Consider the following 72,089-nt stretch of genomic DNA (forward strand, 5'->3'; position numbering starts at 1 on the left):
TGGAGGAAGTTTTAAGTGCAACCTGGAGAATAATGAAGAGTGATATAGCTGCCCCAGGGCACTCTCCTCAAAAATAGAGGTTCTGAGAGTGGACATTCAGTCTGACAAAGGGGCTGCAGGGGCAGAGGGGATAGACCAGGGGTGGCCATATGTGACCTCAAGGCCACAGGTTCCCTACCCCTGGGATAGACAGTTCTGTTATAATGTGATAGCTGCATTATGCAAATACATGCAATAAAAAACTCAGGCCTTAAGGGGAAAATGGAGTTAGAAGTACCACACTCCAAAACTTCATCAGCGGCATTAAAAAAAGGAACCTAATACAAAGAGAAGCACAGTTTTGTACATGTGAAATGGTTAAGAAATACTGCAGCATTACAACAAATAGTGGGTGCCCTATGCCACAGGCCATGGGTTGGCAAGGTCTAATCTTCTCTCTGAGGGGCAAAGGGCTGCAACTTCAGCTTTGGGGTCATGGTGGAAGGTAGAGCAGGGGGAAGATGCAGACCATACCATGGCACTTCACCTTGAAAAAGACCTCAAATTTGATTGTGGAAGTAGGTGTAGGAAAGGTTATTGCTTGTGAGTTATTGTGAAACAACATAGTTTTCTATGTATTCTTGCTGTTTCTTGCAGAGAAAATCATGCATAAGCAAACACAAAATTCACGGTACACTCAAATCATTCCCTAATATATCAGTCACATTGGAACAAATTCACATTTTCAAACCCAGTATTGGAAGTGCTGTTCTTTCAATTTGTGAATTCCAAGACTTTGAGGGTGGAGGGAGGAGGCTTCAGGATGAAAAACTGGTGAAAACTTAATCCAGAGTATAGATAGCCTCTTGGTCAATAGGGACATCATATAGTTCAAACCTCTCATTTTTACAAATGAAGAAACTGAAACCTCCATAGGCCAATTGACTTATTCAAAATCATGAATATAATGTTTGTTAAAACTACATTTGTCTTAGTCACACAGTAGGATCAACAGAATCATAGCCTCACAGATGTATCAGACCTTATGGATCTTACACACCTTACTAACGCTTTCATTCTATAAATGAGGAAACAGTCCCAAGAGGTTAAATACCTTGCCTAGGTTCATTTAGGACCAGTAAATAGAGAAGCTAGGACTTGAAAGAAAATCCTTCTAAACTTCAAATTCTGCCTCTTTCCACTGTACCACAATTTCTCTCCAGCCCTAAATTACTTATTATTCCCCCAACTCCCTGAAAAACAATGACATTTACTCACCTACTACTACTTTCTTCATTCTTCCTTTTTTCTCCTCTACCAAATGTTCTTTGTCTTTCCTTTCATCTTTATCTTATTTCTTTGGCCTTTACCTTAGAGAAAATAGAAATCTCTTCTGGTACCTGTGAATGCTACTTAACTCAAGTCTGTCACTTTCAAAGAAAGGGCAGTAAAGAATTGAATAATAATATTAATTCCTATTTCTACAGACCTTTAAGGTTCATAAGCACTTTCCACACAATAACCCTGTGAGGGAAATAGACATTATCATTCCCATTTTATACAAAAGATAATTGCAGCTAAAAGGTTCAGGGATTTGCCCCTGGTTATAAAGCTAAAAGTGTCAGGATCCAAAACAGCATTTTTTCTAGATCATCGTATCATACAAGTCATCACCAATCTAATCATATGATCATAGCCTCAAGTTTTTCTGGATGTGGAATTTCGACAGTAAGGGACACATAAAAGGCAACTAATGCTGATACTCAAAAAGCTCAAGTGGATCTGTGAGTTGCTCAATTGGTGATTTCCCTCTAATGATGCAGTTTGCATCTTCTTAGTGCCTGCCCGTCCTGTATACCTTTCATTCGTGTCCCCCTAAAAGTTCACCAAAAGGGGCCCACCCAACATATGGGAGAGCTTCCTTGATTTCTCCTGACACTGAAAGGACACTCTCAGAGTACATTGGTCATCCACCCACCATCTCTTTCTGTTGCCATACAATCAGAAAATATTCAAACAATTTCTTTGATGACCCCCTTTATTCTTGCTCTTCTTCAAAATTCCTAGTTGGTGATAAGTCGCAGCCTGCTGACGCTCTCCATGTCCCTTTCCATTGCCCTCCGTGCGATGTTCACCTTTGGTTCTTTGGAAGCAAGTGGTGTTCCAGGTCTCCTTGCCTAGTAAAATGTTTGTACTGAATATCAGCCCTCTCTGTTATAGGGAGTTTGGGGTCAAAAGTACAAGTGATTTTCTTATAGGGGTATAAAATGAATTGTTCTACCAGAAGATAGATTAAACATTACAGAGAAAGAAAAGAAAGAAAAACTTCCCAATCTGGCTAGTTACATTAGTTAGGAGGGAACCGTATAGGTTAATGCAGCTGTTGGAGAGTTTATTTTAAAAGGGTAAAGAGAAATTCAGGTTCTGCCTTGGGAAACATGTCTTAATGGAGTTAGGACTACAAACTCCCTCTCTTCCAACTAGCTCCTAGCAAGGAGAAAAGAGTTAGCATTCTGGTCTTTTTGCTTTTCTGCTCCGTGCCTGGGGCTTCCCAGCAGAACCTGGGTTTCACCGGAAAGTGGGGAGGGGGTCCTTTTCCTTTGAGACTATTTTAACTACAAGAGTTCATTACATTGGAATAGGGAGCAATCCTGGGAAACCTCACCTTCCTACTCCCAGGGATTAATTACCTTTGCATATAAACTGGGCTGGCCTTAGGCGAAATTGTAAAATAGGTAGTATTTGTATTCCTCTCCTGTCTATTTTTCATCTTCCCTGGGTTACTAGTAGAATAGTCTTCTTGCTTCCTATGATGTATAGTCTCCAGCTGCCCCCATTTGCTCCTAACTCACTCCTTCCAGCCACAGATGTAGACATCCTTCCCAAGTCCACCTTCCCCAGAAACACTCCTTCTTACTTACTACTCCTTAAGGCAAAGTTTACCATTCTCCTCAAGGCCCTGCTAGCTATTGGAAACTGGTCTAAAAAATGAGCTTGGAGGATAAAGGCTTCTATTATTAAACAGTTATGTATGTGCATCTTTCAAGGATAAGATCCAAAGCCACCTCCTCTATAAAACCTTCCATGTTCCTCTCCTGTGAGGAGTAATAACTCATCTTTGTATAGATTACAAAGTGCTTTGATGGTTATAGATAGCATCCACATAGCACTTTTAGGTTTATAAAGGGCATTACAAATACTATCACATTTGATGTTCACAACAACTCTGAAAGGTAGGTGATATTATTATCCCCATTTAGATCAGAAAACAGAAGCAAATGGAGGCAAAAAATTGTTTGCTGAGGGTTCCACAGCTAGTAATCGTTTGATGCAGAATTTGAAATCAAGGTCTTCCAGTCTGATTCTAGTGCTCTATTAGACGATCTGCCTGTTTTCTTAACCCATACTCTGTAAGGTAGAAAATTAATATTATTATCCTTTTTAACAGAGGAAACTGAGGTTCAGGAAAGTTCAGTGATTTTCCCATGTCCACACTACTAGTACAATCAGAGAACTCAGTTCTCAGGGCTCCAAATGGTGCACTCTTTCCATTACTTCACACTGCTTGCCTAGGGGAGTGATCTTTCCTTCTTTAAATATATCAGTGCACTATTTTACAGCCAACTTAGGTGCTTGTCATGTTCTATTTTATATAATGAAATATGTACACAAATTTGAGTTAATTTGTGTTTAATCAGTTATTTTTGTGCTGCCTCTCCCATTGGGCTAAAAGTTCAGGCTTGAGATCTGAGGTGTTGCCTTATTTGTCTATTTCTTTTGGTCTCTAGCAAAGAGCTAAACAAAGAATAGTCACTTGCTTGTGAATTGAATGTTAAGATGTATTAGACTCTAGGAGATACAAATGACTATTCTGTGGTATCTGCCCTCAGGGAGTTTACAATCTAAAAGTAAAACTCATTATATTATTATTACGATTATTTGCTTTTCATAGGGGGGAAGGCAGAGCAATTCAGGTTAAGTGACTTGCCCAAGGTCACATGGCTAGTAAGTGTTAAGTATCTGAAGCCAGATTTGAACTCAGGTCCTCCTGACTCCAGGGCCGGTACTCTATTCACTGTGCCACCTAGCTACCCCAATAATACTCATTGTTATATACATTTCCTGGTGGTTTAAGATTTCATTCATTGCCACACAATCACACAAATCTTTTTTTTGTTTGTTTTTTGTTTACATTTTATTTTTTTTGTCTTTATTAATTTGTTTGTTTACTTTTAGTTTACAAGATGCAGTTCCACAATCCCTTGAGTTTCAAATTTTCACCCCCTCTCTCTTTTTTCCCCTCTCCCCACCCCCACCCATGGTGGCATGCAATCAAGTATAGGACCTGCAAATACTTCCACATTAGACATAAGTCAGGTTATAAAGAAGGACTGTATCAGATGGAATGAACAATGGGAAAGGGGAAATGAAACCAAACAAGAAAAAGAAAGAGAGCAGGTAATTTGCTTCAATCTGCATTCAAACTCAGTTCTTTCTAGTTCTTTCTCTGAATGTAGACATCTCTCTCCATAATGAGTCTTTTAGAGTTGTCTTATAACCCTACATTGCTGAGAAGAGTCCAGTTTATCAAAGTTGGTCATCACACATACATTGTGTTTATAATTGTGTACAGATTTCTTCTGGTTCTGCTCTTCTCACTCAGCATCAGTTCATATAAGCCTCTCAAGGTAAATAAGAAGTCCATCTGCTCCTCATTTCTTATAGCACAGTATTCCATTACATTCATATACCATGATTTGTTTAGCCATTTCCCAATTGATGGGTATCCCCTTAATTTCCCATTCTTTGCCACCACAAAAAGAGCTGCTATAAATATTTTTGTACATATGGGTCTTGCTCCCACTTCTATGATCTCTTTGGGATACAACCCTAGAAGTGGTATTGCTGGGTCAAAGGGTAGGAAATTATTTATAGCCCTTTGGGCATAGTTCCAGTTTGCTCTCCAGAATGGTTGAATCAGTTCACAACTCCACCAACAATGCATTACTGTTCCAATTTGTCCACATCCTCTCCAGCATTTGTCATTTTCCTGTTTTGTTATCTTAGCCAATCTGACCGGTGAGATATGATACCTCAGAATTGTTCTGATTTGCATTCCTCTGATCAATAGTGATTTAGAGTATTTTTTCATATGCTTATAGACATCTTTAATTTCCTCCTCTGAAAACAATCTGCTTATGTCCTTTGACCATTTATCAATTGGGGAATGACTTGTATTCTTATAAATTTGACTCAATTCTCTGTATATTTTAGAAATGAGGCCTTTATCAGAGACATTGGTTATAAAAATTCCCAATTTTCCACCTCCCTCTTAATCTTGGTTATATTGGCTTTGTACAGAAACTTTTCAAATTAATGTAATCAAAATTATCCATTTTGCATTTTATAATGCTCTCTAATTCTTGTTTGGTCATAAAGTCTTCCCCTCTCCATAAACCTGACAGGTAAACTATTCCTTGCTTTCCCAGATTGCTTACAGGATCATCCTTTATACCTATGTCATGCACCCATTTAGACCTGATTTTGGCATACCATGTTAGATAATGGTCTATGCCCAGTTTCTGCCATGCTATATTCCAGTCTTCCTAGTAGTTTTTTGTCAAATAGTGAGTTTTAATCCCCAAAACTGGGGTCTTTGGGTTTATCAAACAGTAGATTATTATAGTCATTGACTGCTGAGTCTCATGTACCCAATCTAGTCCATTGATCCACTGCTCTATTCCTCAGCCTGTACCAAGTAGTTTTGATGACTGCTGCTTTATAATACAGATTAAAATCCGGTATGGTTAGGCTACCTTCCCTAGCATTTCTTTTCATTAATTTCCTTGATATTCTGGACCTTTTGTTATTCCAAATAAATTTTGTTACTATTTTTTTCTAGCTCTATAAAGCAATTTTTGGGTAGATTTATTTGTATGGCACTAAATATGTAATTTAATTTAGGTAAAATTGATATTTTTATTATATATAGGCTCGACCCAGCCATGTGCAATTGATGTTTTTCCAATTACTTAGGTCTGACTTTATTTGTCACACAGACCTTATGGAGGGAGTATAAGCATTTTTATTTCACTTTATATATGAGGGAAATTTGACTCAGAGAAATTAAATGACTTGCCTAAGACAAGCAATATGTAGCAGAGTCAGTACAACAAAGCAAGTTTCTATGAGTTCTTGTCCAGGGTACTTTGGGAAGGTAATAAGGATAGACACACAAAATTATTAAAAATAGATAAATTATATGTGAATTGAATAAAAAAAACCATGGAAAATAACTTTTATGGTGTTATTCTGGCTCAGCAGATTTTATTTGTCTCGAATTTGACTGAAACTGAACCTACTTTTGAGAACTCCCTTATTTCATCTCCTTGATGTCAGTGGAAGGCTAGGAAATGTTTACCAATGGGCTCAACAAACATGTCAGACACACTTTAAAATTTAATTTGTCTTATTAACATATTCTCAATTACGTTCTTGTATAGATAATCAATGAAACATTAAATTGAAGCCTGATTTGTAGTCAATTTCCAAGGTGTAAATGCTCACATTGAAAATTGTACAATCTCTGTGGGAGTCTGGTAAGAGCTGGTTCCAGCACACTCATCTCAACATTCCTCTGTAATTTATCTGTTCTTTATTTCTCTAATTTAGTTTCAGAGGATGAAATGATCTTTCTCCTTTTCAGAGTAGCTTCTTTAATTGTGACCTTGATATCTTCCATTGTATTAAGAGGGTGCTGTGAATCTCAAATGAAAGGACTTTGCAAAGCTGCTGCTCCTCCTCCTCCTTCTACTGCTGCTGCTATTGTTGCTACTATTACTGCTACTTCTGCTGCTGTTTCTTCTCCTCCTTCTCCTTCTTCTCCTTTTCTTTCTCCTTCTTCTCCTCCTTCTCCTCCTCTTTCTCCTCCTCCTCCTCTTCCTCCTCCTTCTCCTCCTTCTTCCTGTCCTGTTGCTGTTGCTGCTGTTACCAGGCTTCCAATGTGATGATAACTTCATTTTTTGAGCCTTCTAACTGAACTCCTGAAGAGCTCAAGCAATGTTTATGGAGCAATAGGAGAGTATGCAGGCAAATGTTTAACAACCAGTTTCTCTGAGGGGAGAAAAAAGGCACTCACAGACACTTTTAAATTTAATATGCCATATTAATACTTTCTTAAGTCTAGACAATGAATAACAACAAAATAAGTCAAGTCCTAGTTTGTAGCACTATTCCTGAGATTAAAAGTTCGCACTGAAAATTGAACAATTACTGGCTTCAGCACACTCCTTCCTGTACCTCCTCTGGGGGGTTTGCCTCCATCTTCCTGCCTATAAATGTGACTAGAGCTCCCCATTCTTATGTAAGAGGGGTGGGGACCTTTGTTCTTAAAACAGGAGTATGAGTCTCTAGCCATTTAGGCAAACTTTGTGTATAGCAAAACGACCTTTCTGGTCCAGTTTTGCTAACTACCTCCCTGAGGCATGTTAAAGTCTCAAGATAATTTGCATCTCTCTACTTCCAACTGCTCTGGGGCAGGAGTAGAGTTGAAAGGAATTCCTTCTCCCTAACCCAGCTAGAAGAGAGGACTCTGGAGCTTCCACTTACAGCTATTCTATTTAAGGAGAAAGTACTTGCTAACAGCCACCCCACTCCCTTTTCCCCCTCTCAGGTGAGTTTGGTGAAAGAGTGAATGAAGGAAGCATTTATTAAACACTTACTTGATATACAAAGCACTGTTCTAAATACTAGGGGTTTAAATAAAAACACAAGACAGTTCCTGTTTTCAAGGAGCTCACTTTCTAGTAGGTGAAACAATACATATCATAGATTTTATCTGTTTAAGTCAGATAGAAAGGTCCCATGGATGGTTCCCCACATTGTAGCAGCAAAGCAGAAGGTAATATAATTTCCACTAATATCAGAGCAGTTAGGTGGTACAGTGGATAAAGCTCTGGGAACTGGAGTCAGAAAGACCTGAGTTCAAATATGACCTCTGACCTGACACTTACTAGTTGTGTGACTGGGCAAGTCACTTAACCCTTTTGCCTCAGTTTCCCCATCTGTAAAATGAGAAGGAAATGGCAAACTACTCCATGATCTTTGTCAAGAAAAAACCAAATGAGGTCACTAAAAGTTGGATATGACCGAACAACAAACCACTGATGTTACTGATAATATAACTTCATATCAGTTTCTGATATTGATTCATTTGACAGCAAGGATTTTGGTGACAGAATTTCCTTTTCTAGCTCTTCAACACTGAGGAGGAGCAGCTGACAGGCTATATCTCAATACCAGTAGCTTCCCAGGATGATGTATTAAAAGCATTGCCATTCAAAGATTCTTGGACTCATGGTCTAGGTTATCTCCACTGAGGTCTGAGGGGAAATAGTAGTCTAGGTAGAGGTGGTAGTTTGAGTTGCTGGCATGTGCTGCCCCTGTCTTTTTTCCCTCAGGGTGCCTTGCTACTTTGGCTGGTTGGCTTGCCTCCCTGTGAGTGGCAGTTGGCTGGGTAAATTGATCCTTTCCCCACAGGGGTTGCTTCCAGCTTCAAGGACTGGTCTGGAAAATTGACTGGTGGTCTGGGGAGGGTTAAGGTGCCACTCCTAGGAGTCCTGTGCTTGGTGAGATAAAGAGAGGTCTCCACAACACCAACCCTTATCTTTGATCCAGAATGGTTTGGTATGCATTTCCTTTCCCACCTGTGTTGTTAAATTGTGTTGATTCTGTCATTTACAAGATCACTCCCCACTGTCCCTTCTCTCCATTGATAACATACTACGTCAGGACCTCATCACATTTCCCCTGGGCTCTCGTGATATCCTCCCAACTGGTCTCCCTACTTTCAGTTTATTCCTTCTCCAATCCCTTCACTACACAGATTTCAAAATAATCTTCCAAATTTACAATTCTGACCATATCACCCTACTGCTCGAAAAGCTTTAGTGCTTCCTCATTTCTTATAGGATAAAACGCAAATGCAATAAAGTCCCTCTAAAATTCCACTGTGGACTATTTTCCTAGAATTATTTCAAATTACTCTTCATGTCCTGTACATTTTAGCCAAATTGAACTGAAAGTTGTTTGCTGAAACTTCCTGCTGTCTCTCCACCACTGTACATTCACACAAGTAAGTCATTACTTCTAGCCGAGATGCACTCTTTCCCATCTCTGCCTTTCAGAATCTTCTTCCTCCGAGGTTCATTCAATTCTAGTGTTCTCTCTTTCATGAAACTGAAACTGAACTCCACGGCTGAAAATATTCTTTCCTTCTTCAAATTTTCTAAGAGAGAAAATTGCAATCTTTTATTTTGTCTCGTGAGTAACAACCTTGCGTTATAAATACCTGTATACATGCCCTATTGCTACTATTAATAAAAATAATAATAACAATGACGCTCATATAGTGCCTACTCTCTTCTAGGCACTATCCTAAGATCTTTACAAATAGTATCTCATTTTATCTCCACAAAATCACTGAGAGGTAGGTATTATCATTATCCTATTTCACAGATGAGGAAACTGAAGCAAAAAAGTTAAAAAAGGACTTGCCCAAGGTCACACAGCTACTAAGAGTCTGAAGTCCAATTCAAATTCAGATCTTCTTAACTCCAGTCCTAGGATTCTATCCACTGTGCCATCCAGCTGCCTATTAGGTCAGGCATTCTGTCATTTTTGTCTCTTTCCAGGGCCTAATATATTATGGGTGCTTTTGTAAGTGAAAGTTGGGGCAGGAGCATCAATGATTTCATTAGCATGGGAAACTCCCTTTCGGTTGATACAAATCAGCAACTCATCCATAACTTGGGGTCTTGGAGAATTACTTGAACCCAGTGAGAGTTAAATGATTTGCCCAAGATCATACCTCCAAAATGTGTCAGAAGCAAAGTCTGAAGGCAGGTTTTTCTTCTTTCACAGTTGGCATGCTCTCTACTCTGCCCTCCAGCTCTTTTGTTCAGACCTGTGAGTCCTGCTAGAAGCTTCTTCAATCAACACAGATGTGCTCATTTTTAAGGAAAAATTAGTAAGGCATCAAGAGGTTAAATCACTTGCCCAGGGTTACGTAGCTATGAGGGGTCAGAGAGAGGACTTGAATTCACGTCTTCCTGACTACTAGGCCAGCTGTCTAGCCAGTCCACCTTGGCCTCTCTAGAAGATGCTTAATGTTTATTGAATGAAGAGGAGGCAGTCAGTGTTGTTACTTCAGAGACCCCCTCAACCCTCCCTTCTTCACCTCTAGCAAAATCTACCTCGGCAATATGTCTCCCATTTGTTCTGTTCCCTCCACTCTGATAGTATCACAGTAGTCTAAGCCCTTATCACCTCTCACTTGAATGCTTGTAATAGTCTCCTACTTTGTATTTTCCCCACCATAAATCAATTACTCAATCTATAAGTGTTTATTAAACACATCGGCACTGTGCTAAGACTTGAGGTTGCAAAAACCAGTCATATAGTTCTTCCCCTCAAAGATTTTACAATTTAATAGGAGACAGAAGGCTATATGTTTCTATTCTCACAGCTATGGAAAGAATCTTCCTAAGGCATATCCTAGACCAAGTCTCTCAAAAACTGAACAAGAATTCACTGGTACTCCTTTACCTACAAAGTAGTATAGTGGGTGGAGTGCTAGGCTGGGAGTTAGGAAGACTTATCTTCATGAGTTCAAATTTGGCCTCAGATACTTATTAGCTGTATGACCCTGGGCAAGTCACTTAACCCTTTTTACCTCAGTTTCCTCATTTGTAAAAGGAGCTGGAAGAGGAAATGGCAAACCCCTCTAGTATCTGTGCTAAAAAAAACTCCACATGTGGTCATGAAGAGTTGAGCATGACTGAAACCCATTTTTCTACCTTTATTCAGAGAAATCCCCTTCACCAACTCTGTTACACCTCAAGTGAGCTATTTATTTCCTGTTCCTTGAAATCAAAATTCCATCTTTTGTCTTTTTTGCTACCACATAAGCTGTCTATCCAAGTCTAGAATCCATCCCCTCTTCATATCTGTCTCTCATAATTCTTGTCTTCATTCAAAGCACAACTCAAACTTCCAGGAAGCCCTCCCTGCCCCACAGCAATTAGCTCTCTTTGCCTTCAATTTTTCTTATACTATATTTACTTCTACCCCACTCCTACTAGTAGAATCTAAGGTTCTTGACATCAGAGACTATTTCATTCATGTTGTTTTCTTAGTGCTAGGTGCAGTACCTTGCAGTTAGGATTCACTTGATAAATGTTGGTTGAATTGAGTTGAGTACTAGTGGATAGATTGCTACCTCTTTGCATAGGATTTATTTCAATTTCAGTGAAGCACTTCATTGTCTCATTCTAATGTAGTGACAAATGGAAAGACTTCAGGCACCATGACAGATCAATGAAGGAGAGATCTTTGTACCAAGAAACTTGTCCCAGGGCTGGATGCTCAAATTATAAAAGGAGAATTTCCAGGACCAATTCACAAATCATTGAAAATGTATGCTTTTTCTTAAGGCATATGGGAATCCTACATAATATATTTCAAATATACATATTCCTACATATAATGTGTCAACAGAGTATTTGCTTTAAAAATAATTCTCTCACCCATTGTAAATGGAACAAAAGGTGAAATAACTTAAGTTATCGCTAAGCAATACCTCCATCAAAATCAGACATAAGAGAAAATATTTTACCTCCACCTTAATTACTGACTTCTTTTTTATCCTGCAGAAAGAAGCAAAGGGGTCTGAGTCTTGGTTGTATCCATCTCATTGGGGCAGAACAGTAAAGACACACACACACACACACACACATATATATATATATATATATATATATATTACACACACATAATGGAAGCAGGGAGAAAGAAGCTGAAAACTGTGAAATTTCACTGGGATCATCTGAGTGTATCAGCCTGTGGAAGAGATATAAAGAGAAAAATATGAATTTTCATATACATATATATGTATATGTATATGTGTAAAATGGCAGCCACAGACATCCACTATCTCTACTAACAGGTTTCTAGTTGTTGGGAATGCAAATAATAGTTAATGTAGGAAAAAGCACTGACTTTGGTTCTCAATCACCTATATCTTACAAAGTCAGTCTTGAGAACTTATGTGAACTTGGGCAAGATAAATGGTGTCAGATAAAGATGTAAGGGAATGGCATGGACTTGATTCAAGCTGGTCATTCATCAAATTGTGGTATGTTACTAATAATGAGAGCTGACATTTATATAACTAAGTTTCTAAAGCACTTTATGTATTCTTAACATTTGATATAACAGCCATATGAGATAGATAAAAAGTATTACTATCCCCATTTTACAGATAAGGAAACTGAGGTTCAGTGAAGTTAAGCACACTGCTCCAGGTCACACTACTTGTCAATGACAGAGCTGGGCTTTGACCAAAGGCCTTCTGACATGCAATTCTATGTTCTTTAACTACTTGCTAACAATATTAAGATTTTAAATACCACATGAAATTGGGAAATCTGTCTTTAGATTTTTAAAGGGGAGATTAAATATGAGACTAAATAAACTCATAATTAGCACGAGTGAGGAAAATCATATTTTTAATGTCCTCTATCCTGGTCAGAACACATACAGAGCACTCTTTAATTTTGGGAAGTACATTTTAGGAAGGATATTGTCAAAATGTTGTGTATTCAGAGAAGGGCAACCAAGATGATAGGTGTGTATGTGTGTGTGTGTGTGTGTGTGTGTGTGTGTGTGTGTGTGTGGAAGTGAAAGACTAAAAACTGTACATTATAAGGGTGTTTAGCCTGGAGAATAGAAGACTTTGGGGGATAATGTATATCTTCTGAAAGTGATAAATTTTTACCATGTCAAAAAGTGGACCTGGATTTGCTCTGCTTGACCCCACATGGAAGAATTAGGAGCAAAGAGTAAAAGCTGCAGTGAAGTCAGTGTCATCTCCTTTCCCCTCCTCTGTTTTGAGTTTTAAAATCATTACTGAATGGGTACTGAACCAATCTCTAAGTGAGAACAAGGTAATATGGTTGTCATTGAAAAATATATACTAGTTTTATTTTCACATTAAAAAGTGCATGCTACTATCTGAAGTCAGAGCTGAAATAAAGTGGGATGGGAAGACAAAATAGTTGGGTTCAAATCTGAGCTCTGAAACTTAATACCTGTGTGGTTTTGGGCAAGTCACTTTTATGGGCTCTAGTTTCTCATGTGTATAGGTGAGGTGGCATTGAACTAGCTTATCTCTAAGCTACAATCAGTTTTAAATATTATCACATCATGCACCAAGTGTCACCACCACCTAAATGATGATGATGTTTCTAAGAAGCTACATATCTATGCTGTTTTAGATTGTAAATTTTTCAAAGGCAATAACTGCTCAATTTTTGCCCTTTTTATCCCCAGCACTTGGCATAGTACCTGGCATAGAGTACGTGCTTAATAAATGCTTATTGGTTATGTTGGTTGATGCAGGAGGTCCATTATATGCAGATACTGATATATGCAATGATGGGGATTACAGAATAACAGGATTTTAGGGTTAGAAAGTACCCCAGAGGTCTAGTTCAGACTATTCTACCAGACTAGCACCTAGTCAGAGATCCCTTCTACAATGTGCAAAAGGAGTGTGATTTACCACCTTCCACTTGAAGATCTTTTGAGTTCAAAAGAATTAGTCACCTAATTCCAATATGACTAGACAATATTCATTTGGGGGAAAAAAAGAGATTCTGGGATTCTAGGGCATTACAAATTCCAGATGAGTCAACAGTTTCATGAGGCATCCAAGAAAACTGATTGTAATATTATGTTACATTTTGAATATATAGGCCTAGGGAAATGATAGGATCACAATACTCTTCCCTGGTCATATTATATTTGAAGTATTATTTTCATTTTGGGGTTACTACTTTAAGGAAGCTGATAAATTGGTCCATATCTAGATGAGGGCAACCAAGATGGTAAAGGACATCAAGTACATTAAATCTGAGAACTGGTTGAAAAAACTGGGGATATAAAGCCTGAAAAAGAGGTGACATAATATCTATCCTCAAGTTTTTTTGAGTCTCTTTTATAGAAAAATAAATAGACTTATTCTACTCAGAGAACAAAAATTAGAGCAAGGAATGGAAGATGCAAAGAGGCAAGTTTATTCTTGATTACGATTTTTTCTATAACAGTTGCTAACAATCCCCTGATATTGTGATTTTGATTGTCAGTCAGACAGATTTAATAATTAGCTTTTAAAAGTGAATATTTACTAAGGAGGTGCAGTAATATCTATTGGTATAAAACATTTCCTGAGACTTAGAGCTCATTCTCCCACAAGCACATACAGAATAAAAAAGAAAATTGTTATTTAGTTGTTTTCAGGCTTGTCGGACTCTTTGTGACCATATAAAGGGTTGTCCTGGCAAAGATACTGGAGTGGTTTGCTCTTCCTTCTCCAGCTCATTTTACAGATGAGAAAACTGAGGCAAATAGGGTTAAGTGACTTATCCAGCATCACACAGCTAGTAAGTGTCTGAGGTCAGATTTGAACTCAGGAAGATGAGTCTTCCTGACTCCAGGCCCAATGCACCACCTAGGGAAAATGAACTCAAGCTTAAAAAGCACATATAGCAAAAGGGTAACTCATGGTTTCTGGAAGTCTTTCCACCCCCACTCCCTTTGTGAAGGGCTCATTAAGTTCTTCTGTATATTGTAGGTTTCTGCTGGGCTCCTTGGAGATCCCAGAAATTGCTATTAATGTGTCACTGAGCTTCTAATAAAGATACTTCCATCAGCCATGGCTATTCAAGGAATACTTTAGTTATTGCTAATGGAAAACCCAAATTTTCCAACCTTTTGAAGTTTGCACTTCAAATGGGCAAATGACAGGAGCATTCAGAGGCTCTACCCATTACACCAGCCCTGACCCTCAAGTGATTCCCTCAGGGGTCTTTCTCTAAGCTAGCCTGCTTTTGGAAAGCTTAACTGAACTATTTTGCTACTCAGGGCATGGCACCAACTCTTCAACCAATCCCATATGCTTCTGGTGTAACATCATTGCATTTCATCCAGTCATTGGGTGCATTTTACTTCTTCTAAATTGATGAAAGACTTTTCATTCCTAGTATAATGCCTTTGATTATAGTGCTTTCTGATATGGTAAAGGTACGGTAAAGTGTAGAGTATCTTGTTAGTAGCTTAAATGAAGTGACCGATTTAATTGATTTCCCACTTTTACATCTTTGGCCCTTCTTGGTTTCAAGATGGACCTCCCAGGTCGTGGCGAGCACTGGAAATCTCCTCATCTTGCTCTTTATGCATATTTCACATCTTCCAGCCCCCTCAGCCTCCTCTCACCTCTGATTGGTAGCTGGAGAATGGGACTAAACGTTACCTAAGGTTTTCCTTTAGAGAGGGAAGAACCTGCATTTTGAAGCTTACTCCACTTTTCATCTGCAGTTTTGCTAGGTCTGAACTCCATGGACCAAGATCCCCCCTGTTTGCTTTCTCCTTTCCCCCTTCCAGCTTCCTTTTGTGAGTTGTCTTCTCCCATTAGATTGTAAGCTCCTTGAGGACAGAGGCTCCCTTTTGTATTCATATCCACAGCATTTAAAACAGTTCCTAACACATAATAGACATTTAATAAATGTGTATTGAATTGAATTATTATGTTTAAAGTAAGAAGGGAAAAACTTTGTAGTATAAAACCGAAGTGGACTGTATTTCTAGTGAGTGATTCTAGTCCCTAGAGATCTTCATGAAAAAGTGAATGAGAACTTGTCAGGTATTCTTTTGAAGGGATTCATATCCAAGTACAGGTTGGACTAGGTGGCTTCAGTCTAGCTCTTCAAAATTTGTGATTCTGTTCTTTTAGGAGCAAGCAGAATTAGAAAAATGAAGTTCTTGAGAAATCCCTGACTATTTGGGTTAGTCTCAGTATCACAAAATTTTAGTTTTATTGTCAATGTCTACAACTCTTTTGGGGAAGGGGGTGGCTAGACAGTGCAGTGGAAAGAGTGCTGGGTCTGGAGTCAGGAAAATCCGTCTTCCTGAGTTCAAATCTTATCTCAGACGCTTACTAGCTGTGTGACCCTGGGCAAGTCACTTGCTCCTATTTGCCTCAGTTCCTCATCTGTAAAGTGAACTGGAGAAGGAAATGGCAAACTATTCCACTGAATTTGCCAAGAAAACTCCAAATGGGATCAAGAAGAATCAAACACAACTGAATGGCAAAGACTTTTTTCCTTTTCCTTTAAGTATTTAGAAGCTTTTCCATTTAGTACTTAAAGGTTTAGTATTGATATTATTTCATTGTTTATGCTACCTATCAGTATAATACATTTTCCCAAATTTCTCTCTCTTAATCAGTTCTAATTTTGATCTTGCCTTAACTGAGATCATGATTGATATCCCTGCCTTGTTGGTTAACACTCATGCTTGTCTCTACCCCTTATATTAACTGTATGAATTTTTATGCCTTATTTTTCTTCCTTGTAAGCAATTTCTTTTTGGATTCTGCTTTCTAATCCTTTTTTGTCTGTCCACTTCCATTTTATGAGTTAGTTAACTCCATTCACAATTATGATTATTAATGTTTTTTTTGCAGACTATATATTCATCTAAATTATATAAATTTAGATAAACATAAAAATATAAATTATATACGTACACACATACATGTGTGTATGTATATCTCCTTTATTTCCCTCCTCTTCTTTAGAAAGAAAAGGGTGTTGAGTGAGGAACTTACACAGTTCCCTAGGTCTGATTCAGTATGCATCTGCCCTCATCTTTTTATTATCACTTGAAGACCACTCAGAGAAAAGAAATATATCCTTTTCTCCTCTCTTTCCTTTCTTTTAAAAAAAATCATCAAAATACTACAAAACCACTCCTGGGTCTTCTCTCTCATTTGACTCCCTCTGTCTCTTGATGACATTTTGTTCCAAGGAGACACATATAATGATACAATTGTATCATCCTACTATTAGAATGTAAATACTTTATCCTTCTTTACTCCATCGTTATTTTTTCACTCATATTTATCATTTTATGTTTCTCTTGGCTCCTGTGTTTATATTTTAAAGTTTTTACTAACCTTTGGTCTTTTTGTCAGAAATACTTAAAAGACTTTCATCTCATGTAACATCCCCATTCCCTAACTCCCTCCTCTTCTAGGATTATTCTCAGTTTTACTGGTTGTTATTCTTGGTTGTAAGCCTATATATTTTGCTTTCTGGGATAGACAATTCCAAGATCTCCCTTATTTTAGCATGGTAGCTGCTAAATTTTATGTGATTTTGACTCAGATTCTTTGATACTTGAATTCTTCCTATTGGATGGTTGGCAGTATATATACATATATATGTGTATATATATACACACACACACACACACACACACACACACACATATACATGCATACATATACACATATATTACTTAGAAGCCCTGATTTTGTGCTTTAATGTTCCTAGGAGTTTTCTTCTTTTTTTTAATGGAGGTAATTCATGTTGTTTGTTTGTTTTTTAACTTGAACTTTGTCTTCTTGTTCTAAGAGATCTGGCCAGTTTTCCTTTGTGATTTCTAGAAATATAACGTCTACCCTCTTTTTTTGGTCATGGATTTAAGAGAGTCCAATGATTTTTAAATATTATCTCCTTGATCTGTCTTTTAGGTCATGAGAAACCTTCTATTTTCTTCTGGGTTTTTATTCAGTCTTTTTACTTTGTTTTAATATTTCTTATTGTATTATGAAAGCATTCATTTCCATTTTGTACATTTTATTAATTTTTATCTTGCCTTAACTGGGAGTCTGTTGCTTGGGAAAAGGTTTTGTACCTCTTGGGCTAAACTGTAATTCTCTTTCCAAGTCATTTCTCCATTTCTCTTATTACTTTTACAATTTTCCTCAGTTTTCTAAACTGCCAAATGTATATAATAACAGTACCTACATCACAAGGTTTTTGTGAAGATCAAATGAGACAATATTTGTAATGTGCTTAGTGTGATGCCTGGCACACAGTAGATGCTATGTAGTTGCTTATTCTAAGCCTAGCCCCCTCCTCTTTTCCATGGTTTACCACCTGAAGTATAAGTTCCCCTCTAATCCACACTGTGCCCACTTCCTAGCCCCTATTTTACTCTCTTTTTATTTATAAAACCATTTGATTAGGATTACCCACACATGTGCTTGTGCGAATATTTATGTACATATATCTAGTTTAAAAAAATAATCCAAAAGTTTTGCTTTATTTCTTTTAGGAACTCTAGTTTTGTGCCCATGCTATGTTTTCAAGTCTTCACTTATTCTTTTCTTCTGGATTTTTGTTGTAGGTATCCACGTCACTATCAGAGTGTTTTTATTTTGTTGGATTCTTTTTTTTTCCTTTTTGCTAATTTTTTCAGTTTCATTCCCAAAATTAAGACTTTCCAACAGGGCATGAACTTCTGAAGGGATTGTCTGGGCCTTGTTTGATCTTGTTTTGTATTTTGTTGGTTTCTGCTGCTACATCCTCTGGATATTATATTCTCTGGATACTATGTTCTTTAGAGATATCGGGAACTATGAACCTAATGTTTGCAGTGCATAAAAGGTAGTCTGATCCAGGTCAAAGTCTGTATATTGACTTCCTGGTCTTAGCTTTGAAAGTTCCTGACAACGATTTAGGTATAAGTGATGGAGCTGTGGTTTGCACCTGGTCGAGTTCCTATAGACTGATGCTGGTTTTAGTTACTCTCAGCTACTTGGATGAATCTTTGGCTTTGGAGTGACTGACCTGCAATTTCCAACTTGGTCTGGACTCCTTGCCCTAGTTATCCCATGGCCAACTTCAGAATGGGAAGTTTCTGTTCTGTTACCGAGGTCACAGTCGCAGAGTTACTGTTCACTTCTGTTCCTGATTTTTGGCCAGTACATCAGGCCTTTGACAGCTCCTAAAGGTGGCCAGGTGGTGCAGTCAATAGACAGCTGGACCTGGGGTCAGGAAAAATTGCATTAAAATCTGGCCTCAGACACTTATCAACTATGTGATCCTGTGCAAGTCATTTAACCTCCGTTTGCCTCAGTTTTCTAAACTGCCAAATGTGTATAATAACAGTACCTACGTCACAAGGTTTTTGTGAAGATCAAATGAGACAATATTTGTAATGTGCTTAGTGTAATGCCTGGCACACAGTAGATGCTATGTAGTTGCTTATTCTATGCCTAGCCCCCTCCTCTTTTCCATGGTTTACCACCTGAAGTATAAGTTCCCTTTTAAGTCCACACTGTACCCACTTCCTAGCCCTGGGCTATGAGTGAGAAAGTTTGCCATCTGTTTCCATTCCCTTCATAGTTTCAGACCCCTTTGTACTAGATCAGAAACTTTTTCTGGTTACAGGGCAATATCTCAGGTCCCAGTCAGTCTTGCACTGGAAGACTATACAGCGTCCTACTGATTAGATCTTGTCCTCAGCGTCTGCAGATCTCTCTGTCTACCTTCCTATGGTGATCTGGGCTGGTAAAATAACCCGTTGATTATTCCTTGGGTTTTTCCAGTCAGGATTCTGTCAGATCTGTTATCTCAGTCTTTATGGAGTACTTACACAGCCTGCACTAGACTTCTTTCTACTCCTCCACGTTAGGGGATGTCCTACATAGCCATCTTAGCAGAAGTTCACTAATTTATTAAGTCTAAAGCACAATCTAAATATAAATTATTTTTATTAGTACATTATAGCTAGTAGACATTTTGGCTACTGTCTTAGGAATGCTGTCTGTTTTTCCTTGGACAGTTATTTTGGGCATGCTTAGAATATGGCAGAAACATCTGCTAGAACTCAAAACTGTAATAAGATAAAGTTTTGGAGTGTTCAATAAAGATCAGTTCATATACACAGTAGTCTAGGTAATCCCTGTAATCCCACTGATGAGTTTAGTTTTATAGTAAAACTCAAAAATAATGTGGTAGCAAACAATTGGGTCACTGTTTCTTTGTAATTAGAAATTTCTGAGAGTTTATAAGAAATGAAATAAATGATGACAGTCAGAAAATAAATTAGCTCATGCTTTACATTTCATCTGTAATTAAAAGTCACTATTTTTTTCTTCCCTGAATACCAAGCACTTGAACTTCTCCCACACAATCAGAATAAAACAAAAACAAAATGTCTGATATACATTGTCTACAGTGTATATTACTGAGGAAAGTTGATCAGGGGAATCCTTAATCATTGATGAGTTTCTCATTCAAGTTGAAGGGCATGAGCTTTTGTTTAGAGCAGGAGTTCTTAATCTAAGCATCAATGAACTTGTTTTTTAATAGTGACAACCATATTTCAATATAATTGATTTTCTTGTAGCCCTATGAATTTTATGTATTCAAAACGTTATTCTGAGAATGGGTCCATACATTTCAACAGTCTGCCAAAGAAGTCCAAAACAAAGAAAAGGTTAGGAATCCTTGGTTTAAAGACATCTGAGGGGCTTTTTCCCATGGAGTGTTGTTATACCTACTGGTGCCTTGGTGAGAGCTCATTGGGAACTCCTGAAGATTGGCTAACTGAGAATCAGCAGGAAGAATACTTGTCAGGGGAGCCACACCATTCTGTGCTTTATAAAAGTGGACTGACAACAGCTTATTATATATCTTGCTCTCTTCAAAACTCCCTCTGGAACTTTTCTCTTGTGCCTTCTAGAGAAGAAGATAAAAGAGTTAGTTGGTCCCCTAACAATAGTCTGTCTTTCTAAATCTCAATCAACAAATGATCAGGTCTCCCCTGATCAAACCCCTTACCTCCTTTTCAACCTTTTAGGAAACTTTTGAGGGCTCATGGAAGCACAACATAAAAGAGGCATCAAATCTGAAATAACTGAAATAAATGGGAATAAAAGCCAATCAGGAAATAAACAAAATGATGGTTTTTCTTTGAACCCACAACTGAAAGGCACCATTTTTGTAATTAGAACTTTGCAACAAGAATTGGAAGGCAGTCATTTTTTTATAATAAAATAATAACAACTCTTATTTCTATAGTATTTAGAGCTTTATTCATCTCACAAAACAGCACAAAGCTGTGAAGGAGAAAATAAGTCCTCAGAGAGTTTTATGTGGTATATAACCCATATCAAATTGCTTACCTTTTCAATGAAAGGGGGAGAGAATTTGGAACTCAAAATTTAAAAACATAATGTTAAAATAGTTTTAAATATAATTGGAAGAAAATAAAAATATTTTTAAAAGTAAAAACATAAAGTATGAAAGCTCCCAGCATCCCCCAAAAGTTTTATGTGGGAGACAACAAAGCCAGATCACCTCAAGAACATTTATACATAGAACTGGAAGGAAAATCATGAAGAGATTAAAAATGGGACAGATCTGCCAGCATTTTTATAGCAATCTATTCTCATCAATATGGCAGTTGGATTCTAACAACTCAATATACAAAATGCCATATGAGGACATGGAAATGGCATTTAAGAAGATGAAGCTGGAAAGAATAACTAGTCTAGAGCAATTGCACATAGAAGAAAACCATACTGGAGTTGACACAATTTTAAGCCATTGATTGATAAATTTTACAAAATCATGGACAACATTATTACCAATAAAAAGACAGTCTGCATAATACCAGCAACTTCCAAAACATAAGCTTACTTTCTCTTCTCTATAAAACCTTTATGAGAATGATAATATGAAGAAGAAAAAAATTGAAATTGAAGAAATTGATTTGGATGTCCAAAGAGTACATCAATCAACTTGGATTTTTCAGAGATGTATACAGAAGAGATGTAAGCAAGAACAAGTGACAGAGTGTGAATTACAAAAGCACGGCATGGTGTGGTTAGGAATGTTCAAAATCAGTTGAGACTAGTGAGGAAAGCTAAAGACAACAAATCTTTTCAAGTAAGTTATATAGAGGGAAATAGGAAGATCAAAGTAAAGTAAAACCTATTGCTCAGGGTGGATGGGATGATTTATAATTGTTAGAGGAGAGGAAACTGAGTTACTTAATTATTATTTAATTTCTCTTTGCCAAGAATTCTAACTTTTTAATGGGAAAAGACAGAAAAAACACCTAAGAGGGAGTTGATTCCCAGATAGTAAGTTTAACCAGCCAACTGATGAATTTGAGCCACCTTACCAAGATGAATTATATCTTCAGGTAATGAAAACATTATTGGGATGTGATTGAGTCACTCTACATCATATTTGTCGGTGAGAGTGGAGAAAGGGAGAAGCACTATAGTATTGGAGAAAAGAAAATATTTTCACAAGAGGAAGAGAACAGAATTTCATGGGTGTTCTTGATTTATATTCCTGGAATAATTCTCAAGTCTATCATTCAAGGTATAGTTATTGAACATACAAAAAGAACTGAGGTAAACTAAAAATGCAGCATGATTTTAGCCAGATCAGGTCATGGCAGGCATAATTTATTTCCTTTGTCCAAGGATTATGTCAATAGTTTATCTAGAATATTAGGCTCAGTCTAGTAAGAGAATTTCAATGAAGATAAATGTAAAGTTCTATACTTGGGTCCAAAAAAATCAACTTCACAAGTAAAAATTGATGCATAATAATATTGTACTCTTTCTGAAACTATCTGGGAGTTTATTATATTACAAGGCCAATATGATCCAGGTATATGATGCACTAGCCAAAGAAGCTAATGTGGGTGTTGGCTGTTTTGAGTGGTATAGCTTCCAAGAGTAGAGAGCTCCTGGTCACTCTGTATTTTACCATGGTCACTCCACATCTAGAGATTAAAATTCAGCTATTACTGCCACTGTTTAGGAAAAACATTGATAAGCTGAAGAATCTCAAGAAAAGGACAATTAGGATGGTGAAGAAGTCTTAGACCCATGTTATATGAGGTTTTTGTGAAGAAAATAGGAATGTTTGACAGAGACAAGAGAAGAATCAAAGTAGTTAAGTCAAGCGCAATAGCTTTCTTCAAGTACTTTAAGGGATGAAATGTAGAAGAAAAATGAGAATTTGACTTGAGGGAGCATAAATCAGGAGCAATGGGTGAGATTTGCAGAAGAAATTTTATGCTTGACATCAGGCAAACTTCCTAAGAAACAGAACTATCCTGTGGAATGGACTATCTCAGGAGGCAGTGGCCTCTAGCTTGCTCAAGGTCTTAAGACAGAGAGCAGATGATGACTTTTGGGATATGATGTATCAAGGACTCCTTCTCAAGTTGAATTAGATATCCCCTAAAATCCTTTCTAATGGTAAAAATTTGTTATTCTGTGGTCTACACATATCACAGCAATAGTTGGTGAAAATGTGAGAAGACAAGTCTTAGGTTTTCATAAACATTGCTCTACAATACATCATCTTCATAATTTACATGATTGCCTAAAAGGTATGGAGAATATGAGATTCTACTCTTTTATGATTTCATACATATATTATAACATATATGTACACATATACTGATTTGATTTTGTAAAGCAAAATTTAGTCTCAAAATCCATATTCCAAAAAGTAATCTGTTTCGTGTATGTTACAATCATGCATGACTCCTTGACATGCTACAATGAAGAACTGTGACTTGTGGTTGGCTGATCCATTCATTGGGTTAGTCCATAAGTACATACATCTTGGAAGAATACGTAAGAGGTTCAATAAGCTGAGTATAGAATTCACACACATTTATAAATTATGTATTATAAGTACAAAAAATATAAAATATGAGATCATGGGCATCATGAAGGAATCCCCCCATCTAAAGGATACAAAAGTGTGATGTGGAAAATATATATGTAAGCATTTATCTCAAAGCCCATTGGTATGCCCTGCCCTATGAGAGGGGTAGGACAGATTTGCCAAGAGGAAAGAGTTTAAGGTCCCTTCAGGACTTTTCAGGTTTCATGTTCTCTTTGGGACTCCTCCAGTTTCAGGCCTTCTTGTGACTTCCTGCCACTTCAGGTTCTTCTGGATTCCAGCTTTGAGAGATAGGATGAAAGAGTCCAGCCCAATTTCAGATTGCTGAAATATATAAAAAGTATGTTATATATGGGGTCAACAGGAACAGTTAACAGAGGGATGGCACTGGATTCAAGAGGGGTTGGGAAAGGCTTCCTGTAGAAGGTAAGATTTTAGTTGGGACTTAAAGGAAGCCAGAGGGGTCAGTAGTCAGAGCAAAGGAGGGAGAGTATCCTAGACATGGAGGAAAGCCAGAAAAAAAAATGTCTGAAATTGAGATAGAGTGTTCTGTTTGTGGAGCAGCCAAGAGGTCACTGGATGAAAGATAATGTAATGGGGGTAAGGTGTAGGAAGAATGAAAAGGCAGGAAGGGCTAGGTTATGAAAGGCTTTGAGTGCCAAATAAGAGTGCAAACACAACAGTGTATTGTACCTACTAATGAAGGCGATAGCAAATCACTGGAGTTTAGTGAGTAGAGAGGTGAGATGGTCAGACCTGTTTCTTAGAAAAATCACTTTAATAGTTGAACAGAGGATGGTTGGCACGGAGAGAGACTTAAGGTAAGCAAACTCACCAGCAGACTGTTGCAATAATCAAGACATGAGGGAGACTATGTGGTGCAGTGAACAGAGCACCAGCCCTGGAGTCAGTAGGACCTGAGTTCAAATCCGGTTTCAGACACTTAACACAAAACTAGCCGTGTGACCTTGGGCAAGTCACTTAACCCCAATTGTCCTCCAAAAAGCAAAAATAATAATAATAATAAAGGCATGAAGTGATAAGGGCCTGCACTAGGGTGGAAGCAGTATCGGAAGAGAGAAAGGGGCATATTTGAGATATGTTGCAGAGAGAAATCAACAAGCCTTGGAAGAAGCTTGAATATAGGGGTGAGAGATAGTGAAGAATCTAGGATGACTCTTAGGTTGATAGCCTGAGGGACTGGGAGGATGGTGTTGCCCTCTATGAAAACAGGGAAGAGGAGAAGGGGTGTGGAGGTCTTAGGGAGAAATATAACGAGTTCTGTTCTGTACATACTGAGTTTAAGATGTCTTAGACATCTAGTTTGAGATATCTAACAGGCAATTAATTGAAATGAGAGATTGGAAGTCAGCAGAGAGATTGGGGCAGGACAGGTAGATTTGAGAATCATTAGCATAGAGATGGTAATTAAATTCATAGGAACTGATGAGATCACCATGTGAAATAGTTGAAAGGGAGAAAAAAAGAAGGCCCAGGAATGAATGCTGAGGGACATTTATGGTGAGAGGGAGTAATCTGTAAGAAGATCAAGCAAAGGAGACTGAGAAGGAGTGGTCATATAGGTAGAAGAACCAGGAGAGAGTGGTGCCAAAAAACTCAGAAAAAAAAGAGTATCAAGGAGGAGAGATTGATTGATAATGTAAAAAGACTGCAGAAAGGTCAAAGAGAATGAGGATTGGGAAAAGGCCATTGGAAATGGCAACAAAGTGATCATTAGTGACTTTACAGGAAGCAGCTCACTAGAATGATAATATTGGAAACAAGATTATGAAGGATTAAGAAGAATGTGAGAAGAGAGAAAGGAGAGGCACTGTATTGTAGATGAGCAAAAGAGGTATAAGACAATGGTTAGTAGGGATGGGAGGATCAAATGAGCGTTTCTTTTTTTTCAGGATGGGGATAGTATGTTTGTAGGTAGTAGGGAATGAACAATAGAGAAGCAGAGTTTGAAAATAAGTGAAAAAGTGGGGATGACACAGGGGGTAATCTTCTGGAGGACAAGGGCTGGAATAGGGTCGTCTCTTTGCACTAAGACTTGTAGGACAGCCTACATATATCATATAATATTATGTCTCATAGTTGCCTCTGTGTTTCATACCCCTACTATACTCTAAGTTTCATGGGGGCGGGGTCTATACCCTACCTAAACTTTGAATCTCTCTCAGTGCCTTACAAAGTGCTTAGCACATAGTATTTAATCAGTGTTTGCCAATTTACTCATTCCTTTCACATACTGTACTCCAACCATACATGTCTACTTACCATTCCTGAGCATGTTCCAAGAACTGCTGCCTCAATGCCTGTTCTTTTTCACTTGGTTATCATTTCTCCTCACCTCTCCCCTCACCCCCAGAATTTCCACTAAATTAAATCCTATTCATCCTTGAAGTCACAGCTAAAATTTCATTTCTTCTTTGTAGCCTTTCCTTATCCCTCTGACTAGGGGTGAATCCTCCCTTCCCTCCCATTATCTCCCATTTTATATCTTTTCTACTTTTACATTCTACTTGGTATCATTATTATTTGTATACATGCCTTATTTTTCCCCTTAGATTGTAATCTCCTCGAGGTCAGAGACCGTGCCTTATTCATATTTATGTATCTCTTCATCACACAGTGACTTGAATATAAAGAACATTTAATGGATCTATTGAACTGAACAAAACTAGATACAGGGATCCAGCCAGACTCCTAGGATCTAAGCCTAGGTTTTGTAAAGTGGTTAGTATTTAAGTAGCTAAATGGAAAACCAAAGGAAAAAGAATAAAACTGTTTTGAAGGGGTTTCATTCAATATATTCCAGTATGGAGGTTGAAATACACTGAATACACCTTAACTGAACAAGTATTTGTTAAATCTTTACTATGTGCTAGACACAGTACTGAATGCTGAAAATATAAACACAAAAATGGGATAGCCTCTGTCTTCAGAGTTTATATTCTACTTGAGGGACAGAAGTAAGTAAATACTTGTCTCCTTTGTCTGATCATCCACATGAAATACTTTCCTCTTTTCTTTCTGCATAATTCTTATGCTCCCTTCAAGTTCCAGTTTTAATTCTATCACCTTCCCCCCAAGAAACCTTCCCTGACCTTGCCAAGCTTAGAGTTGTCTCTCCTTCCTCTGAAATACTAGACCACTTAATGCATGTATCACTAATGGGGCACTGGGTCTTATAAATCATCTTGTGTGCATTACATGGATTTTGTTTTCCCAGTTATACTGGATGCTCTTTAAGGGATCCTATATAACCTTTTTAGCTGTCACTCACAGAGAATAGTATAGGGTAACACCTATTAAAAATGCTCACTAGAGGTACACTGATGTTTCCAAGCTCTCTGAGCATTTATGGGACTAGGTTGGGACAGAATCATAGCTAAGGGAGAATGAGTATGGCTTTTCCCCAGGGTGCTGAAATTTAGAGAGCACTGAAAGCACTGTCTTGGGTATGCTTTCTTCCCCTGATGGCCTTGTTCCAGCTGAGTTCTCTCAACCTCCCTTGTCCTTTCCCCAAGCACAATTCTTAGTTACAACACTTGACTGGGGGGGTAGAAGCTTTATGCTGACTTGTTCCCCCATTATTGCATTCAATTGAATTAATGTTCTTTCCCAGTTTCTTTAATGTTTTGACTGTCCCTTCCCCTCAAAATCACTCCTCAAGGGAAAAACTTTGTAATATATTATCAAATAATCTTAATTATATGATATCTATGCCTCCATGGAATCATTTGTCATTCATGGCTATGGCATCACTTCTTTGAGAAGCTTCTCCCACAGTAGCCTTAGGGGATGTGGCATCCAGACCACATATTACTTAACGCCTGGAGACCTTTTCCCCAGGGCTTCCCTCTTGCTGATTGCTATTAGGGTCATGCATTATGCAAAATCCTCACTCAAGTCATATTACCAGATGCAATCATGCTGGAGTTTACCAGGTCACACCCCATGGAATATTAAACTTTAAAACAACAACAACAGTAGTAGTAGCAGCAGCAGCAACAGTACAAATAATAGCAACAACAAAACCAAGCAGCAATCATGCAAAAGGTGGCATTCACGAACCAGTCAGGGGTGTGCTCTTATCTGTTTGAAAAGGCCAAGGTTTTTTCATTGCAGAGGTTTTCTAAATGCACAGCTCTGCATGGAATCTTGTCTCCTTCTCTTTCCCCTCCTTACTGCTCCCCACCCCCTCCCCAATCATACATGCACTTAATGCCCTGAAGGCTGCAATCACACATTTTGTATAGGCAGGCATTTTCTGTATTATCTCTGCTCACTTCTCTCGCATTTGCGAAATGCACCAGTAATACTTGGGTTGATGATTCCCCCCCCCCCACTCCTCTCTGCCTTCCTACACTGGTCTGTGTAGCAAATATCCATAATGGGGTTCAGTGGAGAGATTTTGCTTGTCCATCCCTCAGGTTGCCTTGGAAACAGGCTGGTGGGTAGCCAGCTTTTCCCTTCATTAACAGAGACCGTCCATTTATGGTTGATTTTCTCCTAGGTCCCTCCTGCTATTTATGCCACTTAAGGAGAGCATGAAAAATCTTCTCCTATTTGTAAAGAAGAATAAAAATGACATTTTGGCAGGAATTCAGGGTGTAAAATCTTTTCAGATAATGCATGGCTTGAGTATTAAAGCCAATTCACAAAAACCACCTCTCCAACACATTAACACATTATTCTAGTCTCCAGGGATTTGGGGGGAGGGTTTTTGTTGTTGTAGCACATTCTTGCTTTTAATGATTCAGCACCAAATAGCTTCTGCTCGTTGACAATTTGGACCCCCAATTCACTACCTTGAATGCTGATGGAGGATTATTCTTTGGCCATGATTGAGGCATTCACATTTAGATTTATGAGGGATTTTTAGAGTGCCTATTCCTTCGAGGTGCTCAAAGCATGAGCAAAAGACTATTAGAGAGTGGACATCTCCTAAGCAATGTCATATTAAGAGTGTCCAGTGGGACAGGTGGAGGAGGAAGACAGAAAAGATGAAGGAAAAACAAGAAACCCTCCAAAGTCGGGGGTTGTGTGAAGGCATTTCAACAAATTAATTGGTAAGAGTGCTCAGGTAAATCCTGATTTCATGAAGTCTGCCTAGGATTACAGCATCATAGACCTCAAGCGGGAAGAACCATCTAGTCCAATTCCTTTACTTTACAGATGAGGAAATTAAGGCTCAGTGGTGTTGTCACTCAAGCTACTAAGTATCAGAGCAATGTCTTCTTACTATAAATCTAGCATCATTTCTGTTGTACCAGGAATACTTTAACTTTTTGTGATAGAGATTCTTTTCATCTCCCCAAAGAGCTGAAACCACAAATGAATGGTGGTGGTTAGGTAAAGGATAGGTGCTGATCATAGAAGTTCCTGAAGTTCAACAGTACAGCTAGGTGGTACAGTGGAAAGACCACTGGACTTGGTGCCAAGAAGACCTGAGTTCAAATCCTGCCTCAGAAAGTTATTAGGTATGTCACCCCAGGAAAGTCACTTCACTACCCTGTGCCTCCGTTTCCTCCTCTGTAAAATAAGGCTAATATTAGCACCTACATTTCAGGGTCATTTTGAGGATCAAATGAGTTAACATTAGACAAAGCTCTTTTGCAAACCTTAAAGTGCTATATAAATGCTATCTGTTGCTGTTGTTATATGAAGGCAGGAACAAGGCCTTATTTGTACCCAGAACAGTGAATATAACAACGATGCTTGGTTACTATTTGTTGAATGAATGAAGTAGAGTCATAGGATTATAGGGTTAGGCAATGGTACCAAGTTTCAGTTCACTCACTCCACCCCTTGCATTTTACCAATGAGGAAACTATTGTTCCAATGAGTTGCCCAAGTTACTCAAATTCAAGAAGGGGCAAGTAGTGCCAAGATGAGAACTTGGTTCTTCCCATTTCAAATCCAGTGTTCTATAGAATAAAGTCCCTAATAAAAAGTTGGAAGGAAGAGATTTTTCATCTCCCCAATGCCTTCAATTCGCCCCAAGAATAGGGATGAGAAGGACAGAAAGTGCATGCTGATCCCAAGTTTCTGAAATTCTAGGAACTGAATCCCACTGATCTTTCTTCTGTGGATGGAGTACTTGGAGGAAGAGCCATAGGTAGACAGGAGGAACAACGTTGTCTGTGCTACCCTGCATTTAAAAGGGATACAAGAGGAAAGCAGATTGGTAGCAGCATCTCGCTGGGAGATGGTTTTAAAAATCCATTTGCATAGAATCTTAGGGCCATACTGGAACTTTGGAGATGATTCAGTTCAAACAATACATCATCCTGGCATAGCATCCCCCCAAAATATTGATATGGCCTCTGTTTGACCACTTTCATTGGCTACGAGTTTCATTAGCCAGCAGTTACTTTACAAGAAAGCTTGTTCCATTATTTGATAGATCTAACTATTAACTCCTCCCTTTCATTGAACCTAAAATTTGCTTTACTGAAACTTCTAGCCTGTGATCCTAAGTCTTCCCCTTGAAGATACACAGAAAAAGTCTGTTTCCAGTTCTTTGCAAAAACCCAAACCAAAACATTTCAGGTATTTGAAGACAGTGAGCACATTATTCCCTAAGTTTTGTCTTCTCTAGGATCAATATCTTCTGATATTGCAATGACTCCGCATCTGTAAGATAGGGATTACCATAATCATTTGTCCCTCCTCAAAGGCTTGTTGTGTGAGAGGAGAAAATACTTTGAAAAACCTTATGTAAATGTGATCTTTTTTATATGGAATGATCCCTGAACACCCTCATCATCATGGAATCCTCAGAAACTCTTGTGATTTATTAATGACCTTCTTCAAAAGTGATATGAGGAATGCTATCATGATGAACTCCCAATTGAGTCTGGCTTCCTGGAGGAACATGGTTCTTTATTATGGAAATAGGGAAAATCATATTCATGAGACCTCTTTGTCCCCCATTCCCAAGCCATAATGCCTTTAACTACTCCTATTTTATCTCCATTGAACCAAGATACTTCCATGAGCTTCTACTCTCTTAGGGAGCAGAAATAAGAATAATAGCAGCAGCAAAAACAGTGTCACATCTTCGTTATAGTAAATGGTTATTTCAATGCCAACCATTCAAGTTAGTTCACTGAACCTTTATTAAGTGGCTACTATGTATAAGGCCTTGTAAAAATTTCTGGAATTACTAAGATAAAAAAATATTGCCCATGCCCTCAAGGAACTTAGTAAGTATTTAGTAAAAGGATGAAAGGTCTACATATAATCATAATACAAGTTGGAATGTGACACATGTATTAGAAGAGGGCAAACAGGCATGTTAGTGATTGAGGAAGGAGGGGTCATTTCTACATAGGGTGACCAGGTGAAGAGTTCTTGGATGGAAAAAGCACCGGGTCTGGGTTTTGAAGAATGAAACAGATATTAGTAGGTTAAAAATATGCCAAGAGTCCATTTCAGAATGACTAGCTTGGTACTTTGAACAAATAAGGTACAGGAGAAGGAAAGTTGAGATTAGAAAATGGAGAATGTTTCATGAGGGGAATGGTATGAAATAAGCCTGGGAAGGTAGCTTGCAAAAATACTGTGGTGAGATTTGGATGCTATGATAAGGTGTTTAATTTTATTCTATAGGGAAAGGGGGGCCCATGAAGGTCTTTGAGCAGGTTTGTACTAGGTACCATTGGGCATACAATGAAAAGCAGGTTTGGCTACTCCCTTAAAAAACTTAAACCTCATCCTGAGGAAAATAGTCTAGGTTAGCCCATGACATAGGAAACAAAATGACAGATTTAGAGGTAGAAAGGACCTTTGAGGTCATCTTGTTCAATCTTTTCATTTTACAGATGTGGCAACTGAGACCTAGAGGAGCAGGTCATGCAGATTATAAGGAGACAAGCTGTGATTTTACTCTGCCTCCTGATTTAGCATTCCTTCAACTATATCATGTCAGTGTAGAATAAAGATTAATGGACTGGAAGTAAAAAACGAAAGTCTAAGGTATGGATTCTGCTCATCCATTCACTTTTTGTATAACCTTAGAAAAACATTTAACCTTCTGGGCCTCAGTTTTCTCATCTATAAAATGAGACTCTAGTAAATTACCTCTTAAGGCCCTAAAAACCCTTAAATTGACTAAGAATCAACAGAGAAATCTAGATTAAAAAACAACTATAAATAATTGGGTTTCAGATGTATCTAAATTGGTTGGAGTATCAGGGAGATTAGGCGATCAGAGTACAATGAGATTGTAGTTGTTTAGTCATTTGTCAGTTGTATCTGACTATGACCCTATTTGGAATTTTCTTGGCAAAGATACTGGAGTGGTTTGTCATTTCCTTCTCCAGCTCATTTTACAGAAGAAGAGATTGACGCAAACCAGATTAAGTGACTTGTTCAAGGTCACACAAGTGTCAGAGACCAGATTTGAACTCAGAAAGAGAAGTCTTCCTAACTGTAGCATTTTATCCACTATAGCACCTAGTTAGGAAAGATAAATGGAACACAGTGATATATAGATAATAACAAAGGTTTCTTTAGAATGTTTTAGCTATATATGAAGTAGCTGGAAAGAATAATAACAGCTATTATAATTATGACATTATATATATTTTATAATATATGATAATAATAACAATAGCTCATTATATTTAAGGATATTAATGAGCCAGGGGAAGGGTGGTGTAAATAGATCAATATATTGTGCTGATAGAAGGAACCTTAGAAATAATCATATCTAATCTCTTCATTTTATAGATGAGGAAACTAAGGTTTGTAGAATTAAAATTGCCACTATCACAAAGAAAGTTAGTGGCAGAGGTGAACTAAAATATGTGAGAAAGAATATGTGGTAAAAATGATGGAATGTCTTCCTAATGACACATCAACCATGAATCACTGATAAAAATCCTAATTTATAACTTCATCCACTTTGGTGGATAAATTGCTATAGTCTTTTTTTTTTTGTTAGAATTGTAGCTAATTTTTGAATCAATATTTATTAATCATATTGATCTATAATTCTTTTTATTTGCTTAATTGACTATATTTGCCTAGTGAAATATATCTGGTAGAGTGCTTTTCTTAACAGTTTTTGAGAATAATTTATGTAGTATGACCATTCTTTTCTTTTGCTTTTTTTGGAGGGCAATTGGGGTTAAGTGACTTGTCAAGGTCATATAGCTAGTTTTTGTGTTAAGTGCCTGAGGCCGGATTTGAACTCAGGTCCTCCTGACTCCAGGGCCAGTGCTCTATTCACTGTGCCATATAGCCACCCCATGATCATTATTTTCTTAAAGTTTGATAGAATTCCCCTGTAAATCTAGGAGATTCCCATTCCCCATAATTATTTGACATAATTTTAGAAATACCAGCAACAGCAATAAGACAAGAGAAAGACATTGATGGACAAAGACAGGATGAGAGAAGACAAAACTACTTATCTTTGTTTATGACATCATAGTTTAACTTAGAAAATCCCAGGGATTCAGCAAAGAATATAATTGATTCAGTTAATAGTTTTAGTAAAGCTCTGGATGGCAAAACAAGCCCATGAAAATCAATAGCATTTCTTTATAACAGTAACAAAATCCAGGAAATAATAGCAGAAAGGGAAGTCCCATTCAAAATAACTACAAAATGCATAAAGCATTTAGAAATCGAACTGCCAAAGTATATTCAATACATATATAGAAAAACATTACAAAACACTGAACAATATAAAACATTTTATATAGATGGAGAGATAGTGCTCATTCCTGGTATACTAAAATGACAAAAGTGAAACTTCTATCAAAATTAATTTGTTGATGTAATGGTATACATATCAAACTACCAAGGTGATATTTTATACATTTAGACAAAATGATATAAAAATTGAATTAGAGGAATGGAATTCTAGGCCATCAAGAGAAATCATTTTTAAAATTAGAGAAATGAAAGAAGAATAGAACTTCTAGATCTCAAAATTTATGATAAAGCAGTAATTATATAAACAATTTGAGACCAGTTAAAATAAGAAAAAATGGATAAATGGAACAGGTTACATTATTAAATCTGAAAAAAAATTACTTCAATATTCCAATATTTCATAAATCCCCAAGCATGTATCACCTTGGAAAAAAACTCCTTGTTTAACAAGAATTTCTGAAAAACAAAAACTGGAAAGCAGCATGACAGAAAGTAGGTTTAGACCCATATTGTTGTTATTGTTCATTGTACTTGAAGAGGACCAAGATGATATCACAGCATTGGGGCCAATGTCCATTGTGTCTGACTGGCTGAACAGACCAATAAGAGCTTGTAAGCCTCTACCACAGGCCAGGGATCTCTGTCTGGGTTGGAGAGATCTCTAAATCTGTGAATCTCTCATCTCTTTTGAGCCACTGCAATTCTGCTTTGGCCATGAAGCACAGTGTATTCTTTGATGCAAACACACTATTCTGGGTGGTCCTGGGTCAGTGTCTTTCATGTCTCACAACTGATACCAAAGTTCTTCAGAGAAACCTTGAGAACGTCCTTTTATAGCTTCTTCTGATCTCTGTGTGAGTGCTTCCTCGTGTGAGTTTTCTGTACAATAGTCTTTTAGGTAAACGTATGCTTGGCATTCGATCCATGTGGACAGCCCTTCAGAGTTGTGCTCTCTGCAGCAGAGTTTGAATGCTTGGCAGTTCAGCTCAAAAAGGACTTCAGTGTTTGGTACCTTATCTTGCCAAGTGATCCTCAGGATCTTCTTAAGTTAATTCAAATGGGAGTAGTTCAATCTTCTGGCACAGTGCTGGTAGACTGTTTAGGTTTCATAGACTTTAGACCAGGCCTGCACAATCTGTGACCTGCCAAAAGATTTCAGGTGGAAAATATCCCCTATTTTTTTTGTGGGCTACCTGAAATCCTTTGGTGGACCACAGGTTGTGCAGGCCTGCTTTAGACCAACACATTATATCACATACCAAAATGAATTCAACATAGATACATGGCCTGGATATCAAATATAATAGCATAAAATATTGAAAGTGAAACAGAAAATAAAATAAACTTTTTAAATCTGTGGCTAGGCAGAAAATACTTAAAAAAAACCCTAGACACCAGAATTTCAGTGATGTGAGTCCATATAATTCATATTAACCTCAATATCAATACTTGTATGAGATTCAGCAAATAATATTATGTAGACATTCAATAAATCAACAGATGCAAAGTCTGACAAAAAATAATCTCAAACAGAATTCACTTTTAAGGGAAGCATACACCAGAAAAATGACTGTACTGTCATAGCCCAAAATAGAGAAAATTGGAATTGTTCTTTAATCGGATACCATAACATAAAGTACCTAATAATGAGAGTCCCAGATGGAGAATCTCTCCAGTAAGTTCCCATAAATGAAGGTGCCAGTTTTGTCCCAGACGAAGGGTTTTATTATTGTTGATAATATTAATTTATTATTAGTAATATCATCATCATTACACAACCTTCAATGGGGGAAAATCCAGGACCAGATGGACTAACCAGTAAATTCTATCAAATATTATAATAATAATAAATCCAATACTGTAGAAACTATTTGTAAAGAAAAGTTAGGATCCTTTCAAACTCTATGATATGACTATAGTCCTGATACTAAAACCAGGAAGAAGTAAAGAAGAGAAAGAAATTATAGACCTATATCCCCACTTATTCATTGCCATATCAATTAAAGTAAGAAATTAAATTTGATAGAGCTAGAAAAACATTATAACATTTACCTATAGGAGAAAGAAGGTTAAGTATCTCAAAGAAAATAATTTTTAAAGTAGGAAGGAAAAGGGCCTAGAAGTGCTAGATCTTAAATTATGCTACCATGCAATAATCATCAAAACCTGCAAAGATTTTTATGTACTGATGCAGAGCAAAGTGAAAAAAACCAGGAGAATAATTTATACAATAACAACAATGCTGTACCAAAAAAAGTGCAATTTCAATAGACTTAAGAAGTCTGATCAATGCAATGACCAGCTATGTTTCAGGAGAAGTGACAAAAACAAAACAAAACAAAACTTTCCACCCTTGTATTGAGAGAAAGGTGATGTACTTTAAACAACAACAACCTTAGAACTAGAGAACCAATGCAGGAATAATTTTTGTTTAACTATGCATATTTGTTGCATGGGTTTTGCTTGTTTCCCCATCTCCAACTGAGAGGATGGAAAAGAAAAGGAGGGGGGAGTGGTATAAAGTAGTCAAAGGGAAAGAAAATCAGAGGGTCATTGAGGCATTTAAAAAATACACAGAAGAGAATAGGAGAAACAGAAAGAAGAAGGCTAGCTCTAAAAGTTACATACTGAATATATTATATATTTTAAAAGAAAAGCAAACTGTATGTAATAGTGATTCACAGTTTTGTGTGTAATAATTTTTCTGTTCTAATTACATATATCTATGTATATGCATATGTAATAGTAATGCTAATTTTATTTAGGGTTAAGTTCAGTATAAAAAAATAAAGTTAATTAGATTATATGTAGTTCTCTGAACACTGTATAAGCCACTTTTTGTAATGGCCATGGAGGTATTAGATTATTTTTTTTCCTGTTTCCAATGCTAGTTCTGTTTCAAAATGTCTTGGAGAAACACTTAATCAAAGTTGAATTAAGGAAAAGAATAGTTACCTGATATTAAGGGTTAAGAACACTGACCTGCAACATGGAGGAGATTCAAGCCCTGGGACATGAGGGAAATTCTCAGCTAAGAAAGAGGCAGAGGAGACTCCCAGTGGCTCAGGGAGCTTCTGTTTTGCCCTGGGGCAGTAGAAGGAAAACAGCTGAGGACTCCAGAGAGTTTCCGGAGAGTCCAGAAATAATTATAACAGCTGACAATTATAGAGTGATTTCCATAAATTATCTTACTTGAGCTTTATTCATTGTCCCCTTCCAAGGAGGTCCTGAAGGTTTTTTTATGCCCATTGTACAGGAGAAAAAACCTGAGACTCAGGTTACACTAGACACTATGGTGCCGAGGAAAGAATGGGGTCCTAGGATCTGTCTGAATCCTGGCTCTACCACTTATTACTTCTGTGCCGTTGATAAATCACTTAACCTCTGGACCAGAAGCACCTCATCTAGAAAATAAGAATTTGGTCTAGATGACTTTTAAAAGTCTCTTCCAAATCTAAATCTCTGATCTTGTGACCATGGATACTTAGCTAATATCTGAGGTCATCCTGATAGATACTAAGGCCAGCATCTTTCCCCCATTATACCATGTTTCTACTTGTAGGTATGCTGCAAAACTCAGGACAATGGAATTATTCAGGAACACACAGACCCTTCCTTCTGAAGGACTCAGCAAGCTATTCCTGGTAATCCAGCCAGTAGAAAGTAACTTGCAATTGTATCCTCCCTTCTCTTTGCATGTCTGAATCTTATTCAGGCCTAACATAAGTCTCAGCTTCTACAGGAAGCACTTCCCTAATTACATTAGCCCAGACTTCCTCCTCTGATGTCCTAAAATCCTTGCTGTCTAGACCATTCACTTCGCACTTAGCATCTAGTACCATGTGCTTCTATTTGTTCTATTTTTGTGTTCTTTTCCCCCTTGTAATAGCAGGTCCTAGATGGCATTGCCTACATCGTATATATCTTTATTATCTCCAACGTTATTGTAGCATCCTAAACATAGTAAGTTCCAAATCCCCTCCCTTTACACTTTTTTTGTGCAAGAATTCATCCAGTTACACCTGGCTACAGGAAGACCAGCCACCACTGAATGCACACTCCCCACATTGTTTCCCTATTCCCTGTTCCTTGGTTACTTGACTGTTTATGGGACTTTGAGGAGATAGGAGACACCAACGACAAGGACTATCAGTCCTTAACATCTACCTTTCCACTGTTTCCTAAGGTGCTGCAAGTTTTACAATATGTCTACCTTTATGCACTCCTAACCTTCAGAACCACCAGCCTATCTGCTGATGTAACTTGAGGACACCTGGGCCTTGCCATTCACCCCACTGATCGATCCTTAGGACTTTAAATCTTTTCCATATTCCCCATAGCTGGACTTATTTTTATATGTTGTCTTCCCTAATTAAAGCATGAACTTTCTGAAAGCAGAAACTATCTTGTTCATTCTATGTGTATAAAATCCCTAGGACTTAGCCCAGTGCTTGGCACATAGTAAGGCACTTAGTAAATATATATATTTGCAATTTATTCATTCATTCATATAATTACTAGTAATGTCAATGGTGATAGTGGTAATGGTGGTAGTTATGATGATGATAGTTAATGAAGTTCCTTCTGGGCTATAGGAAAAAAGAGTTATTTACTTATTTCATGATTATACTCTGTAGCTGACTAGCTGTGTGACTTTCAGAAAGTCACTTCCACCGATTTTCATTTCACTGGGACTCATGGACTGATCTGTATGCCGATTTGGGTGGGACTAAATGATTTCTAAGGTTCTTCCTAACTCTGAAATCCTATGAATAGGTAGTGGGGAGTCAGACCGATTGAGCACCAGAATCATAACCAGCATCTTTTTTTTTAAGCTTGGGTAATATAAAGGGGACAGAGTTAAGAGAAGGCTTACCTTCAGTGAAGCCTTGACAAGTGCATTGGGTGATTTTTTTCCCAAAGGACTAGCTACTGAGAGGAAGAGGAGATGTGAAGGGGTGTACCTGCCTGAGGAGGAAGTGCATCTGGGAAGGAGACTACTGCCCCTATTGTAGGTAGTGTGACTAGGCAGAGGAGAAGGTAGAGGGTGGAGAAGGAAGCTGGGAGCCATCTTGTCTTTACCTTCTCAGTTTCCAGACTGTAGTGGGGAAGAAGTGCTGTCAGAGTCAAAGTCGTAGACAAAGTGACTGTGGAGTGAGAAGCATGTACCTGACAGTGCTATAGGCACTCTCTAATGGTAATATTATATATATATTATAATATATATCTAATATATAATATAATATCTAATATTATATATATAATATAATATCTAATGCTATAGGCACTCATGGTGGCACTGCCCTAGTTATAGATCTGCCAAGTGACCAAGTGCAAGAAAGATTTTGTTAAACTAAATAATGGAGCAGGTAAACTTGAGAGTAGAAACTATGTCATCGCTTAATCATTATTTACCTTGATATCTACAATGCCTCAAAGTACTTTGTGCATAGTAGGCATGGAACAAATGTTCATTGAATGAATGAACTGAAAATCTTTGAACGATCATGTTTTACTTATGCCTCCTTTGCACATTGTGATTTTCCCCAATATATTTCCAATGACCTGAGAAATCAATTAAAGTGAAATATGGTTTTGAAAAGAAATACAGATCTGTGGAATAAACTTATTAATATAAAAAGGAAAAATAAATCAATACCATTTTAGTTTCCCAAACCTAATTAATGAAGCAGAAGCTTCTCTCCAAAATTGATACCTGCTGGGATAGGATGCTTAAGTAATGGGTGTGGGCACCGAGTTCACCATAAAAGGTAATGAATGTGGGAAAAGTAGGACCTGTCTTACTCCAAATAGGTACTGAAATATTCAGCTTCCTTTCACATAAGTTCATGGTAATGATCCCTTAGATGAATAAATATATTTTCCTTTTGGTTATAACTAGTTCAGGTGACTTGATAGAAATGCTCAGAGATTTAATAGACCTAGGATAACTAATCCAAATCTTCCATTTTACAGAACAGCAAATAGGTCAAGGGAGGGGAGGTGACATGTCCAAGGTAATATGGTGAATTAGATGGAAAAAAAACAGAACTAGAATTCAGATATTTTGGTTCCCAGTCATTGTCCTCAATTTTCTTGAATCTTTAGTGTTCTGGCTCCACGACCCAGAGACACATTAAAAGAGATACAGATTTAACTGTGCTTTCTTTTCCAAAGGGAAGCTCTGTCCAGGGAAATACCTTGTAGCCCCAGAATTGCTCTCAGAATACCTTTTTGCTCTCTGTTTTGCTCTTCCATTTGGATGTCAAGAAGGTAGATCAAGTATACTCTTTGCTCATTTCACCTACCTCAGTCTCTTAAATGTGTTTCTTAATACTTTAGGAGAAACAGCCATAGACATTTGGGATTACACACACAAAATGCTGGAATTCTCAACTTTCATTCATAGTTTTTAATCTCTATCCCAAATGAGAGAGATGTACCACCTTAGGATTATCTTTTGGGGCAAATTCTATTAAATCAACAAGTGGTGTTGTATAAATCAAAGAGGAGTCAATTTATAATTGGAAGATCTGGGAACACATTTTACTTCTGTCACTTAGTACCTGTTCAGCCTTACGCTTCAATATCTTTATATGTAAAATAAGAAGGTTGTACCAGAATGTTTATAAGGTCCCTTCAAGATGCAAATCTGTGTTCCTATGAGTTATGATTCAGTTAGGTACCTATTATTCCCAAAACATAGTAAGAATGATACAAAGATAACTAAAATACTCAAGGACCTTGAGAAACATAGGATATTAGAAGGACAGTTTAAGGATTATTCATTTAAATAACTGTAAGTAGGATATGTATGGATGGGATAAAGGGAAACCACTAACACCTCAGAAAAGCATTTTGATTCCAACAGTCTTGAAAGTCAAATACAAACCAAAGGCCTTTGAGTTCAAATTAATTATTCAGGCCGAATTAGAGGGAAACATTAAAATTAAAATCTTGGAGTAAATCTCTGATTATATTAGAAAGTGGTTGATAAAATTAGTTCTAATAGAATTGATTTATACTTAAGTATTGTTTTAAAGCTTCTCTACAACTATCATCTTATTATTCATTACTCTCTTATTATTTAAGGTTAACTTTTAAAAAAAGAATTGCATGTCAATCTTTAAAATGAATTCTCATTAACATATTTCTTTTTATATAACATATTTTCCAATGAATCTCTCTTCTATCTCCTCCTAACAACGTGTATTATAACAAATTATTTTTAAAAGAGGAAAACAGTTCATCAAAAATAACCAACATATTGAGAAAATCTGATATTATAGTCAAAGTTCCATATCACTGGTCTCCCACTTCTGCCAATAATGATGGGGAGATGCCTTCTCATAAATCTGCAAAACTTCAGCCACTATAATGTCTCAGTATTTAGTTTGAGTCTTTTGTTGTTGCTATTTCTAGTTCCATTATTACAAATTTGCATCAATTGTTTTCCTGATTCTGGTTACTTCAGAACTTTGCATAAGTTCATCTAAGTCTTCCTACACTTCTCTGCATATGTTATGTCGAATTTTCCAGATTTAGATAAATATTTATTAATATTAGATGATTATAACATAAGTGGAATCTTATGCTAGCTTTGGTTTTGCAAACTTCTCATACATCTTGAACTACTTCTTCTCTGTTTCCTTTATTCAATATTCTTCCAAGTCTTTTAAGGTTGGTTTTCCTCAAGAGTCTGTCCATGGCCATTTTTTTTTTAAGCAATCGGGGTTAAGTAACTTGCTCAAGGTTACACGGCCAGTTATTTCTGGGTGTGGTGCTGAGTATCTGAGCCCGGATTTGATCCAGGTCATCCTGACACTGGAGCCGGTGCTCTTACTCGCTGAGCTACATGGCCGCCCCCAAGCAATTGGGGTTAAGTAACTTGCTCAAGGTTACACGGCCAGGTGTTTCTGGGTGGGTGCTAAGTGTCCTAGCCCGGGATTCGATCTCCAGGTCTTCTCTGGAGCTGGTGCTGTTACTCGCTGTGCTACCTGGCTGCCCCTATGGCCATTTTCATATATACAGTCTTGTCACTTTCATTCACTCTAACTGGTTTTGACCTCATTATAGATACTAAAAACTATCTGCAGTCCTGACTTTTGCTCCAAAACTCTGGGCCTGAAGCTACAAGTATCTTCAAGATATCTCCTATTGCATGTTCCACAAATGCTTTAAATTCAGTATGCCTCAGAATTTATTATCTTTTCTCCTAAACCTGTTCTTCTCTCTGAATTAAATATATCTGCTTCAACAATACTGTTTGTTTAATCTCCAGCATTTAAAATTTTATTTGTATCTTTGACTTTTACCCCTCCTTAACCTCATATCCAACCAGTTACCAAATACTGTTTTTTCTCCTCCTGTAATAGATTTGCATTCATTCTCCCCTCTCTCTTTTCACTACCAAGGCCTTTAATAAAGGTATTTGTGATCTATTATTATGTACTTGTACTATTAAAATCATTTGCATTGAATATTGCTATTTAGACTTTCTCTTCCTCCAAATCATTATTCCCTGTAAGTCATATTCCTTAGGCACAGATGTGGCCATGCCACTCTCCCAAAATCTCTGATGACTTATTGTTTCCTACTAAAACTACTTCTTACTCTGCACTAGTTGCCTCCTCAATCTGGCTCCAAACTACCTTTGACGTTTCCCCACTTTATACACTCCATGCCCCATCCAAATTGGACCTCTAGTTCTTTCCTAAATTACCTCGACCTCTTTCACCTTTGTGCTTTCTTGCAAAACATCTCCTATTCTTAGAATATGTTCTCTCTATATCTTTACTTGTTAAAAAGTGCTTCTCTTCCTCTAAGGCCCTAGTCAGACATCACTTTCCTCTGTGAATCCTTCTCTGATTCCCCACCCATATTCCCTAGTCAGCTTAAAGCAATCTTTATTTCTGAAATTCTCTTTGAATACTTTTTCTAGATTTCTTCTTTGCTCAGTTATGTTTTGCCTTACAGTCTACTTGGTATCAGACTTTGCTGTTGTTATTCAGGCATTTTCAGTCATGTTTGACTGTAAGTGACCCCATTTGAGGTTTTCTTGGCAAAAATATTGGAATATTTTTCCAGATACTTCTCCACCTTATTTTACAGATGAGGAAACTGAGGCAAACAGTGTTAAGTGACTTGTCTGGGGTCACAAAGCTAGTAAGTGTCTGAGGTCAGATTTGAATTCAGGAAGACCGATCTTCCTGACTCCAAGCTGGGTACTCTGTTTACTTTGCCACATATGTGAGACTTTTTGATGTGTTGGTTAGTTATTTTGGATTGCTTTTTGAACCCCTCTTTTTATTATTTGTTATAAGGAACAGCTCTTTGCGATACAGCTTGCATGTAGTAGTTATGTTGAACTTAATTCCAGCCTTCTAACTTTACAGCTGTATCTGTTATTTTTTCCATTCTTATATTCTAACTCCAACTAAACTGAGTGACTCTGATCTTTGAAATAATCACCCTACCCTTTGATTTCACTCATAGGTATATATACACACACACACATATGTGTGTGTGTACTCATGCCAATTGATTGCCTCCTCATTGCAAATTACACTCAAAGCTATCTCCAGTTCTGACTTCTGTTCCAAGCTTCAGACTGAATGTATGTGTCTAGAATTTGAATATTCTACAAACACCTTAAACTCAATATGTCTCGAAGTTTGCCTTTTCCCTTTGTCCTATTCTTCTTTCTGAATTCACCACTTTTATCTTCTCTTGTTAACATACTTTCCTTCTATACCCCCAACTTATTTTACAGAATGGTTGGACCAACCATTCATAGATACACCAACAGCATATTAGTGTTTGTGTCTTCATATAGCTCCCAAAACATTGTTTTCTTTTTTCATATTTTTTCTAGTTTGTTGTGTGTGAGGCTAAACGTTTGAGTTTTTTTTCTAAAACTCGCATTTCTTTTATTATTAATGATTTGGAGTATGGTTGCATATGGCCATTTATTTTTGAAATTCTTTCAAAAATTGTTAATATATCCTTTGACCGATTATGTTCTGGGGACTAGTTATCTTTTATCGAGGCAGCAGGCGTGTCAGATTTCCTGGATTCTTTTATCCTCTTGTAGAATTCAACAAATTTTAGCTTCATTTCACAGAGAATGGTACTGCTGAATTCGCTACTCCAGGAGCATTTCAAGGATAGGCTATGAGAACAGTATGATGAGGGCATATTATTGCATGAAGAGACATTGTAAATCTGTCATTCAGAGAACAATAAGGACGCATCTTGGAAATAAATTGAGAACATGATGGAAAAATCATTTACAAATGAGGGAGAGTTAGACAGACGTGTACTGTGAGTTCTTGGCCACGGACAATGACCCAGTCTGCAGTTGGAAATTCATAAAAACACATTCTGCAAACCCTTTGGAATCCCTCTGAGAAGCCTCTTTATTCAGAAGAATATACGATAATTTAATAACACGATAGAAAAGGTTAGCAAATTCGATAGAACCAATTTTGTTCCTTGGGACTTTGACAGATACCCTGGATGCTTCCCAATGTGCCTGGCATATCTCTTCCAAGAGAGGACTGAATTCAGATAACAACAGATGATAGGGAAGAGTGATAGGGAAGGCACGAGCTAAATTTGCTGCTTTTTTGATGAGTTCAGGAGGATACTCATTTCCCTTCTTAGAAAGCTCTGGGGATCGAGATCTGATTTCTTGAGTACTATTTCCTAGATGAATATTCTTTCTGTCTGGCTCCTGATATGTTCAAAAAACACTAAATCTCCTTTTTCTCTTTGTTCAGCTGCAGATAAAGTACAGTAGGTCAAGTATTTTTGAAATAGAGTAATTGATTTTTCTGTGCAAGATAATTAGGAGTAGAGTGGAGTTTCTTAGCACATGTTACATGTAGCACATGTAGAGATACGCTTGCAATGTTGAACCAGGTGAAGAATAAGAGTTTCCATTTATGCAGCAATTTATAATTTCCTATGCACTTTTCCTCACAAGCTCGTGAGGTAGGTCCTGAAATAGTATCATTATTTCGATTTTCAATTTTACACTATTTCAATTTTGCAGCAATAGTATCATTATTTCAATTTTTTATTTCAAACTGAGTCTCACTGAGATGAAGTGACATACCTGGTCCCATAGCTAGATGTTGGGGGTCACAACTGAAATCCATTTCTTATAACTTAGAGGCCTAGATTTAGAGCCAAAGGATAACAGCATCATAAATTAGGAGCTAGAAGGAATGTTGAAGGCCATCTATTTGCCTGTTTCTTCATCTGTAAAATAGGTAGTATAATAATAACACCTCCCGGGGTTGTTGTGAGGATTAAATGAGATGTTATTGTTCAGTTGTGTCCAACTTGTAGTAACTTTATTTGGTGTTTTCTTGGCAAAGATACTGGAGTGGTTTGACATTTCCTTCTCTAACTCATTTTACAGATGAGGAAACTGAGGCAAACATGTCTCACACTGCTAGCAAGTATCCGAGACCAGATTTGAACTCAGGAAGATGAGTCTTTCTGACTCCAGAGCTGGGACTCTCTCCACTGTACCACCTAGCTGACCTACTAAGTGAGATACATTTTATAAAGTACTTTGTGAGCTTTAAAACCTTAAATATATGCTATCATCACATCACCATCATTATCATTATTGCCATCACCATCATCATCATCATCATCACCATCCTATTATATCCACTAATCTACCCCCTCATTTAATCGATAAGGAAAACTAAGACACAGAGAGTTTAAGTGACTCATCCAGTGGTTTCTGAGGTAGGGCTTGAACCCAGGTCTTTCTGACACCACACCCAACACTCTATACAGGTGTCATGCTGCCCCTTTTCTGAGCTTTAATACTATCCTTTTGGTGCTAAATAGGTTTGTGTTTATGGATGACTCATTTGATTTCAATTAGTTTCTCTCTAAAATGTGGGATTTTGGCTTGTAATGATGTTTAAAGTCCCTTTTAGCTCTTAGTTGTCTGTCTCCAAATCCAGTGTGCTTTCCTCTACTTTATACCACCTACTTACAGAGCTACTTTCTCCATAACTAGGCATCCTAATTATCAAAGAAATATGTTTGTTCTGGGTGATATGGGGTGCTGGGACTATGTCTCTCTCTCTCCCTCCCCATAAGGAACTTCTGGTGTGGAATTTTTTTCCCTTCAATATAAGTTCCCCAACAGCAGAAACTGCTTGATTTTTGTCTTTGCATCTTTGACACTTGAGCCAGTATCTGGTACATAGTAGGCACAGTCAGCACATAGGAACTTAATGATGCTTTATTCAGGTCTTTTAGTTATAGTTATGGCTATAGTCTGTTATAGTCTTTTAGAGAATTACTTAGGATTGCTGAGATAGTATTAGTTACCTGTAGTCACATACTAGGATTTGTCAGAGGCAGAATTTACCTACGTCTTTCTTTTTCCCAACCTAAGCCCCCATCTATAATGCCACACAACTTTTTTCCAAAAGAGTGTACAGGTTATTTTTAAGGAGTTTTGATTTATGTTATCAATTACACTTAGGACTTCTGATCAGTCAATTAATATTTTCTGGGTTTATATCTTAGTTTATGAACCTTAAATGAACTTAAATTTCTTGAACAGTTCTGGAAAAAGACCGGGTAATGGGTTGACTCATCTTTTGAAAAACAAGAAGTTGCAGATAATCTTTCTGGGACATGGGATTAATATTTAACTCTACCTTCTTGGTTATGTATATTCAATTTCCTGCAACTCAGAATAAAAGAGAAAACTAAGGGCTTATTTCCTCAAATATTTAAATTTCCTACATGGGTCTACTGATGTTAACACAACATAAAGTATTGCTTGAAAATAAACAGGACTTTTTCCTTCATGTCACTGTGGTAAGGTCTAAGTTTCCTTTCCTGATCTTTGCATTTTCAGGGGTCATATTCCCAAAAATGATTGTGTGTGAGGAGGAGAAAGATCACACAAATAACATAATTTATGAATGGGGTTGAATAGGCACTTCCTGAACAGAAGAAATATAAATACTAGCATCATTTAATATTGAGTCCAACTTAAAAAAAGGAAAATCAAAACCACGTTAACTTTTGGGGAAACCAAGAAACCTTAATGTTGCATTTCTTTCCTACTACAATTAAAACTGTTCACATCCTATTGAGGAAATGCTTGGCAAATTGCATATACTTGCTTTCAGGCAATCATAATTCTATATGGACTTTAATTCTTCAAGATTCCATTATTTCATTTATGTAAAAGACTTCCTTCGCTAAGTCAGATTTCAGATTGTCCATCTTAATCCAAGGTCTTTGTGAGTGCCGGTGGTTAAAGGGGGAGAAAAAAATAAACACACTAAGACATTTATCTCTTATTCCTCAAGTTTTGGGAGATGTGCCTCTTGAACTAGGCTTTGGACAGTGGGCACACAGTCCCAGCTTGGTTAACACTATACTGAACTGACTTCAAGAATCCAAGGTTATTTCCACACCACAGTGAAGAAAATAAAGAGGACTGTATTGAAGAATGACTATAACCTTCAGAAATTTGAGGATGTAAAGTTTAATTCCATTGGTGCAGGTGCTCCCTCCACCACCAACACTTCTTACAAACCCATTAATGATTTACTAGACAGTTATTATGACTCAAATATTCACCACCCTCCAATCAATCTGGTGAGGAACCTTTCCAAGTTTAGATAGGCTTATCCTAAGTTGAAAATCAAAACATCAAAACCCATACTTGAAGCTTTGCCAACTATGTAGGACATTCCAAAGATTGCACTGTCTTGGTAAAATCTTCAAGAGCCTCGGGCATTAGAGGAGGACTCTAGGGAAGGGTTTGCCTCTATCTCTGTCATCTCTGGCTCTATCTCTATTTTCTACTTCTACCTCACTCTAAATTATTTTTTAATGAGAATATTTTACTTTATCTCTCTCCCACTTCAGTCTCCCTCCAGTGAGGAAAATCAATGAGAAACAAAACCTTTATCACAAATATAGACAAGCATACTAAATACATTTATTGAGCATGTCTGAAAAAAGGATCATTCTGCATTCTGAGCCCATCACTGCTCTGTCAGGAAGTGGGTAGTATGCTGCATCATTGGTCCTCTGGAATCACAGCTGGATATTACATCGGTCAGAGTTAAGTTTTTCAAAGTTCCTTTTTCTTTACTCCCTTTCTTTAACTCTATATTTATGATTATCACACTTGCATTATTGTTCTCTCTTCTCTTTTTCCTTCTCTCTCTCCTCTCCTCTCTCTTTTTCTCTCCTCCTTTCTCTGCCTGCCCCCTCTGTCTCTGTCTGTTTTCTGTCTAGTTGTATATTTATCTCTCCTCTAACTCTAGCCATAATATATCTAAATCTATACATCTTCTACCTTTATCAATATGTGTGTATACAAATACATATACACTTATACACATGTGCACACACCTATATCTTTCAGAGGTTTTATATGTTATATGTAATACACATGTATAGTTCTATAGAGAGATTATGTATGTATGTGTGTGTGCATGTGTGTGTGTGTGTGTGTGTATTCTCAGATATGCATTTCCTCCTCTGTGTTTCCTAGGAGATTACTCGAGTACATAGTTGAGCCCTAATAATAATGTACCATGTATTCCAGACATCTGAAGACACATGCCAGACCCACCAGGGGAAATAAATCACATTTTAGTATTCATTCTCCAGCAACCTACTGTGCTGTCACTAAGGGCATATCTATAACCACTGTTGACTCCATTAGAAGCCTACAGACAGAAAACCTCCAGCTGACAAGTTCAGAAATACAGCTGACACTCTGCATATGCTAATCATCTGTGGGAATGAAAACGGGAAGCAATTGTGCTTTGCTGTGAGCTCTGGAACCACGGTCAGACAACTGGCCAGAGGGAGCCTGGCAAATCTTTCTTCAACCCGAAAGCCATGCAGGGAAGGGTCAAGGAACACTTTACATAATCATAAAATAACAGGCAGCTAGGTAGCACAATGAGTAAGGCACTGGACTGGAAATCAGGAAGATCTGAGTTCAAATCCTTCCTCAAACACTTGTCAGTACTGCACGACTCTAGGCAAGTCATTTACCCTTTCTCAGTCTTAGTTCCCTCACTTTACAAATGAGGATAATAAGAACACCTACTTCCCAGGGTTGTTGTGAGGATAGAAATGAGCTAGCTGGTATAAGGTCTTTGCAAACCTTAGAATACTGTATAAAAGCTAGATATTGCTTTTTTTCTTAAAAAAACTCTGTGTGTATGTGTGTGTATTTTTTCTTGATTGAAAAATTCAGGAGACAACCCTGATTTTATGAAATGAGCCCTAGAGTCAGAGCCAGAGCCAGAGAACCTGCATCTAAGCCTTGGTTCTGTTGCTTATTATCTGTCTGTCAGTGGTTCTCTAGTTCTAATCCCTGTGAGTCAAGATATTCACTTCTCCTTAAGAACAACAACGACAATAAATAATAATAATATTAATATTGTCCACATGTAAAGATAAAAATAAAAGGATTGGCCTATAGCTAGGTGGTGAAGTAAATAGAGTGCCATACCAGAAGTCAGAAAGACTCATCTTCATGAGTTCAAACTTACTAGCTGTGTGACCCTGGGCAAGTCACATAACTCTGCCTCAGTTTCCTTGTATTCACAATGAGCTAGAAAAGGAAATGGTAAACCACTCTAGAACCTTTGGCAAGAAAACCCCCAACTGGGTCACGAAGAGTCAGATACTGACTGAACAAAAAACAGCATAGTCTAGGGGAGAATACAACATAATCATTTATTTTGACAGCTTCCTTCCATCTTTTGTACCTGGAATTCCTTCTCTACTTTAATCTACCTATCTAAATTCTAATCATCCTTCAAGGAAAAAAAATTAATGTGATCTAGTTCATTAAAAAAATAGGTATAGAGCAAGGGTTCTTAACTTTTTTGTGTCATGGATCCACGGATTCCTTTGACATTCTCATGAAGTCTATGGATACCTTCTCACAGAATAATGCTTTAAAATGTAAAAAAAAAAATAAAATACATAAGATTTCAAAGGATATTGATTATATTTAAATGTAGTTGTAAAAACATTAAGCCCATAGATCCCAGGTTAAAGAGCTCCTGCCTTAGAGTTTAAGAAATTGGGTCATAATTCTTCCTCTGCCACTTATAAGCATGAATGACCTTGGTCAAGTCTTTTCCCTTTCTCTGGGTCTTAGTTTCTTCTTCTGTGAAATGAGAAGTTTGTACTAGATACTTTTAACATCACTTCTTCTTTCATTCTATGACCATGGCGGAACCTATGGTATTATTTCCTTTCTATAAAATCCTTTTGCACTTAAAACAGAAGACCACACAATTTAGCACTCATTTGATCTCTAATTACTCTTAGTGGAAAAACCTGTGATCCTCAAGATGTAGATTCAAGTTCCATCATTGGCTCTCATTGGTTGTATGACCTTAGGCACATCACTTCTATAATTCTTCTATGGGGGTCCAACCAAAATAACTTTCTTGTTCATAATGAGACCCTATGTGTATTGAGTGCAGTACTCCATGCTGGAAGAGCTGCAAAATTTAAGTAAGTCATAGCCCTTGCTCCCACGGAACTTAAGAATTGAGTGGTCCAATATGTTTTTGGGCTAATTGAAAACAACATTAAATGGATTTTACCTGAAGAAATAAAAGTATTTGGTTTATTAGTGTTTTTTACTGTTTGATGTATGACATATTTCTCCTTTGTGATGTTGCTTAAGGTTACTTATCTCTATTATTATCATGATTCTAGAAAGTCTTACTTCCACATCTTATCATGCTGTCATTAAATCATTTTTCTGTTGCCTCTGATGCTCTACAACCCCATTTGGGGTTTTCTTGGAAGAGATACTGGAGTGATTTGTCATTTCCTTCTCCAGTTTATTTTACAGATGAGGAAACTAAGGCAAATAGGTTAAGTGACTTGCCCTGGGTCACACAGCTAGTAACTGTATAAGGTCAGATTGGAACTCATGAAAATGAGTCTTCCTGATTCAATGTCTAGTCCTCTATCCACCATACCACCTAAATACCCATGTCTCATCATAAGAATGTGATAATGTTGGGTTGTTCAAGTCTATGCTAAGGGTTATCAAGCCCTGGTAGGTTTTGTACAAAATGAAAAGTTTCAAGTAAGTATAATGGTAAATTCAAAGTCTCTTTTCTGAGGACTAGCCTAAGATTGGAGAGGCTCAATATCTGGCTGCTGGCCACATGATGAGGAATTCTTTGGCTGTGATGACCAATGAAGCAAAGAAATGTACAAAATAGTCTTCACTTCCCTGCAACTCATTTCTATTTCTCCTGTGCTTGTGGAATGAAACCAGAAAAAAGGAAGTTGCAGCTAAGTGAAAAATGTGACTCGCAAGTTCTGATTGGATAGGCCAATGGAATAGTGGGTGGCATTGGTCTGATTGTGCATCCAGGAGCAAAAAGAAAAATCATTTCCTGGGACATCTGGTAATCTCACATTGTAGTGCTCATAATAAGCATTTGCAATAAGACCACTATGAAAATAAGTATAGCTTATGCTCCAAAACTGATTGTAAAGGATAAAAAGGTAAAAATGAAGTCTATGATGGACTGAATTAGGCCTTGCAATCAAATCAGTGTTGCAGTCTTACTGGTCAGACTTGACCTTCCTATGCCTTGAAAATGGCCTAAGATGATAATGACCCTGGAAATTGCATTTCTGTCAAAGGTAGAGACAATGCGAGATCAGGATTAAAGAATGAGTTTTTACCCCTGACAGTGGTACTAATAAGCATCCTTGACAGAAAGGAGGGGAGGATATACAGAGAAGAGGGAGGTGGTGGTGGCTTTCTCTGGACAGATGGAGTAGCTGCAACAGTGGTAACTTGTGGCAGCCATATATGCAATTTATTTTCTCAGAGTGAAACCCCCAAGACAGGCCAAGAAAACAAAAGCTAAAAGGAAAAGTTGTGAGATAGATTTTGTTTTTGTCTGTTTTTATCACAAGTGCTCTCTCAGGTGGCTGGGGCACTGAGGTAAAAAAAAATAGGTATGAAGGAACTGGGGACCTTACACCCCATCATCCTTTTTCCCCTGGAGATGGGTTTGACTGGCATCCATTTCTAAGCATGCCCTTTTATTCTACTAGAAACTGCATCTAACTAATCTAATTTCCCATAAATACCTGTGACTCACTGTGTCCTTTGTATTTCCTTGTGTTCCTTTGTTAAAATGAGAGTGAAGCTCTGGGAGCCATGCAAGAGAGAATAACCTTTTCCAGCACAAGAATGGAATCCTAACTCCCAAATACAGTGTTTTTTTTTAATCAGGGGCATCGTCATGAGCCACTCATATGTTTCGAAACTATACTACATAATCAAGATCTTTTAAATACACCTGATCAAACCATGAGCCTAATGTATTGTCCTCTGGGGCTATATCAATAATATGATTTTAGTGCAGTGGTGAAACTGTGATGATGTAAAAAAAACATAGTGGAAGTTATGTCAGGAATAAGGTATGAGTAGCTCAAGGTTTGTAGAGAGACTCTACAAAAGTTTCATACTTACATACAAGGTATATTTTCTTTGAGAAAAGGACTGGAAGAACCAAGATGAAAGATCTAAGCTTGAGGTAACACAGTTGTGAAGGCTTTGAGGAATTGATTCACAAAGTATACAAAGGAGAAGAGGATAATTAAGGCATGGAAAAATATCAGACCCAAACAATACTTACATCTGGGAAAATGAAAAAGAAAACACCCTAAACTACTGACCTATATATATATATGTCTATTTATTTATTTATATGAATTTTATATGAATAATCTTTACCTGGTTTGAAGGTATCTTCTACAAGAGTATTTGTCAGCAACAAGCAGGCTTTCATATGAGACTTTCCACTGTAAGCCATAATTTTGCTGTCACAAATTGTCCAGAAGACGTAGAGAGTTTTGGTTTGGTAGAGCAAAATCCCACTTGAAAAGCTTTTTCCCCCCTCAACTATGTGTATTCTATGCATACTTCAAAATTATTTCAGATTATTTGAAAGAGAAAACGACAAAGATTTGATGATCCTATCATTTGAGGTACAAAACAGGGAAGCATATGTTCAACAAAGGAATTTGCTAGTGTCACAGAACAAATATAATACAGAGTTCAAATTGAAGTGATATTTCCTACAGTTCACAAGATCATAAATTTAGAACTGGAAAGACCTTAGATACCATTGAATCAAACTCTTTCATTGTAAAGCTGAGGAAACTTGGGCCTGAAAATGTTATGTGATTTGCCTGGAAAATGTTTGAGGTGGGATTCAAACTCAGATCTTCTTGCCTGAAAGTTGAGCATATTACATATTATATTACCTTCATATTCTCCCATTTTCAGTTGACAGCATGTTGGATGCATGGAATCCTGGGATATTACTGCATCTCGTGGAAGAGACCCATTACCACTCAAAAAAATTTAGGTTAATCATCCATACCAGGGGAAAACAACAACAAGCAGACGAACAGCAACAGTAACAAGTAGAAGTATATATTGTGCAGGTTATAGTAGGTAGTATATGGTCAACCTGGAGTCAAGAAGACCTGAGTTTGAATTTCACCTTGAACACTTTCCACTTGCATGATCCTGGGCAAATCCCTTAACCTCTGTTTTACTTAATGCACTGGAGAAGGAAATGGCAAACTGCTCCAGGATCTTTGCAAAGGAAGTTCCACAGACAGTATGATTCATGGGGTCACAAAGAGCAGGACATGACTGAATGAACAACAAAATGACCAACCTATATAGTTTGTCCACCAAACTCTGTGTGTGTGTGTGTGTGTGTGTGTGTGTGTGTGCGTGTATAGGTGGGGTTGCTTTTAGGAAATTATAAAGTAGTTTTTTTTTTTTTAACAACCCTAGCACTCTCATAAAATGACCAGTCTTTTAAATACTTAATATTGTATTGGTGCCTGATGACTGTGAATAATGGAATGATATTTTCTGAAGGAGCAAAAATAATGGTTACTGTACTCAGAGGGAAATGGAGAGGCACGTAGTGGGTGTGAACAGAGTGCAACACATAATACCTAAGAATATGAAAGGAAGAACACAAAGTATATTTTTTAAAAAATTGATAGAAAAAGAAGATATATTGGCCACACAGAGCAAGAGATGCTATGTCACATTTACATTCTTACATACCAGAAAGAAATTAAAACCACAGAAGTACCCTAAGATGCTGCACGGACCCCCTGTGGCAAACCTATGGGATGACATAAGCAGGCACAGATACTTAGAAATTCACATCATTGAAGAAAGACACATCAATGATAATACAGATACATTTGAGGATTCAGGTGTTATTTTTGTTATTATAATTATTACCTTAAAACATTGGTAGATCTGAAATCTCATTATCTACCAAGCAATATGCTACTTTCTCATCGTTAAAAAGTTTTCGTTAAAATGATCTATGAACACAAGTGTACCCTTGATACATTTTTGCACAGGAAACCTTTTACATGCTACTCAGGAACAGCAGACCTTATCTTTACCAATACAAATTTGAGCATAAAGTAAAAAGTACTCCTACTGCTTTGTCCATTGTCTTTTCATGGCTCAAAACCATTTAATTAAGAGTGAAAAAATGTATTAAGGTTCTTATTCAGCAAGTTGTCCCCATGTGGTGACATTATCACCATCACCTCCTCCTCTTCCTTCTTCTTCTTCCTCATCTTCTTTCTATTATTACTTCCTCCTCTTCCTATTATTACTACAATTTCTATTGTTGTTATTGTTATTAATAAAAGGGCAGCTAAGTGCTACAGTGGATAGAAGGTCAGCCTGGAATCAGGAAGACCTGAGTTCAAATGTGACCTTCCCAGACATTTACTAGCTGTGTGACCCTGGCCAAGTCATTTAACCCTGTTTGCCTCAGTTTCCTAATCTGGAAAAGGAAATAGCAAATCACTCTAACATCTTTGCTAAGAGAAAGGGGTCACAAAGAGTGGGACATGACTGAACAACAAATACCAATGAAATCACAGGTTCAACCTATACCCTTTATCTGTCATCTCTATCATTATTATCATCATGATATACTTAAATGAATTAATTTGAAAGTCATCTTTCTGCACAAGAATTCATAGAATAGCTATTTAAGAGTAAATTAACATAAAGCAGAAAGTTTTCCTGGTCCCTTAGGAAGGGCAGTAGTCTTCAATATTTTCCAAATGTAATGAAGTCTTGCTTAAAGTAACATATATCCCTTTCCCCATGTGATTACTTGTAAGAGTATTTCTCTGTAATGTGAATCTTTTCTTTTGATTACACAGCATAGGGTCACCATTCCTCCACCCTTCCCCCCTTTAAGGGCTTAAAACCTGGCTCATCTCCCACTCTTCACATGCCAAAAATACAATGCTTTTAAGAGCCAGAGTAAAATAAGACATTGAGCACATTGTGAATTTACAATTGAGATATTAGGAAATTCAAAAGTAGCCACCACCATTTTTAGGCACTGTACATTTACTCTATAGACAATTCTAGAAATTACTTTGACAATCTGAATCAGTCACTTAAAATGCTTACAAAGATATGGTTTGGAGTAAAAATAACTCTGGTATACCATTTAAAAAAACCAACTTGTGTATTTTTTGGTTTTTATACAAATAACAATCACTGACGTTTATACAACATTTAATAGAGTTAAATGGCATTATCATCATCCTCATTGAAGAAACTGAGGCTCAGAGGAGCTAAGTAATTTGTCCACGTAGTTAACCCTGACTAGAATGCAACCATATGCTGCATCAACAGAGGAACAGCAATGACCTTTCTGTTCTCTTGTCTGCTCAGACAACTACTGGAACTTAATGCGTTCCATTCAGGATACCATATTCTACAAAACACATTGATAATTTGGAAAGCATCCAGAGGAGGGTGATCAGGACAGTGAAATGCCCCAAGATCATGCCATATGGATTGAGAGAACTGGAAATTTTTAGACCAAAGAAAGATTAATGTGATCTCAGGTCTCACTGTACCTGAAATCAGAAGACCCTTGTTTGAATCGTGGTTTTGCTATTTTACTATGCATGATTTTCTAAACCCTAATTTCCTCAACTGCAAAATGAAGTGGTTAGATTAGATGCTCTCTAAGGATGCTTCCAAATCTAGAGCCCATGATCTCAGGAATCCTCTGTAACATTAAAGCCATTGGAAGAATCCTATAAATACATCACACACTTGTTCACCCACTGAGTGGACATCCCAATTTCTGACTTAATCCTCTTGGCCAGCTGGAAATATTTCACTCATTAATCATTTATGCCCTAAATATTCATTCACTTTCTGGTAGCCAGATTAACTGAGTTCAAATTTCATCTCTGATGCTTGCTACCTATGTGACCTTCACTGCAAGTCACTTAATTTCCCTAGACTAAATGGCCTCCAAGGTCCCTTCCAGCTCTATATCTATTATTCTTTGCCTTACTAGGTAATGAAAATGATATATAGTCACTGTCTTAAAGGAGCTTACAACCTATTGGGGGCCTGGGGGAAAGATAGGGACATGAAATGAAATTGGCATCTTTTTCCTTACTTGAGGTTTTCAGTAGAGAAGGTATACTGTTGCAGAGGGACACAACCCATTTATTAAAAAGTAGCAATAGCTACAGTCGACAACCATATTACTATAGGTCTTTACAAATTGCTCACAATAACTATGTGAGGTAACCTACAAAAGTATTATTATCCTCATTTTTTAGATAAGGAATCTTAGGACCAATGAATTGAAGTTCTATTTCTAAGGTCATACTTCTGGTGAATTTTGGAGACAGGACTCAAACCTGAGTCCTTCCATCCATGGCCATGGCAGGGCTTATTTTATTTCTTTTTTCTTATTTCCTTTTTTCTTCCCTCCCTCCCTCCTTCCCTTCCTTCCTTCTTCCTCCCTCCCTTCTTTTGTTCCTTCATTCTTTCCTTCCATCCTCTCTTTCTTCCCTCCCTCCCCTTCTTCCTTTTGTTCCTTCCCTCCTTTCTTTCCATCCTTCCCTCCTTTTCTCCTTCCTCCCTCCCTTCCTTTATCCCTCTCTCCCTTTCTTCCTTCCCTCCTTTCTTTCTCCCTTCCTTCTCTCTTTCCTTTCCTCCCCTCCCTCCCTCCTTCCTTCCTCTCTTCTAACTAAATAGTAACTGATTTCAGTTCTTGATTTCCCTCTTAGTAACTGCCTTAAAAGGAAGTAGATGATAGACATGAAGAAAGGTTGGAATTAATGGTATATCTATTTTTTTCCTCTAGCTATTGTTTTTTACTTCCCCCTCCAACAACCTGGTATAAGCTTAGTGTGGAAGACAGTGAATCCCAATTGAGATATGTTTGAAGACAAAATGAAATCTTAGAGGAATTGGTCATAAACTCTTAGAACAAGTAGAGACCTTAGGAGCTATGAACCAGCTCCTTTCCTTTATAGGGGAGAAAAAGAAGGCCCTTATATTCAGTGATGAAGTCAGAGGCAAAAGTCATTTGACCATGATCACCTCTCTAGTAAATGGCAAAAGTAGGACTGTTACTCAGGTTCTTCAGTCCAAGGGCTCTCTCCATAACACGATACTTACCGTAAATATGCTAGTATGAATCCTCTTTTTAAAATGTACTTTCCCTTTTTCCTTCTGTTTTTCTCTTATCCTATTCCTTCATATACCCCTTCTCACTTATTTTCTTTAAATAGAAAACCTCAAGCTTCCCTTAGGGCCCACTTGTGACCTTACTTTCCAGTTTCCCGATAGGATCTGATCCCTAAACTCCCTGACTTCAAAGGACTTCCACGTTAGGGTGGAGGTTATAAAACAAACAGCCTGATGACCAGGTCTCCATCATCTTGGGCCTCGGTAGCTCCTGTCAGGCTTCCTTGAGCTGAGCTCCCTTTGAAGTCTGGGGGAGGGCTTGAGCGGGTGTGTGTAGGCAGAGGGAGGGGGTGGGGAGAATAGGTACTAAGGCCTCAGCAAAACTTAAAAAAGGAGGAGGGGGAGGCAGAGGAAATAGTGAAGTCTTGTGAAGTTTATGTTTCCACATCCCCTTTCTGTATCCCCTAGCCCCAGGCCCAGTGACCTCCAGCTGCCCTTTGATCACCAGGCCCAACTTGACCTTTCTTCTTCTAGCAGAATCCCTTTTGTGTCCCCCCCCCTTCTTCTCTTACTTTCCAAATTTACCTGTGTGTCCTAACAAATTGTTGTCACCAAGGCTTTGGCTGATGGGATGGAATGTGCTACATTTCCAGGGGGAGGTTGCATTTTACACCAAAGCCTTTGCCTTATCCAAAGGAAGGAATAATAACAGTAATACTAACACATGGTAACCAGCCTTTGGAATCTGTAGTCAACCTATTATAACTCTGTTTCCCTTCTTTTTTTTTTGCCTGAGAGGTCTAGCTTCATGTTTATACTTAAGAGAAAAAAAGAGGTTTTTGTTATTTTCAGTTATACTGAGGCTGAAGGGAGGAGCTTTTGCCCCTCCTTTTGGTACTGGAGGACAGGAGGTAAAATTGTCAGGGTTCCCCCCTCCCCTTTTCAAAAAGATGGAAGTTTAGTGGAAGGATGTGTTTGTAAGAATTCAGAGATGAGCCAAGATATTATCTTGTTGAGCTGGTTTCTCCAAACTTCCTCACACACTCTTATTAGTGAACAGTTTCAGAGCATGGATCAGCAATGTCTGTAGAATTCACCTATTTTAAATTAAGTATTACTGTGCTAATAATTACAAGCACAATAAAATTTACAAAAAGTAGAATTTTCAAAAAGATGCACTAAAGATAAAATCACACTTGATTCTAGAGTTAGTAGGGAGATTCTGAAGTTTATTGCTTCAGAAGGACTGTGGCAAGATCAGACTTGCCCTTTAGGAAAATCAGTTCAGTAGCTATGTGGAGGATGAATTGAAGATGGAAAACAGCCATGGGTTTAGAGCTAAAAGAGATTTTAATCCTCGAGTCCAAACCCCTCATTTTATTGATGAAGAAAATGAGTCCCCAAAATGTCACATGACTTGCCCAGGTTCAGTCAGCTAGAGTCAGAGTCAGGATTCAAAAACAGGTGTTTCTGCTTACAAGGCCAGTGTTCTAACCAATTAGGAGATGACTGGGGGGTAGTTTAAGAAAGAAATTCTGAGTTAGGGTAAAATCTGTGTGAGTGTAGACAGATGGGAGAGATATGGAGGAAGAAATGGCAAGATTTAGCAGCTGATTAAAAAATCCTGTTCTAAGTCTTTGCTATGATCTGTAGTCATGTCTACTTCCTTCCTCATGGAGATAGGAAGAAAAAGGAGGAGAAAGAGGAGGAGGAGGGGAAGGAGGGGAAGGAGGAGGAGGAAAGGCTAGTCTTCAGGATCTTTCCACAATCACACCCTCCAGTTTTTTTCCAGTAGGGCCTCAGCTCACTCCACCTACTTGCTAATTCTGTGGCTCTTTCCCACTCTTTCATCCTCTTCAGCATCTTTCAATATCTCTCTTCAATAATGTGCTTCTATGGGCAAATCTGCAAGATCCACTTTAGATTACCAGGTGCATAGCAGCATAGATTTTGAGATGGAAGGGACTTTCCAGGTCATCTAGTCCATCCTTTTTATTTTACAGAACAGAAAACTGAAACTCAGAGATGTTAAGGCCACATCAATAGTAACTGTTAGAGTCAGGATTCCAGATTCCAAATCCAAATACACTGTGCTGCTTTTTTTGGGAACAGGATTGCTGGAGAGTCTGGGTGCTGGAAGTCAAATATTGCTCTCAGAAATTAATCAGGAAAAAATAATTTTCCAGAAGCTGATATGTAGGTATTACTATCTTTAGTTTATGAGAAAAAGCACTTAGAATGAGATTGAGGGATAATATCATGGTATTGAGAAAGAGCACATAGTATGTAGTGTTAGAAGGCTGACCTTGAGCAAGTCATTCTCTTCTCTGTGCCATGGGTCCTCCAAATATAAGATGAAGAAGTTGGACTGGTTTCTAGGACATGCAACTGATTTTATCCAACCCTTTCATTAGATATTTGGGTCCATAGAATCCCTTTCTAATATTAGCTATATATTAAGAAAGGCCTAGAGTTGTATAAGGTGAGAGATAATTATATTCTGCTATTTCTCCCTTCCTTTGGTTGAAATGAACTTTAAAGATTTCAGTGGGAGACTGGAGTTGTGAACACTGGAAAGGACATCTGACTGCACTGACAGGAAAGGCCTGTTCCACCTTTCCTATCTCTTTTAGTTTATATAACTCTGCCCCACTGCTTAGCAACCCAACAATCAAGTTGATTTACCATCTTCTAGGAGCAGTTTAAAAAGTAGTGGGGCCTTTGGCAAACAATACACTATTTCTGGCTATTTAATTACAGGAGTACAAAAATGATATTGTAACATCCCCTGTAAGAAGCTTATTTCACACTCCTGGGCATCATTTTCATTATGGGAATAATGACACTTTCATTCCCTCTCTTAAGGTATAGTTCTGAGGAAAGGGATTTGTAGATCTTAAAGCCACATAGAGTCATGACATGGTATTTATAGTATTTTCCTTTTGTCAAGGGTCTGACTCAAATGTGCCCTTTCCTTATCTTTCCCTAGATCATGGAATATTGATACCTGTTACACAGAAGAGGTCTTCACTCTCACTCACTCCACATTTCTAATTAGTTGCTAAATCTTGTTTCTATCTTCACATCTCTTCCATCTCTTAAATTCTCTCTACTCACACAGTCATAATCCTCGTGACCTCTTGACTGAATTATCACAATGGCTTCCTAATTTGTTTCTCTGCTACAAGGATCTCTTCACTTTAACCCACCTTCCATAAAGCCACTAAAGTGATTTTCTTAAAGTACAGATTTGACCCTGTTACCTATCTATTCAATAAACTCTAGTGACTCCCTCTAGGATTACCTCTAGTATCAAATATAAATACCTCTGTTTTGAATTTAAAGCTTTTCGCAAGTGGGTTCCATCTTGTATTTCCACCTTTCCCAGAGTAATTACCTATTACTTGATTCCATGTACTCTATAGTTCAGTCATAATGGCTTTATGCACAGAACTCCCTCTCCTTTTTCTGTGTTTTTATACTGATTCTCCCCCCATGCCTGGAACTTACTCTCTCCTTACTTCTACCCTTTGATATTGGTGATTCCCTTGCAAACTTTTAAGTGCTATATAAATGCCAGTTGTTAATGTTGTTATTGTTATTGTTGTTGTTATTATTATTATTATACTTGCCTCAAATACCACTTTCTGTAAAAGGTCTTTCCTTGTCCCCCGTATCCCCTAGCTGTTAGTGCCCTCCTCAACAAGGTTGATGTACATGGTTGTTTATGTTTTATACACTCCTACATATTTGCATGCTGGAATGCAAGTTCTTTGAAGCCAGTCTGATTTTGTCCTTGTCTCCTCAAAAGAGCACATTGTCTGGCATATTATGCTGATTGATTGATTGACCTTTTCCAACTCGATGAGGTAATTGAGGCACAAAAAGGATTAAAATGATTTGTTCAAGGTCAACAAAATTTGTTCTTGTTCTTCAGTCACATCTGACTCTTCATGACTCTATTTGGGGTTTATTTGGCAAAGATACTAGAAAGATTTGCCATTTCCTTTTCGAGCTCATTTTACATATATGGAAACTGAGGCAAAAGGGTTAAGTGACTTGCTAAGGGTCACCAGCTAGTAAGTGTCTAAGGCCAGATTTGAATTTAGGAGGATGAGATTTCCTGCCTCCAGGCCCAGACTCTATCCACTGCACCACCTAGATGGCACCAAACTAGTTAGTGGTAGAAATGGGATTAAATCTGATTCCAAGTCTAGTGCTTTTTCAGCAATATCATTCAGCCTTTCTACTACTTTGATTTGTCATCCAACTCTATGCTACTCTGGTTTCTTCTATACTCTATGGCACCACAGAAGAAATATGTAGTGAATATTCCCCAGATTTACCCTCAGACCCTGAATGTTAACAATATTAGCTTACTTTCACATAGAGATTTAATTTTATAGAGCCTTTCTTCACATAACAACTGTAAGTCAGTCATTGAATTTTTTTTTAAGACTCACAATGTCATTGATATAGGGAATTCCTAATAAGAAAATTCCCTTTTCTAATATAGATCAACAATCACTTTGCAACTTACGGCACCAAAGTTGCTTGGTCCTCTCAGAGGTTAACTACATGACTTACCCTCATAAACTAAGGATAGTAATACTACATATCAGATACTGCAACATAACTTTTTCCTGATTGATTTCTAAAAGCAACATTTGACTTTCACCATCCAGTCTCTCCAACAATCCTATTCCCAAAAAGCAATAGAGTGGAAAAAGTGTTTGGATTTGGAATCTGCAATCCTGGCTCTGACAGTTACTATTGATGTGGCCTCAACATCTCTGAGTTTCAGTTTTCTGTTCTGTAAAATAGAAAGCATGGACTAGATGACCTGGAAAGTCACTTCCATCTCTAACTCTATGCTGCTATGCACCTGGGAATCTAAAGTGGATCTTGTAGATTTCCCTATAGGAGCACATTATTGAAGAGAGATATTGAAAAGATGCTGCAGAGGATGAAGGAGTGGTAAAAAGTCACAGAATTAGCAAGTAGGTAGAGTGAGCTGAGGCCCTACAGGGAATCAGTATATGTCAAGGATGCAACTTGAATCCAGATCTTGATAACTCCAAGGCTTGCACTCTATCCCTTCCTTATGCCATATTGGCCTTTCCTATATTCATCATTATTCCTATTTTCTTTTTCAGATAAAGAAGAGACTCAGTTTATTTGTCAAAACTAGTAAGTGAGACTGGAATCCAGATCTTCTGATCCAAACCTCTTTCTACACTAATGTACTCTGATAAAATAGTGGTAGGACCAGAAAAGTCTTCAATAAGTATCTGAAATATAAGATTTTAATAAGAAGGATTTATACCCATCAGGTCTCTGCCTGGTGGGGTGGGGAGGGGTTTGATGCCTGGAGTGCTGGCATTGTAGGCTATCTAGGGATATGGTGAATATTTGAAACAACAAACTAGGAAACAGGAATCAGGAGAATTTCCTGTATAAAACATTTACCATATTTTCTTATGCTCTTTCTCATTCTGTTCTCAATATTTCATGTGTACGTGTTTTCTCTCCCTTACTGTATTATTAACTCCTGGAGACCACTGTATAGAACTAGAAATATTTTCTATTTAAAGGGAGTCATGCCATATTGTGAAAAGTACTTTGGATGTGGAATCAGGAGACCACCTTTCTTGTCTCAGCTCTGTTGCCAGCTTGTTCTGTGACATTGGGAAAGTTAATGTATTACCCTGGGCCTCAGGTTCCTCATTTGTAAAATAAGAGCTTAGTCTCAACAATCTCTAAGGTGTCTTTCCTTCTCAAATCAAGTGGTTCTACTAGCACATGGAGGTACTTCATAAATGCTTATTAAGTCAGAGAAATCAAATACTGGGTCACATGAGGGTGTGATGGCTAGCAACATGAACCTGGAGGGACGAAAAATTGAATCAAAGGTCTTGCTTCAGATGCTTAGTAGCTATCAGTAACTTAAATGAATGGTAGGGAAATTATCTTCCACCAATTTTCTCACCTATAATACTTTGGTAATTATAATTGTAGTGATTAATCTTGCAGTATTTGTTGTATATATCAAATGAAATGTGATATGTAAAGTGTTTTGCAAACATTAAAATGCTAAATAAATGTCAGTTATTATTACTACCAAATAACTGTACTGATTCTTTTCTCTAAGCTCCCAGTGTTTTGGACTGAATTGACTGATTCTACTATCTGGTTTCTTTTTGCCTAATATAGGGCTGCTTAACAATAATCCCTCCTACTCAGTAGATATTTAGAAAAGAATGCATGAATGAATATGCTGAAACTTACATTTAAATAGCACATTAATAAAGGTTTCAAAAAGCCTGACAATATGATTGAATTTTATTTCTCTTCTTGGGTTTTATTTTTGACTAAAATTTGTTTCCACCTGTTACAAGGACAATGCCTTGCACACAACATATGCTCCAATACAGGTTTGCTGATTCCAAAGAATCGTGGTAGACTTAAAAACGGAAAGGACCTTACAAATTGCCTCATTCAGTCTCATCATTTTCAGATGAGGAAACCAAGGCACAAGCAAGTGAATTTACTTGTCCAAAATTACATAGCTAATTAGCTGCAGAACTGGGCCTAAAACTCATAAAATACAAGACAATAGAATATCAAAACTGGAATCACTTAAATATCATCTACACTAACCTTATCATTTTGTAGCTAAGGAAACTGAGGCACGTGGAAGATGAAAAGACGCTAGTTTAAACCTAGTCCTGATTTCAAGTCCTGTGCTCTTTTCCTCATACAATAATTTTAATTTTTTGAAAGCTTACATAGATTGAAAAATAATTTGCAGATTGGCTTTGTTCCTACATACGTTAGGACATTAATTCCTATAACTGAGATAAAAAAGACTAAAGAAAAGTGATATCCAGTCTGATTGAATCCTATGCAGAAAAACCAAGATAGTAAGAAAGGCTCCACCTGGTACCAATTGCCTCAAAATTGGGAGTCTTGTGAACTTTAGGAAAAGTTGGAAAAGTTCATTGCCTCCCCTTGCCTTCATACATGTCAGCAAGTGCAATGTGGCAAAAGTCACAATGATATATTTGAACCTCGAGAGAGTTCAAGATAGGGCTATTTCTCCTGCAGGGCTGAAACAGCCTTTGATTAATGATATGCCTTCGATCCATTCATTAGTTCCTTGTGGGCTCCTGGCAAGAGTCAAGGATGGGAGGAAGTCAGGGTGACATCATCGTTGTCATTTACCAGCCTGGCCAGCGGAAAAGGGAGATTAAGACACTTAGGTTTAAAAACATCCTTGCTGTATGAAGGCAGTTGTACATGGGGGATCTTGGTGCCCCTCCCTGGCCATTGACTAGAGCTGGAATCTAACTAGATCTGAAAATACTCCCACTGACCAACCTCCCTTCCTCAGTCTTAGTGAAAACAAATTTAGAGCAGGAGCTATAAATATTGTTTGAAGCCCATTCCAGGGCCTGGCTGCCTTGTCATGGTCAGAAACCCAGCTTAGGCATCTGTGCCTGCTCAGAGAAATGCTTAGCGCCTCGAAAGCTCTAAGACAATGCGGAAGGGCTAAATTAAGGGCCAGCCCTGGGACACAGCTGACATTGGCATGTGCTAACACTTACTTCTAGGAAGGCTTCAGTTACATTCCAAGATTATGTGTCCTCCAGCTTCTGTATAGCCTCAGATGCCTCCTGTCAGGGACTGGGAGCCAGAGATCTTTTAAATTGCTTCTAATCCAGGGAAAATACCTGGGTGTGTTGGCAACAGGGTGGTGTTGCTCGAGAAGATTTGACCTTTTTTTTTTTTAATGAGGAAGGAGGAGGGGAGAGGCTGGCTTCCATTTGCTCTATTTCTCTTTCAGGTTTTTGAGAACATTAGAGGAATGCTGAACTAGAGAGTTGTCGTTTTTGTAGGATTTGACTCTTTGTCTTTCTTCTTACTCTCCTAACCCTCTTGCTTTAATTCAAATTAATAAGCATTTATTCAAAGCTAGCTCCTTTTCCGTGTCTCTTCTTCAAATGTCCTTCCTGCCTCCAATTCCATACACTCCCTCCCAACTTCAGTATCACAAACACTTTTTGAGTGTCTACTATGTTCAAGAGACTGAAGAAAGTAAAGACATGAATAAAAATGGTCTCTTTCCTCAAGGACCATCCAATCATCTACCTACTTATTCTGACTTCAAAAATTCAGATTTAATATTTTTCTTAACAGTTTTTTCATCAGCTTTTCTAGAAGGAACAAGATCAGGAAAGCAAATGCTTTTCATTTAAGCATTTTTTGAGAGTTTGATATATCTCTTTAATTAATAGTTGGTGGTCACCTGCCAATTTCTTAGGTATAAAGTTCCCTCTACCCAGTCTGGACCAGGAAGTCAGAAGCCTTTGACCCACCACATATGTGGCTTGTCATTTCTCCAATGAACTAAAAAAAATGAAAACACATGTGTGAGCATGGGTGTGCATGTATACACACACATACAGACACAGACACACAGAGTAATCCTCACACACCCTGAACAACTGGCCAGGGTGAAAAGCCAAACACATTTTTCTCCTGGGCCAGAGCATATACAATTTAGAATCATAGAATCTGTGTTGGAAGGGACCCTAGCATTCATTCATTCCAAATCCTATTTCTTGGATCAGCTTCTGGGCATTGCTCTGATGGCACAAATCAACTGTACTTTCCCCTCCCCTCAGAAGTCTGAGCCAGTCATTTCGTCCATGACTGTGGGAATCCAATAATGTATTCAACTCTTTCCCATTTGAGCTGGAGTGTGGTTTTGTTTGTTCTGCTTTCTGGTTGGACATTATTACAAATTGAGCCAGAGAAACAGCTGACTTGGTTTGACATGTACATTTTGAACTAAGCTAGTACATGATTAGAGATTAAAATACTTTATTATGAGGAGAATACTCTGGAACGTGCATTCACTCCCGTTATCATGAACAGTCCAGGTCAATGGTAAGTGACCTGACTAGCTGATCTGTTTCCAGGGTCCTTGTGAAAGGAATTCCTGATCTTAGTCCAAGTTCAATGGGAAGTGTTCCTGTCTCAAGCACCCACTATCAGAATGGCTGCTTGCAGTTTGTGAGACTGCCTCTATAGGAAAGCAGGTCTTGAAATGAAAATCAGTACAGACTCAACAATGAAACTAGTCCAATTCTCCGCAGAAGAGCTCTGCACCTCCTGAATGCTTCATCGACATTCAAAGCATTCCTTCGCTCTTTTCCCAAGAGATGAGTTGTGTTTTTCTAAATAGAGAAGAATTGAACTTCTGAGAAGGTAGATTACAACAGGTCTCCTGGTCTCCTTTCTCCCTCTGATAAGGGCATCTGTGACACCAGAGACTGAAGTTCTTGCAAAGGCAATTATTTCAAGTAAGGTTTAATATAATGAATACAATCCTAATTCTAGCTCAGTTTTCTATACTGATTTACAAAGTATATTCTTGAAACAACATTGTGAAGGAGAGCAAATTTTATCATTCTTATCATATTTCAAGAACACTGAGAATTCTGGTGCTAAATGCAGTGTAGTTTTCATTATATAGACTGCTTTTAAACATGAAATAGACATAGATCAAACGAAATGATTCTAGAATGTTAAGCAAATAGCAATTAATTCAGGGGTGTATTATATATACTCAGCCATTGGCTGTGCAATCCATTTTAAGTGTTTCATTTTAAAATTGTGGTCAATGCTAACATTTATGACCTTGCATCCATCTATCTACATACCCAAATTAGAATTTAATTCAATGAGCATTTATTAAATGTCACAGGTATGCCAGGCCCCTGTGCTAGGTCATGAAAGTTTCAGAAAGACAGATTTTAGGTCAGTTTAAAAAAGAATTCGCAAAGAATTGAATCTATATCAAAATAACCTTTCCACTTTAGGAAGTTTTGCTAGAGGATGAAAAAAGTCCAGGCATAATCTGACATTCAGATTAAGCAAACAAATTTGAAAGGGTTCAAAGAAAGGATTAGTATAATCCTTTGGACTAAAACTTTTCAGAGGATGTCAACCAAAGAGGCATGAGAGCATTTCAAAAATCTGAAAACACAAAGTGAAACCCTTCCAATTATTAGGAAAACATGGGATAGAATGAAGACACATGTGTAAAATGACTGATATGGATAAATAGGGTTGGAACCTATCAACTAACATAGACTTTTAGCAAGTTCAGAAAAGGTTAAATAATAGAGGATGAATACAAAAGTATTCATATACTCCTGTTAGTGTTGTATTAGGAGAACCAGAGATTTAGCTAAGGTTGGGCAACTGAGTTTTTGGAACTTGGATTGGAAGACTTGCATCACTAACATGTGGTCATCTCCTCTAAAGCAGTGGGTCCCCAAACTTTTCTGATTAAACACTTTTACCCATATCAGTTTTTTAAATGAGCCTAAACCCTATCTATCTATCTATCTATCTATCTATCTATCTATCTATCTATCTATCTATGTCTGTCTGTCTCTATCTATCTTCGTCATCCACCTATCCATCCATTCATCTTCTAATATACACAAATATATGTATATATAATTTATAAATAATATGTGTATACTACTATTTAATACTAAATAGTACTTCTGTATTATATTATGTATATTATAAAACAGCAATATTAAAAGGATGAGATTAATATTAAATAATAAATATTTTAAAAGTATTTATTAGCAGTATAAAGAAACTTTTTTTCCAATAAAATATTTTTGTTGAGAGCAATATAGTTCAATATATTTCAGTGGTTTTCAAAATCTTGGTTTAAAGGTAATTTGAAGGTCTGACTCTGAACTTGAACGGCAGGATAAGGTGTCTCTTTGCCAGTGCAGTAACAAATAATGGGGGTGGATCTCTTTGGACATTTATCCTACTTCCATACACCTGTTTCTATTGTAGTTGGTCTGAAATGTCTTCACTCATATTTGTGCTTTTTAAAAAAATCTCCCTGCCCCCCCTCATTGACTTATCTCAAAGAAATTTGTCCATTGAGATGTATTCTTCCTTAAGCTTTAAAAAAATCCTTCTGCCAAAGGCATTTTGATGCTCACCATTTGACTTTGACAAACATTTGCATTGAATTGCAAGGGATTCTGGAAGGTATATATGACTTCTAGGAGGGTAAGAGAGGTTGAATAAGGTGAGTCTGGCTTTCATTCCTTCTCAGTCTTATTCTTCTCAGCATACTGCCTTCTCTCACCTCCATCCTGGAGGCCATCTTAGCAATGGTGGTAGTGGTGGTGGTGGTGATGATGATGATAATGATAATGATGATGATGATGATGATATTATTTTTCAGCAGCTAGGCAGATTCAGCTGGGACATCTTTACCCTTGTCCCCATTATATGCATACCCAAGACCCAAGATTATCTTCTGGAGACAACAGGTGCCCATGGTGGAAAAGTTCATGGGGTTGTGTTTGAGAAATGTTCCAATAGCAATAAATAAGTGATTGATTGTAACTATCTAATGATTGGTTGGTCCTGAAAGCCATCTCCCTCACTAGATCATGTAATACCAATAAGTTACTTGGACCCCATTTTTAAAAATTATGGTGTTTTAAAAATTTTTTTTAATGTATTTTATTTTTCCCCAATTTCATTAAGAAAAGTTTTACACTTTTAAGGAAAAGTTTTGAGTTCCAAATTCTAACTTCCCTCCTTCCATATTTTGAAGAATAATGCTTTAAGCAAGAAGGCAGGGTAGACCTCAATGGTGGGGAAAATTCCTGGTACTCGGGAATGGGTGGAGCCATGGTAGGCAGAACTGGTCACAAATTGGTGGAACTGAAGGTGGAAGCCTGGGTTCCAGTAACAAGTTCTAAAAGACTTTCTGATGGTACTTGTTGGCCTATGAGGAGTTAGTAGGGGAGAAAAAGTGCTTCCCTCTCTACTAGAAGGCTATACCTTCCTGCAAATGCCTCTGTCTCCCTGAAGAGTCTTGTGTTTTTCCAGAAGTTTTGGTCTCCCCTGTCTCTTAAACTTTCCCAATTCCAAAGCCAGGTAGTTGAAAAAGAGAACCAAGACAAAAGTATGGTGAACTTTCATGGGAGGGTACAAGGAGAGGAATACTTCCCAAGATTCTGTGGTTCTGCAGGGGCTTAGTTGACCTTGGGAATATAAAATGCTTCCCATTAATGTTCTTTTCTATCTTGTGATGTTAATCCATTTTGGGGACAGGGATGATGGTTGGTGACAGGCGACAGGCCATTCAGATAGGGTAAAGAATGGAGGGGGAGGCAGTCTTTAAGTCCACACTGGAGGACTATACCTTCCTCAGATTGTTACTGCCTCCTCCATCTTTTCTTTCCCTCCAAATCTGCTTAAACTTTCCTAATGAGCAAGGTGTGGGGAAAACAGAGGATAGGCGCCAAGCACCATCTGGAAGGACCTAAAGTTGCATACCTCTCCCCACCTTTAACTGCCAAGTGATGAGAATGAGTACTGCTCTAAATGGGCCAGTCCTCAGTTACTCATTCTCCCATTCCTACAAAGTAGGACAGATTTCAACACTCTGGCTATAACTGTTCTCCTCTACCAGACGAGAAATAAAGAAACATCTGACCTTGACACTTCATCAAGAATAATTAATTACACTTATTGACCAAATATCTCAATACCTTTTAATTCCCCTTCAGTATTCTGTCTTATGGTATCTTGGGTCTCTGTTTCCCCTCATATGGTACATCCCTTTGCTCATACCAACTGAGGGTGACTTTTATGCCACTTGTCAAATCATTAGACTGTAAGCTACTTGAGGACAGGGTCTGTCTTCTTCCTCTTTTTGTATCCTCAGTGATTAACACAGTATTTAGCAGATAGTAGGAGTTTAATAAAGGTTGTTACTTGATTAATTATTGATTGGACAAAGTTTGCATTTCTTTCCCTAGGTTAAAAAATACTTAATTATGCATCTGAAGCATGGCAAAGTGTGAAAATAAACTAAAATTGTGAGAAAATTTGAGGACAATAAAATGTCACTTGATGTTAGACCTCTATTCAGGTTTAATGGGATGATGGAATAGAACTACTCAATAGAACTACTCCCAAATGTGTCTTCTTTCTCTTCCGGGGAGAATAATCTTTGTAGTGGGAAGGACCAAAAATAGCTGATAAGCTGAAATCCCCCAAAAGTAGGGGATCTATTTTATTTTATAGGACTAGGGCATGCTTTTATAAAAGTCTTCTTTTACTTGACCTCACTTACATTTTTAGTACATTTATTTTTAAGGTTCAAGCTGATTGGTCAGTTTTCTGTACATTAACTTCTGTACTTTTGTGTTTGAAAGACTTGTGTTCAAATCCTATCTTAAACCCTGGACAAGGCACCTTATATTTCTCATCTATCAAATAGTCATCCCTATTTTATATTTATACATTTAGTAGCACCTACATAAAGTGCTGTACAAATCTTAATGTGATAAATGGATATCAGTAATATTATTTGCATTATTATTTTAACATCTATTTTTTTCTGACTAAAATTCTATAATATTATAATAGACTTTCAATTAATAGGGAGTTCCTATCATTGATGTTAAGAAGATAGTGAATTCTTTATCACTGGTAGCAAAGACTAGATGACCAGTTGTCAAAGCACTGCCTACAGCAAAGGTGGCAAACTTGTGCTCCCAGGCCCCAAGCCACTGCAAAACTCCAGAGTGGGCCCAGATTAAAGTGCAATTAGGAAATGTTTAACCGAATAAAAATACAATACACCATAGACAATGTTTTTTCCTTGTCGTTATAAGGCAGGCAGGGTTCCATTTCTATTTGAGTTTGACAAAACTGAAAGCATGTTTCCATTAGATAGTCCAACTTTAAAGTTTCTTTCCACTCTAGGATTCTGAGTCTATAAAAATGGTTCATACATGCCACTCTTCAGTGTGAACACAAAGACTTAAATAGTGAGTTAAAACTATTCATCTTCAAAAAGCTTTTGAGGCTCCTGAGAACCTACATTTGGGTTGGTTGCCAATAATAACTTTTTTTAAAACCAGACTTTTTATTTCATCTCTATAAGGAATGGCTAGACTCTGTCCCTGGGCTCCTCAGTTGTGATAAGAGAGTTTTTGCTTATTTTGCTGGAACCCACACCTTCCCACAACTTCTTCATCACGTCCTTACTATTCAGTGCTTGTGTAGAGTGGTACTGGATCTTCTGCAGGAAGCCTTTTCCAACCCTTCTTATCCACATGGCCTATTTATGCCTGACCTGTGATAGAGTATTTCAAGCTTGTATTGGTCTGATCAGTCACACTCAGAGACAATGTACATTGACCCCAACTTAGTGATGTCATTTTAGTCCTCCTTGAGTACCAAGGATGACAGCCATGATTTTAGGACCTTCTTTTAATTATTTTGTATTTATCCTGTAGGTAGCTAGTTTATACATATTTGTTTATATGCTGTCTCCCAATTAGATTGTGAGCTCCTTGAGGGCAGCTACTATTTTTTGCCTCTTTTGGTACCCTCAATGCTTAGCACAGTGCCTGGCAAGTAGTAGGTGCTTAATAAATGTTATTGACTATGTATTGTCCTTCCCCATTAGAATGTAAGCTCTTTGAAGATAGGGACTGCCTTGCTGCATATTTTTAGTATAGTGCCTCACATAGAATAAGATTTTAATAAATGTATTCTCTCTCTCTCTCTCTCTCTCTCTCTCTCTCTCTCTCTCTCTCTCTCTCTCTCTCTCTCTCTCTCTCTCTCTTTTATATGAGGAAATCAAGGTTCGGAGAGGTTTTGATATTTCCAGAATAAGAACATCAGAACTAGAGTTTGTTCTGTGTCTCTCTTTATTCCTGGTTTGGAAGAACTTCTACTGTGCAAGGAAGGAAGGAAAGAAGGGAAAAAAAGGAAGAGAAAAAATATCAGGAAGATGGTTTAAGGGACAAGAGAAATAAAGAAGAAAGGGAGGAAGAGAAAGAAGGAAGATTTATGGAAGGATGATGGATTGATGCTACAATTACCTGAAGTTTCATAAAGGTCTGTACTAGAGACAACACACTAGAGAAAATGCATCTCTTTCACTTCATCTTACAGTATTACTGATAGATACATGATAGATAGATGTGTGTGTGTGACAGACAGAGAGACAGAAAGACAGAGACAGACACAGAGAGAGACAAAGAGAAAGACAGAGAGACAGAGAAAGGGAGAGGGAGAGAGTGTAATTATTAAATGCTTATTATATACCTGGCACAATG

At 37.6% G+C, this 72,089-nt stretch overlaps 1 long non-coding RNA gene across 5 annotated transcripts; it reads right to left on the bottom strand.

Annotated features, from left to right (window-relative positions):
* Positions 1-6,420: 6,420 nt before the first annotated feature.
* On the bottom strand, positions 6,421-36,405 carry LOC138143530 (uncharacterized). Of its 5 annotated transcripts, none has more exons than XR_011163711.1 (5): positions 36,276-36,405; positions 20,733-20,808; positions 20,453-20,630; positions 18,735-18,931; positions 6,421-7,092 (listed from the first exon to the last, which is right to left on the bottom strand). It is a non-coding gene; the product is annotated as an uncharacterized lncRNA (long non-coding RNA). The 5 variants fall into 5 exon arrangements; XR_011163714.1 differs by lacking the exon at positions 6,421-7,092 and adding an exon at positions 11,774-11,877; XR_011163713.1 differs by lacking the exon at positions 6,421-7,092 and adding an exon at positions 14,141-14,548.
* Positions 36,406-72,089: the final 35,684 nt, after the last annotated feature.

Source organism: Petaurus breviceps, unplaced genomic scaffold, assembly GCF_028583685.1.
Source record: "Petaurus breviceps papuanus isolate PSGF00001 unplaced genomic scaffold, PetGlider_PUasm1.0 90644, whole genome shotgun sequence".
Lineage (NCBI taxonomy): Eukaryota > Metazoa > Chordata > Mammalia > Diprotodontia > Petauridae > Petaurus > Petaurus breviceps.